The 72,089-nt window shown below is 35.3% G+C and overlaps 3 protein-coding genes, 1 long non-coding RNA gene and 2 other non-coding genes across 6 annotated transcripts; 5 read left to right on the plus strand and 1 right to left on the minus strand.

Moving 5' to 3' along the window:
• The first annotated feature begins 8,515 nt into the window (after positions 1-8,515).
• On the plus strand, positions 8,516-9,293 carry LOC117793519. The gene is made up of 2 exons (XR_004618284.1): positions 8,516-8,554; positions 9,237-9,293. It is a non-coding gene; the product is annotated as an uncharacterized LOC117793519 (long non-coding RNA).
• Positions 9,294-9,325: 32 nt separating this feature from the next.
• Positions 9,326-21,112, plus strand: LOC117793518 (mucin-19). The gene is made up of 5 exons (XM_034633844.1): positions 9,326-9,360; positions 16,241-17,805; positions 17,865-18,017; positions 18,086-18,856; positions 20,136-21,112. The coding sequence occupies exons 1-5, from the start codon at positions 9,347-9,349 to the stop codon at positions 20,360-20,362; spliced, it is 2,730 nt and encodes a 909-aa protein (XP_034489735.1). The 5' UTR covers positions 9,326-9,346; the 3' UTR covers positions 20,363-21,112.
• Positions 21,113-35,243: 14,131 nt separating this feature from the next.
• LOC117794377 lies at positions 35,244-35,402 on the minus strand. The gene has a single exon (XR_004618416.1). It is a non-coding gene; the product is annotated as a U1 spliceosomal RNA (small nuclear RNA).
• Positions 35,403-38,446: 3,044 nt separating this feature from the next.
• Positions 38,447-45,540, plus strand: LOC117787210 (protein yellow). The gene is made up of 2 exons (XM_034625678.1): positions 38,447-38,675; positions 44,011-45,540. Exons 1-2 carry the CDS (start codon positions 38,447-38,449, stop codon positions 45,402-45,404), a joined length of 1,623 nt encoding a protein of 540 aa, XP_034481569.1. The 3' UTR covers positions 45,405-45,540.
• A 358-nt stretch (positions 45,541-45,898) lies between these two features.
• Trnas-gcu lies at positions 45,899-45,980 on the plus strand. Its single transcript has one exon. It is a non-coding gene; the product is annotated as a tRNA-Ser (tRNA).
• A 19,100-nt stretch (positions 45,981-65,080) lies between these two features.
• Positions 65,081-66,066, plus strand: LOC117785224 (achaete-scute complex protein T5). Its single transcript, XM_034623148.1, has one exon. The coding sequence runs from the start codon at positions 65,081-65,083 to the stop codon at positions 65,789-65,791; it is 711 nt and encodes a 236-aa protein (XP_034479039.1). The 3' UTR covers positions 65,792-66,066.
• The last annotated feature ends 6,023 nt before the right edge of the window (positions 66,067-72,089 follow it).

The following is a 72,089-nucleotide window of genomic DNA, read 5'->3' on the forward strand; positions in this document are numbered from 1 at the left end:
AATTTCAATATTATTTTTAATTTTGATTTGACATAAATTATTTTATATATCAAATATTATAATCATTAATTTTCCTATGCCTCGCTTAACTAGAGAAAGTTCTTCATTTTATTTATTTAAATTAAAAGTAAACTTCAGCGTTCTCATAACTTACTTATGCAAAGTAAAAATTCGCCTGCATATACTAGAAATATCAAGTTTTTTTAAGAAAACTAAATTTCAATATTATTTCTAATTTTGATTTGAGATAAATTATTTAATATATAAATAATTATTATCATAAATTTTCCTATGCCTCGCTTAACTGTAGGAAGTTCTTCATTTTATTTAACTACTTTAATTAAATTTAAAGTAAACTTCAGCGTTCTCTTTACCTTTTTATGATTTAATAGTTTTGTTCCTTTGAAGAGACAGATCTTAGTAAAGCTTTTCTTTTTTTGTAAGTATTTATAATTTCACTTTTATATACTTATGCTCATATTATTATTATTATAATTAGTATTCCTTATTCCTGCTCTATAAACTTTGTTTTCAAATTGTTAGATCTCCGTTTATCTTCCTGCTTAGTTCGATTTGAAGATCTTTGTCCTTCTGAATGATCTGTTTAGTATGCAGTTAATTCAGCTTCGTTCATTTTGGGGCTTCACACTTGAACGAGTTGCTCTATAAATTTATGAAAAAAAAAGACCTCCAATTGTTGCTAAAAAACAACTTCCAAACTTAATTATGCACTACTCGAACTTTAAGATTGAAGACTGACTCGCTGAATACTAAAAATACTATCATGAAATGATCCACAGACCGGAAATCGTGAAAACAGCTACGAAGGTCACAATTCTCGCTTTGTTCAGAATCTGCTCAAGTTTTCAATGTTGTCGCGAAAAAAAAAAATTTAAAAAAAAAATTAAAAATAGGCAGTTGCAGTGAATCATTAAATGTCAGCCTACAACAAATCTATCAACAACATTATTATAGAGTTGATAACTTTAAATGTTGCTGTTGTTCGGCTGATTGTTGTCAAGATTCCGATTAAGTCTCTGAGCGTTGCTTTTGAGCAATTCTTGAGGCTCTTTTAGGCTTCTTCAGGCGTACATTGAACCTACCTGGACCGGACTGGGACTCGGCCTGGAGCGGCACTCCTAAGAACACGACCGACCAGCCCATGGCCAATAAGTATTATACCATTTAACAACAACAGCAACAAATAATGAGAAATGTATAAAAACTTAAAAAAAAAATGTTTTGTGTATAGAACACAAAAGAAGTCATCAAATAATTGAGTAAGCAATGAAAAATTGAGTTTAAACTGCAAAATACCCTGTTTTCTTAAATAAAAATATGGGAAGACATTTATAATGATATTTATAATACTGTCTTTCTATAGCATATCTTAAATCTTTTATATTTCATTTATTTATATTATTTATAATACTGTCTTTCTATAGCATATCTTAAATCTTTTATATCTCAATTATTTCTTTACTTTACTAATAGGTTTAAGAATCTATTGAAATATTTTTAAAGCAATTTCTTGAAAAATTATAATTAAAGTGCGGACTAACCACGTTCACTTGATTTTAGGCAACTAAAGAATAAAGCTGGACACTGATATGACAGATATTTTAGTTTATATATTACTTATATAGTTCATGTATTACTGTGGATAAAAGATAAATTAAACAAGTAACAATTTTTAGCTTTTACACTGATAACAAAAAATATCAAAAATTAAAATACTTTCTTAAAATTAAGAATTTTTGTCTAAAACTTATTTAAAAGATTTTTTTTCGCAAAAAAAAGAAAAAAATGTGTTTTTAAATTTTCTTAAGACTTCGAAATATTATCTAAAAAAAGTTTTAACAGATTTTTGTCAACAGAAAATGCAAGAAAATTCTTCATAACTGAAAAAAAATCTATATGAAAATTTTGGAATTTTTCTACTAAAAAATGATTTAGTTATAAAAAAATATATAAATAAAAGAAATTAGAATTTTTGAAGCAATATATTTTTTGTTAGCATATAGCTTATGATACCCAACACTTGTTAGGCAGTTCTTAGTTAGGGTATACTGCAGGGTATTTAAAGTAACCGAGTCATAAAAATACTTAAAAAAAAAAAGACATCAAACTGTTAACAAGCAACGGGAACAGGCACTGAATATTGGCAACGGATGGGGGGAATAAGGGAGTAGGGAATGGGGAATGGGGAATGGGGAATGGGGAATGTGGGGACTATGGACTGTGTGTATGGGTATGAATACTACGTGTTTTGATTATGCGAGTGGATTGCGGTATGGTACTTATTTAAGTCTAGATATAGGGAATTTTTTTATATTGTGGAGGTATGGTAAAGAGCAGGGAGGAGGGGAGGGAAGGAGTAGGGAGTCAAGGAGTGAGTTGCAGAGGGAACTGAGACTCATTTTGGGTTAACTAAGTATGTGTGTGTGTGTGTAAAGTGTTTATAGCTCTCGTGCTCTCTCTGTCTCTCTCATTCGCTCTCTCTCTCTCTCTTTCTGTCTCTTTGGTTACGGGTATTTCCTGATTGGTTTTGCGAGGCGCGGCGAGGAGTCGCCTCCATCCATTGCGCTGCTCACAACTCTTGCATAATAATTGACAGTTATAAATTTAACTTGACTCTGCACATGCAGGGAGTGGGAGAGAGAGGGAGAGAGGGAGAGGGAGGGGGAAGAGAGCTGGGCCGGCCGGTTAATTCTTTTGGCTTTTGTCCAGTCGCTACCTGTGGCCCCCAAAACACTTAACGCACTTAATGGACAGACAACAAGTTGCCCTCCACCTCTCTATCTCTCTCTCTCACTCACTCCCTCAATTCCCTGAACTCTTCTTTCAAGTGTCCTCCCTCTCTCTCTCTCTCTCTCTCTCTCTCTCTCTGTTGCTTGGCAAAGTTCACGTAACTTTTGGGCTCAGTGCAGGGCTTGTAAACAATGCGAGCGTTGGCGTCGCAGCTGACGTCAGCGTTGGCAGCGACAGCGGCGTCGACGTTGGTGTCTGTCTTGTTGTTGTTGCTGCTGCTGTTGTTGTTGTTGTTGCCTACGTGCGACTCTTTTGGAGTGGCTCTCGGCAACACCAACGATTGCAGCGCATTAACATTCCAAGTTGGCCACTCCTGTTTATTTATACACACACACACACACACACACTCGCACACACAAACTGTTGAATAACAGTTGTTGTTAATTTTTTTTTTAAATATACATATATTTATTTTTTTTTATTTTTATTTTTTATTCAACAACTGGAGTTTTATTTTATTTTATTTTTTCACGCTGCGTGTGTTTGTTTGTGTGTGTGTGCAACTGTCTCTGAAGTTCCTTTGAAAATGCTTTTTATTATGATTTTATTTTATTTATTTTCGTCTCATAAAACGGCAGCAACAGGCGCGCATACCAAAAAGATTTGAATGTCATTTGCGTGTTTATTTTGTATTTTGCGCTTTTCGGGTATTTCAAATAATAAAAAAAAACCAACTCTTAAATGTTGGCAAGAAGATTAAGACGATGTTGCTGGTGATTAAGAAGAAGCAGAGTAAAAAGCAGAAGAGGAGGAGTAGGAGTAGCAGAAGTTGTGTCGAGTGTGCTCTGACGAATTTCAAGCTGTTGACAGACATTTCAAATCGCCTTAGCAGCTCAGCTGAGTCAACGGGCTTAAAAATGTGACTTCATATCGCACTTAATTAACTCGAACCCAAAGAAACAGACAGCGAACTAAATTGTTAAAGTTAACTCCATCAATATACCAATTATGATGAATATGAGCTTTGACTTTATCCAACTCAAATGTAATTGCAGCTTTTCTTTTGATTAAATCAAGGAATCAAACCGAAACAAATATAGGTTACGGTTTCGGTTCAGATACGTTACGAAACAACTATTTCGGTACAACAAAATAATTTTGAAACATTTTAAAATGTTTAGGTGTCGTTTATAATAATTTTGACATCGATGTAAATATCTAAATCAAGAGGAAAAACATTTTTTGAACTAATTTAACAAAATTTGAATGCAGAATAAATTAAGGTGCCAAAACATAATTAATATGACATTCCACTTGAAAATCGGTTGGGTTTTGGCAAAGTTATGCCAATTCGAAGTTGCTCAAGCCTCTGACCTAATAACTTTACAAGCCAAAATATTTCTAAATTTTGACATGATTTTTTACAAGAAAATTAAAGGTCTCAGAATCAAGTTTAAAGTGTTGTTTTATACTAATTACGATATAAGGAGTTGATTAAACGTGAAAACTTGAGATTTAAAATTTTGAATTTTCAAAATATCAAAGGGGGGACCCTTAGCATCAAACCCATGATCTACGAGAAAATAATTTTTTTTACAAAACTAATTAAATTTGAATGCAGAATGGATTAAGAGGCCAAACCAAGATCAAAATGACATTCCGCTTCAAAATCGGTTCAAGTATGCCAAAGTTATGAAAGTTTGAAGTTGGTCGAACCTTTGACCTAGCAACTTTACAAGTCAAAATTTTTGGCCGATTTGACATGATTTTTTACAGGAAAATGAAAGGTCTCAGAATCAAATTTAAAGTTTTGTTTTGTACTAATTATGCTATAAGGAGTTCATTAAAAGTGATAACTGGAGATTTAAAATTTAAAACTTTCAAAATTTCATAGGGGGGACCCTTAGCATCAAGCCCATGATCTAGAGGAAAATAATTTTTTTTACAAATTTAATTAAATTTGAATGCAGAATAATTTAAGAGGCCAAACCAAGATCAAAATGACATTCCGCTTGAAAATCGGTCCAGGTTTGACAAAGTTATGAAAGCTTGAAGTTGGTCAAACCTTTGACCTCGCAACTTTACAAGTCAACATTTTGTCCGATTAAGCATAGAAAGTCAGAACTCCTCTTAATAGCTGGGCTTTATTTCTCTAAACCAATAAATGACTTACAAAATATTAAGCTAGAAAATGTAAAAGCTCTTGAAATAATAAAAACTCTTAAGCTCAAATCAGGATTATACAAGCGATAAATTCATACAATTTATTAAAACAAATTATTTAAAATTAATTTTAAGCTGATTTCTCAATTATTCAGCTAAATTAATCGATAGCAAAGCTTTTATGTGCTTTAAAAGCTCACCTAGCAGATAAGATGAGCTTATGAGCTTTTCAACCAGATTGTCAACAATCACACAAATTACACAGTAAAACTTTAAGGTGCTTTAAAAGCTCACAAGACAAATTCTGCTCAGGAAAAGCTTTACAGATTTCGAGATGCATTTGAAAATAAATGGAATTTATGAAAAAAAAAATCTTGATAATGCATGTTATTGATTGACACTTTCAGCCAGTGTCATTGGAAGTTGTTTTTGCTACTGAAAGGCTTTGTCATAAAAAGACTATACTTAATTGTGATTATGATTATTAGCATTGTTTGTAGTGTCCTTCGACTGTCGCCACGCCCCATTTTCAGCATTAACACTCGACGCTTTTTTCTTACTCTTCTTCGTCATCTTTTTCTGCTTCTGCTTTTTTTATCCTGGTTGTTTTCAGCTTTTGGCATTTCGATGTTGGGTTTATAGCCATGTCTGTTGGATGTTAACGAGGCTCGTTTGAGGTCTGGTAACTTGATCAACGTGACCTCGACATAACTTGACTCATTTCGACTTTTTTTTAGCTGCTGAACGGAGCTAAACTGAACTGAAACTGGAGTTCTGGCTCCAGGCGACGATCACTTGAAATTTAATCGGCCTGGCAACGTTGCCATCTCCAAGGCCAACAAGAAGAAGAAAGGAGAAACACCGCAATAATGAGGGGGAATAATGTATTACAAAAAAAAACCAGCTGTAGCTAAATTACATGAACAACTATGGGCCAACTCCAAAGGTACAGAGAGAGAGAGAGAGACAGCGGGAATAAGGGAATAAAAAGTGTTGACAGGATCGCTTCCCGGTTCGCTGGCCCAACTCAAAGTTATCTGCGAGTCTTTCAAGTCTTTAAATGCTGGCAACCATTAAGCAAGTCAAATATTTGTCATTTATCACGCACAGAAATTGAAAAATAAATAAAAGACATTTCGAATTTCAGTGTATCGATCAATGTTAATAAGAAAAACGATTGATCAATCGCCTAAAACAAAACAAATAAGTCCAAATAATATACAGAGATATGCAGAGCAGTTAAGCAAAGTGAAGAGCTGGGAGTGGCGTTATAAAACCACTAAAAAATTAAAAAAAAAAAAACACCTTAAGTGATGCCATTTGAGCTGCTCGCTTACCGTGTAGGTGTGAGAGTGTGAAATTCAATACATTTGACTCATTTGTGCTCCAGTTTTGAGCTACTTGTAGTATTTACTCCATTCAATGAAACTATATACCAAATTTCAGCAACATTGCTGAGAAACTTTATGAGATAACTCGCTGAAATAATGATGAACCAGCTTAAAAATTATTTTTAAAAAATTGAATTAATAAAAATCTTAATTAATGTATTGAAATGTATTAAATTTAATGCAATGCTTATAATCATTACTGGAAATAAATATAATTAAATATATAATCCATTAAATTAAATATATTTTAATGCATTATAATTACTATTAAAAATAAATATATTTATAAATATAATTCATTAAATTTAATAAATATTAGTCCATTAATTAATCCATTATATTTGAACATATAATTCATTAAATTTAATAAATATTAATCCATTAATTAAGTTTATTTATTAAATGATTTGTTAGTTGATCGCTTTGAAAATGAATTTGATTGAGCTTACATAAAAAAAATGAACCAGTTCCGTTACTAATTACAATACGGCCTTAAATTTTAATCCCCAATATTGTGCAATTTATCTTGAGACTTATTTAATATTTATATACTTTGATCAAGTTGAAAACTGCACACATTATAAAAGAACCAGTTTGTCAATTTATTTCATTCAAGGAATATATTTAAATTTAAAACACTAAGCGGTAAGAAATTATTTCTCGAGCATATCACTGAATCGATGCGTAGAATTCATAGAGTTAACTTTAAACAGTTGCTTAAAGAATTTAAGAGTATTTATTTAAATTTAATTTGAAGCATTTTGGCAGTGTTAAACTTTTAAGTGTTAAACTCGGCTGACAATTTACAATGGTTGACAATTTCAAGTGGAAATTGAAAGTCATTAACGATCACATTCCCCAGTTGATATATACATATTTTTATAGTGCATTTCAAAGTCTTTATGAGAAGCAGACACATTTTACTTTGGTGGCAAATAAAGAGAAAAAAGTGTGGCATAAATGATAAAATTGCATAAATAGGCAAATGAACAACGGTTAATCAATAAGCGAAAAAAGATTGAATAATAATATTTACAGCAACAACAACAGCAACGCTTGAGATTGCGCGAATGGTCAACTTGATCAGGTTGGTCCAGAGAGAAGACCGGCCGGAGATGAAGAGGAAGACGAAGACGAAGAGGAAGAGGGGAAGACGAAGTGGAAGACGAAAATCTTTGGCATAATTTACATGACGATGATCTGCAAACTGCGCTGATTGTTGCCCGGATTCGGCTTCGGCTTCGGTTGCAGCTTCACCTTCGGCTTCGACTTCGGCTTCGGCTTCGACTTCGGCTTAAGCTTCGGCTGCCCTGCTAATTGCAGTTAAAGCAAGCAAGCGCTGCGGCCAACGCGTCGTATGTGTAATGCGGTTAATCAACGATGCCAATGATAATGATCATCATGATCAGCATGATGATAATGATGATGACAAACGGCCTTGAGGCCAACAGCAGCAGCAGCAGCAGCAATATACCAGTTTTTGCTTATGAAATACCAAAAGAAAGAGCAAGCGAGAAAAGACAGAGAGACAGAGAGAGAGAGAGAGAGAGAGCGCGCAGTAGAGCTTGCAGTGCAGAGAAGAGCAGAGAATCCCCCGAAATGCAAGTGAATGTCGCTGGGTTTTGCCCCAGCTAAGTAGCAATAACAACAACAGTGAGAGCAACGAGAGCAACAAGAGCAACAACAACAAACAGCAAGACTTGCAGCTCAATTCAACTGAACTTCCTAGTCAAGCTGAGCGCCATTGAAAAACGACTGCGTTTCAGAAAGTATAACAGCAACAACAACCACAGCAACAACAACAACAGCAACCAGAGCAACCACAACAACAGCAGCAGCAGCAGGTGTGAATGATTTAGTGTTAACATGGCCATAACCAAAAGCCAAGCTCCTGCCAATCTCGAGGCAAGCTCAACTGAACGCCATCTCTCTCTCTCTCTCGCTCTCACTTACTCGCTCTCTCTGTCGCTGATCTTATGTTGCCGACTGCGACAGTGGCAGCGACTGCGACGTCGACTGCGACTGCGACGCTGTTGGTAGCAACGGTTTTCGATGGTTGTTGCGTTCATCATTTTGCCATTTCACGTTCAGCTGGCAGCGAAATCGAAAGTGATTGCTCCGAAAGCTGCGCCAAGATCACAAAATATATAAAAACCCAGACCGAACCCAAAAACAAACCAAAAAAAATTTAAAAAAAATTAAAATAAAAAAAAAACCAAGACGAAGACGAAGACGGCGACGATTTCATGGTATAAGAAGTGTCTTTATAAGTGTATGTGTGTGTGTCTGTGTGTGTGTCTGTGTGTGTATGTATATGTCTGTGTGTGTGTTGGCCATATAAAGGCAGCCGCTACAAGTGCCGCAACTTCATTGCATGCAACGCCAACAAACAAAAAACTTAAACAACAAACTTGATAAAAATTTACAAAATTTCATTTACGATTTTTAGCTTAACAAAACAATTAATTTTAAATATTTTTTGTATTTTAATTTTTTTTTAAAATAAATTTTACAAATTTGTAACACACACACACACACACCGCGACATGCAAATGTTGTTTGAATTTTTAAGTTGATTTTTTTGTAATTGTAATTGGTAATTGATTTTGGTGTCGAAAACTAAAAGTGAAAAGTGAAAGTGCAACAATGTGAATAACAACAATAACAAGAGCAACTGTAGCAACTACAACAACAACAACAATTGCAACAAACAACCAATACATCAAGTAAACAAACAGCCAAAAGCAACAAACAAATATAATCATATTAAATAAATAATCAATTCAAATCAAATGAAGCAAATCGCGTCTACAAATTATACAATTTAAAATCAATTAATTACATATTTTATAAATTAAGTACATTTTTCTTACATTTTTTTTCACGTTTTGTTTATATTATTTTTTTACTGTTATTTTTTTTTTTAAATAGTTGAACATTTGACTTTCAAAAGTGCAAATTTATTAACAAGAACAGGAACAACAACAACAGCTGCTGTAGGAGCTACAACAACAAAAACAACAACTACACAAATAGCAAAAATGCTGCTCAAAATGTAAGTATTAAAAACATACCAGAAACTTACCAAAAAAAGATGCCAAAAATATTTATTGAAACTTGAATTGAAATTCTGCATTGAAAATTTTTAGCGGTTGAGGGGGAAGTGCAGGGAAGATGAAGAGTACTTCAATTAAAAAGTTTCTAGCTAAATATCAAAGTAAATTTTGAAATAACAACGAATTTAGAAGAAGAACAAGAGTAAGAACTGTAATGAAGCAATTTTAAGAGCTAATTTCTTATAGACAACTCATGCGGGGCTTTACTGTACACAGACAGAAAGAGATGGAGATAGAGATAGAGAAGAAGAAAATAAGAAGATATAGAAATATCAGTTTCATATCTTTAGATAATTAGTTACACTGTAATTGGTAAATCTAAAATATTCTTTTGTTTCCAATTTTTATAGCTATAGCTTCTGAGTCAAATTTTTATATTTATCAGCTGATCATCAGAAAATTTTGAGAATATAAAACTAGCCTTTAAATAGAAGCGTATTTTAAGTATTAAGATTACAGCTTTAAAATTGCCTTCGGTATGCATTTGAACAGCTTTATAGGTTAGCTTCTGAAATCAAGAAATAAAATATTAGAAAAATAAATATAAAAAAAATAAATTGTAAAAAAATAATAATGGGTTTTATAGATGCTGAGTTCGTTTGGACAGGTAGATAGACGGAAAACGAATTTATAAGGAATAGATAAAGGGCTGATGCTATTAAAAAATGTGTATATTAATGTGTGTATAATATGTATATAAATTTATATGTATCGATAAATTTGTACAAATATTTAATGGATATTTTCGAAATGATTTTAAAGATCTTCACGTTAAAACATTTCATTATTTATACTTGCATTTCGATTCTGAAATAATACTAAAATTTATATTGATTCAGTTGTGGAATAAGAACTCCACTATATTTGCTTTAAAATCGGTATAATCATGATATGATTTATTAGAGTTTTCAATTGAGTCTAATATAATATAATATAATACTATGATCAATTTGTAATTATCTCTGGAATACAAAATGCTAATAATTTTTCCAAGTGTAGTGTTGATTTCGATTATCACTTTGTCATCGCTTGTCGTTTATTTTCTCAGACAGCATCTATAGAAGCAGCAACAACAACAACAGCAACAACAACTCTTTTGAGCACATTGCGTATACGCAGCGTATACGTTCGGGCAATTGGCCAATTTTACGGTTAACTGGATTCTGGATGCCAGTTTCCAGTTAGCCACAAGTTGCACCATACACTAACACACACTCACACACACACACACACACACACACACACACACACACACACACACACACACACAGAGAGTACACCTCTGACATTAGCCACACACGGAGAAGATGCTGCTGTTGCTGCTCTTAACTGAACTGGCTGCGGTCAGTGATTACCCATAAACACCAACACACACACACGACCGCACACACACACACACACACACGCACACCTGAAAGTAGAGTGTTTGCTGTGCACAACAATGTTTTTGCTTTTGGTTAACCCAATAATCCAATAGCTGGACTAAGGATGCAGCTAGCTTGCATGGCTATAACTGCAACTTGGCTATAACTCCACGCCACCTTTCGCTGCACCCTTCTAGCCATTTAGCCAATGTCTGTTGGCTTACATTGTAAGCTGAAAAGCATAAAAGTTAAAGAAGCTGCTGCAGCATTTTATGGCAGTTTTTGAGTAAAGAGTGAAGCGCGAAGGGTTCAGAGGGGCAGGGGCTGAAAGGGGGGCTGAAGAGGGGTGCAGAGGGTTGGTGCAGTGAAAACAGCTCATGAATATGGCATGCAGATTGTTGGCCTTGGTTAACAAGTTTGCTTTTGGCCATTAAACGGTCAGCAAGGCAGACAAAAAAAAAATAAAAGACTGACAGTAAATCAGTTAGTTAGTCAGTCAATCACTCAGTTAGTCAGTCAATCAACTAATATATATATATAAAAATGACTCTGTAAGTGGAGGACAGTCGTAGTTTTTTTTTTTTTGAACAAAAGCCCAAAAATTCCCAAAGCAACAAATTGGACTTGGACTTAAATTTTTTATTTTTTTTTTTGTCTGCACTTCGCTTCGGTTTTGGTTTTGGCTTTGGTTTCTCTTGTTGCTGCTGCGTGTCAGAAAGGTCAAACAACACAAAATGTAATAAGCTAATGCTTAAGTCAAAAACCTTTTTGCAACAAAACTGCGACGCATCCAACAACAATGTACAAATTTGAAGAAAAAAAAAAAAAATACCTATTTTACATTTGAGCAACATTGTTGCCTGTTGTCTGTTGTCTGTTGCTGTTGCTGCTTCACTGCTCGCAGCAACGTCAATGGCCTCCAGCGGCGACTATAAACACACACCTAAGACACACACACACACACTAAATGGCGCCGCATCTAATGGCCAAAAAACGTCAAAACGCATGCGCGACTGCCAATTTTTTGGTATTATTTTTCAAATGAATTGCCAAATGAAAATACAAATTGCATTGCATGCCACACCCAAGCTGACTGTATGCATATGCCATACACACACACACACACACACACATGCACGAACACACACTCCCACTACACACACACACACACATACAGTGAGCTAAGAAAAGCGTCGCCCAGTTGCCAAGTGGCCTTTCCAATGTGATCAGCCCCAAAGCGACAAGACAATGGGAAACAACAACAACAACAACAAGTATAGCACTGGCAATGGAGTCATTCATTCAGTCATTCATTCAGTTATTCATTCAGTCATTCATTCAGTCATTCATTCATTTATTCAATCTCACATTCGCCTGGCCTAACGTTACATGCTCAAAGTACTCGTAATACTCAGTTTACTCTCTCAATGTGTTGCCCCGTTACTTACACACACACACACACACACTCGTACACACACACACACACATGGACACTCACTCACACACTCACAATACTAACTGTTAGCAGTTAATCAGTCATTCACATTCACAACACTTGTTAACTCTGCTCTCTGACATTGTCACCGTGGTGCGCAATCAATTAAACACGCGCTCAAATTGTCCACGTATTCCTTGAAAATAGAATGTAAATTACAAAAAAACAAATAAGAAAAGAAAACAATAACAAAGAGGAAGTAAAAGTGTGTGTGTGTATGTGTCTCGAGAATAATAATTCCTTGTAATGAGGGGTGTGTCTAAAAACTCAAAGAAACGACTTTCAATAGAATAGAAAGGTTGGCATTATGTAAAAAAAAATAAAGAAATAATGTATAATGTAATTGTTATATTACTAGTCAATTTCATAATAAATACAAACTCAATTTTATACACTTAACCCCTTTTCTTTTCGTTACATTTTATTAATATTTTGAGCACGCTGCAAAATACTTAAAGCATTTTCAGTGTAATTTCAAGAATTAACGCTTTTTTAAAGCAAACTTGTTTACAATGAAGAGATTTTAATTAAATAACTATTTTCCTACACAAAAATTTGAAAGACAATTTATTCCAAATGATAAATATCTAAATATATGTTGAAGTAACGTTTGAATTCATAAATGGAGAGCTACATTATTTTATTATATTTAAATTTGCCATTTGTAAAAATAAATAATTATTTTTAATAAATATTTTGGCACATTTTAGATATTCTTATTTGACAGTTCTCTTACATTTATACTAAACTTGTTTTATGTTAAATATAGTTCAGGCTAACAAGACTAACAACTACTAAGTAGTTTCAGAAAATATTGAGCAAAATTGTCATTAATCACACTCTAAAAGACAGCTATAATTTTAATTTAGGGAGCGTCAAGTATGATGGTAATTATAATCTAAAAAAATCATCAAATTATCTGCCTCAATTAATCATCTAGTTAAATCTTACTTCCTGTCAACAGCACAATAATATATTAAGCTACAAATAAGTATCGGCACTTTTTGGTTATGTGGGCGTTTTAATGGATTTTGATGCCATTTTTGGCATATGATAGCCCACTGTGCCATAGCCAATATTGCACACTCTTCTATGGTAGATTTGTTGTTGTTGCTGTTGCTGTTGGTGCTCTTGGTGTTGGTGGACGGTGTCGAGACAGTGTGCGCATTGTCACCTCATGCATAACATGGCCAAGAAGTCGGACAGCTGACTATAAGCTCTGCACTCTTAGATGCCCCTTTCCTCAGCTACCCTTGCCACCGAGAGAGCTGCAGTTGCCTCAGACAGCACTGCAAGACCTAAGGCAAGGCATTTGAGTTGAGTAGTTGCCTAGTAGATACCCTGTAGTTCTAATATTACAAAAAGCAATTTTATGCTTCTACTTTTACTAAACTTTTACTCTCAATTCTTATTTTTTTATTTGCTAAAAATTATCAAATAGGATAATTTCAATTGACTTAAAAAAACTTATAATAATTAATAGTAAAATTTACTAAACTTCTACTCTCATTTCTTATTTATTTATTTACTAAAAATTATTAAATAGGATTAGTCGATAATTACAATTGACTTAAAAAAAAACTTATAATAATTAATAGTAAAATTTAACAATTTAAAGCAAAATTATAAATTGTTGCAATTATTTTGTTGTATTCATCTAATCATCTTTTATAGGAAATGGAAATTCTCTTTTCCCTGTTGTGCAAGTCTGTCACATTTTTTTTTTTTTTTATTTTTTTTTTTTTTTTTGTAGGGTATAAGAAAAATTTAAAAGAATTGCTCCTCTGCTAGCAATTTGCACGATGTGTAGACATAATTATAACTTTTCTTGGAGCCATTGTTGCTTGGGCTACTATTTATTTGGGCTGCCAGTTGTAAGTGTTGTTGTTGTTGTTGCTAGTGTTGTTAGTGTTGCTGTTGCAATTAAAATAAGTTGAAGTTGTCTACCTTTACAACGAGCTGTTGTCGAAACTTGTTCGACTGAAACTGAAACAACAACAAACTAAATACAGAAAAGAGAAAAATTGAGAAAAAAAAAAAAAAAAAAAAAGAGGCGAACGGCTTGAAACGACGCAAACTGCACATAATTCAAAATGTTAAAAGTTATCGTCAAGAGCGCCAACATATGTTGAGGGGGGAGGAGAGCAGTTTGTGGGGTAGAGGGTATGTCGAGTCGACCCGACCCGCGTCTAGTCTTTAAATATCGAACAGTGGTGTTGCCGGGTCTGGAGCTTCGTCTCGTCTGGTAGGTTTTTTTAGTCACTGTGCAGCTCTCAGCTGGAGCTCTGTTGAAATGGCCAACGAAATCGAAATTGAAATTGAAATCGAAATCGAAATGGGTTAACACCTTTTGTTCGAAACCGGTTCGCACAATATTCAATACGTTGACGTTAATGTCTACGTATATTCCTGTCTCAAGTTTCCCGATCGAACCGAGACGGAGACGGAGACTGGCCGACGGCCTGTGGTCAATATTTAATTTAATTTATATATATTTCCATTTTGTGGTTTGCCTTGAGCATCGTTGGCATCACTTTCCCTCCCTCTACCTCTCGCTCCCGCTCTCTATGCTGCTTTATCTCTGTCTATCTCTCACTCTTGGCTGCATCGCAATGCGGATTCGCAAAGCCCAATGAACTATTGCTGCAATTGCACGACATGACGATCGCATGCGCAATCTTTTCATCTACATCAAGAGAGGTGTGGGGAGGAGGCAAAGACACCTCTATTTGAAGTTAATGAAATTGTGAAAGGTTTTTATTTTTATCATGCTGCAGACTCCGTTACTGCAGCCAAACATGATTGATCATTTAAAGATCACGCGATGATCTTGCTCCAAGCCAAATCAATCATCGATCTCCAACTGCAAACCCTGAATCAGACGGAAAACCACACGAACTATTTTTCGGGCATAATAAAATCATATTAATTAATTATACTCAGTCTTTCGGAAGAGTGGGTCACGATCACAGAAAAATGGCTAGGCTAATAAGACATTTAATAGCACTGGAGTCTTATCTTTTAGGCATCAAGAGAGATCCCATTAATACTTATCTCTAGCCTTGAGTTTAATTGAAAATGAAAGTAGGAAGTGTAGGTCAAGATCAGCCCCAAAGAAAAGATCTACTAGTCGATCAGATAGAATTTGATAAGTCAAAAGTGAGATCAATGCTGGCATAAATCAGGGATAGTTTAGATTTTTACTCGCAGAAGAATCAATAATAATGTTCTACAACTAGGAGAAGCGGCATTCATCAAGATCACTTGAAAAAAGAGACTTTCAATCCACGGAATCGGTTTAAACCAAAGGAGGATCACTTTTTGTTTATATGATCATTGCTGATCAATTGATATATCTACTAGTCGCTCAGATAGAATTTGATAAGTCAAAAGTGTGATCATTCCTGGCATAAATCAGGGATAGTTTAGATTTTTATTCGCAGAAGAATCAATAATAATGCTCTACAATTTGGAGAAGCGGCATTCATCAAGATCACTTGAAAAAAGAGACTTTCATTCTTCGAAATCGGTTTAAGGTCAAAGGAAGATCACTTTTTGTTTTTATGATCATTGCTGATCAATTGATATATCTACTAGTCGCTCAGATAGAATTTGATAAGTCAAAAGTGTGATCAATGCTGGCATAAATCAGGGATAGTTTAGATATTAACTCGCAGAAGAATCATTAATAATGCTCTACAATTTGGAGAAGCGGAATTCATCAAGATCACTTGAGAAAAGAGACTTTCATTTCTCAGGATCGGTTTTAACCAAAGGAAGATCACTTCTTGTTTATATGATCATTGCTGATCAATTGAAAGAAACCCCCTCTATTAATGAGAACTCTATAGTACCCAGCAGAATCCTTTCTTAGTTAATAAAATCAAAGGCAATACTCTTTCTTCTGTTATTAAAGATCAGTGATCAGCATAAATAAAAATGTTTTTCTTCTTTTTACAGTTGCCTACTAGGCTGCCTGGCCGTAATGGTAGCCGGCGAGGAGTTGTCAGTGGAGTCGGAGAAGCAATTGGCTGATCCTCAAGTGAAGAGTGGATTCGAGACGGCGCACAAGGTGCCAGAGGCGAGTTTGCTGAGCGATGAGGGTTTCCATACAGCGCACAAGATCAGCATTCGTTCCACAGACTCGGCTGATTACTCCATGAATTTGCTGGCCACCAAGGAGCGTCCCGAGCTGAATCCCGTGCTCAGTGCGCTGATCAATGAGGATGTGATGAAGAGCATCGAGGCCAAGCGTGCCATCGAAGAGAAGGAACTGGCCGAGGTGCGACGCGAAATCGAGGAGGCTGCCCTGGCCGAGCTGGAACTGAAGGGAGTAGCCGTCACTGAGCAGCCCGCACTTCAGTTGACCACACAGCCGACGGCGGCCAAGAAGATTGACAATCTGGATGACGATATGCTGGTTGATCCACACGATGATTTTGTCAATCAGAACTTTGCCTTGGACAGTGCTGGCAGCGAGAACAACAAGAAGTCGCGCATTGAGATCAAGAAGGGACCCAACGGTCAGGACTATGAGTACGAGTATGTCTACTACTACGAGGAGGACGAAGATGCCGACAGCAAGGCGAAGCCAGCGATTACTGCACCCGCAGCGGTTGAGGCACCCGTCGATCTGACACCCGACACTCGCGGCAAGACCAGATACTCGAACATCGATCGCAGCACTCCGGCAACGCCCAGTGAGAACAGTCTGCACAGTGGCAAGGCCAAGGGACGTGCCTCGAGTGCCGTCAGCGACAACTCCGAGGATATTGAGGCCGAGCGTCTGCCCCTCAACACACGCTTCCCCAGTCGTGGCAAGAACATCGATGTGCAGCCGACTCCAGCGCTGGACTCGCTGGAAACGGCCGCCGAGCGCAAGAAGATCAGTGTGAAGCGTCCCAGCCTGGAGCTGGTCGACAGCGAGACCTTCAACACGGACGAGAAACAGCTGAAGGGCTCACGCAACGGCGACAAGGAGCTGAAGCCCGTCATTGCCGTCGAACAGGAACAGGCAGCGGCCGCAGCTGCGGCAGCCAAGGAGCGGGAACGGGAACGGGAGCGGGAGGAGCAGCGCGAGATCACCGCCAAGCTGGACGATGAGGCCGAGCAGACAACGCCATCGATGGAGAAGGCCGCGCTCGATCTGTATGCCATACTGACCAATGAGAATCTCAACATGGAGGAGACCACCGCAGCGGATGGCACGGATGACACCACTCTCAGTCCCAACACCGCCAGCACTGATGCCGATGACGGCAGTCTGACCACAGTGCAGGAGGAGCTGTCATCCACAACGACCAGCACGACAACCACCACTAGCACCACCACCACCACCACAACCACTGAGGCACCCACTACGACTACAACCACCACGACAGCGGCACCTTCCCTCTTCGGCGGCAGACGGTCGGCTCTCAACGGGCTCGCCGGTCGCAATCGCTTCAAGCTGCGCGAAGGCGGCTCCACCAGCACCACCAGCACCACCGAAGCCACACCCACGGAGCCCACCAAGACAGGCAGAAGTAAGTGAAAGAATTTTTTGCTTTCCTACGTGCTTTTAAACTGTTTCTTTGCTTCTCAGATCGCTTCTCGCGTCCTTCGATTGGCGGACGTTCGCGTCCGGGTGCACGCACCACCGCCAGCCCTGAAGCCGCTGCCGAGCCCGCTGTGGAAGAGGAGATTGCGCCCGCCAAGGAAGTAAAACCCGTTAGCTCTGGCTTTGCACGTGGCAGACGTAAGTTTGGAGGCAGTTAAGACTATTAAGAGGAGTTTAGGCTTATGTGGTGTCACTACTTTTAACAGCACGCAACCGTTTCAATCTGCGCGGTGCCAGCACCACCACCACGGAGAAACCCGCCGGCGCTGAAGAGGAAAGCGCCGATGCAGCCAGCTCAGCAGATGCTGTGCCCAGCACAACAGCTCGCAGCACATTGCGCAATCGTCCCGGCTTGAGTCTGCGTGCACGCAGTCGCACCACCACCACGAAGGCGCCCGCTGCTGAGGGTGGCGCTGCTGAGGAGAGCAGCTCGGCGGATGAGGCAGCCAAGGCGGCCGCTCCAGCAGCAGCTGCTGCCGCTGAGCCAGTCCAGCGTCCATCACGCTTCAACCTGCATCGCGCGGGCGGCAATCGATTGCTGCCACGCGGCAAGCTGGGACGCGCTGGCGCCACCACGGAGGCACCTAAGGAGGGGGCCGAGGACTCGGCGGCGGACAGCAGCCATCACAATGATGTGAAGGGCAACGAGGCGGAGGCCGGCGAGACCGGTGAGAAGACTGAGGAGGGCGATGCCGCTGCCGGCAACGCTGCCAACCATGCCGCACCCGTGTCCGGTCTCAATCGCCTCAAGCACCGACCGCGCCTCAATGCGCTGCACAAGACTGACGCGGCCAAGCCAAAGGCAGCCGCAGCCACCACCGCAGGAGCAGCTGCTTCAACAGCATCCGCACCAGCTCCAGCTTCAGCTGCCTCGCCAGCTGCCTCGTCGCCGGGCGTGGCGCCACGCAAAATCAATCCGCTGCTAGCCAAGCGACGTCTGCCTTTCGGCGGCGCTGCGACGGCTACCTCGACTACAGGTGGGTTTCGTTTTAGATCTCTCGAACCAAGCGCCTTACAGCTTAACCTCCAATTGAGCCTTTCGACCTAACGCACCAAGCTTAATCTCCCGAAATCAGCTCCAGGTTATACCACGGCCTAACTCAACCTTCCGATCTTAGTTTCTTTCGCAACTTAGCCCCCAATTCAAACCCCTCGAAGCCCCTCGGCTACCTCGACCACAGGTGGGTTTCGATTTAGATCTCTCGAACCAAGCGCCTTAGAGCTTAACCTCCAATTGAGCTTCACGACCTAACGCACCAGTCTTAATGCCCCGAAATCCGCTCCAGCTTATACCACGGCCTAACTCAACCTTCCGATCTTCGTTTCTCTCGCAACTTAGCCCCCAATCCTAGCCCCTTGACAGAAACCCCTCGAAACCTCCGATTGAGCTTCTCGACCTAACACAACAAGCTTAATCTCCCGAAATCCGCTCCAGTTTATACCACGGCCTAAGACATTTCAAACTCAACCTTCCGATCTTCGTTTCTCCCGCAACTTAGCCCCCAAACTAAGCCCTTCGACGGAAACCCCTCAAGCTGAATTCCCCGAAGGCCAGAAACCTTTTGCAAAGCCCCTTAAAGCAAAGAACGCTAAGTAAAAGCCTCGAGCTACACCATCATAAGCTCCTTATCCTTGAGCAGAGATCGATAAAAGCCCTTCGATATAAACTCCTCCAGTTTAACTTTTTAAGAACTATTTAAAATTCCTGAACTCAGGCAATTAAAGCCTGAACTGGAGCTAAGCCTTCCTGAGCTTAACATCTCCGAGCAAAGTCTCTCGGACCCCTTCGAACTATACCTTTCTTTAAACACACTGTAATAAGGCCCTCAGAGCCAAACCTCAAGCTAAAGACAATGGGTTAAGCCTTCCTGAAACCCACGACGCTAAGCCCCTCGAGTTATGCTCTCCAAATTTATCCTGAAGACTAAATCAATAGGAGCTAAGCCTTCCCAGCAAATAGATTTCTAATTTAGGCTCTCCAAGCAAAGCTCTTAACTAAAAGCCACAAGTTAGGACCCTTAAACCTTCCTGAAAGCCTCTCCAAGTTTATCCTGAAGACTAAATCAATAGGAGCTAAACCTTCCAAGCAAATGGATTTCTAATTTAGGCTTTCTAAACAAAACTCTTAACTAAAAATCAGAAGTGAGGGCTCCCAGAACTAAGCTTTCCAAACGCAACCCTTAGAACTTACCCCTATCTTAACCCTTCGGTCTTAACCCATTTTCACCCATGCTTATCTACTCTTTAACTTTACAGAAGCGCCCGCTGAGGAGGAGCAGCGTTCAGATGGATCTGGCGAGCAGGCTGGAGCAAAGGAAGAAGCTGCCGCTGCCACAAACTCCGAGGAGTCCGGCGACAGTGCGGTCAAGGAGCAGGAGACAACTGAGGCCGCTGAGGCCACCACCAAGCAGCAGGCGCGCGGTTTGGGTCTGCTCGGACAGCGTCGTCGTCTGACGATGCGCAAGCCCGGCACCATTCTGTAAGGCAGCTAAGCGGTTAACCGTTTACCCGTTCACCCGTTCAGCCGTTCAGCCGTCAACTACCCCCTTAATTTCAACGGATGATGCGGAATTGAAGCTGTAGCGGAAGTGCAGTTGTACCTCCTTATTCCTTTTGAAGCCCTCAAACCAATCCTTGCCCACAGCCAACTGCAGTTGCTTTCTACAAACTACTTTTTCCTTGCCTTTTCTTTATCTCCCTGTGCTGATATACTCCTAATTTGAGTGGTTCTATTCGGTCCACTCGGCCAGCGATAAATACCTTTTACAATCTTCTGTAATATGTTTCCGTTTTTTAAAAAACTCTATTGTCTGTTTTCGTTCTTAAAACGCGATTAGCTTTTTACACAATACAATAATTAAAATATTGAAATATATTATTTAAGTCCCCTTTGCGAAAAAAAGTCACCAAACAAAAACAAGAAAAACTTAAAAGAAAAAGAGGAAAAACATAAGAAAAACTAAAAAGAAAAGCAAAAACGCAGCCACTTGTAGACCGTTAAGATATAAAAATAAAAAAAATAAAAGGATTCCACATATTTTGGGCTAACCAGAGATGATAATAATATAGCTCGAAATCTTGCAACGCTCAATAAATTGTTAAAAGTATGTGAATAGCAAGACATATATTATAATCCCTCTCTCTTTCCATCTTTTTTTTTTTGCTACAATGTAAACAAACGACTTTTAATTATACGTTTTTAAATAAACACAAAAATAAGTAAAGAAAATTTATTTGCAGTGAATCGTTTTATTTACTTTCCAAGTCAAGAGAATTCGAAAAAATTAATTTTTTTAATTCCAGAATTAAAATAGAGGCCAAACAATGATGAAATTGACATTCCGCTAAGAGATCGGTTAAGATTTGACAAAGTTATGACTGTGCGAAATTTTGCGATAAAGACATGGGAAAACAAATGGACAGTGATGGAGAAAAAATGAGTTTTCCAATACTATATACTTTAACAGTGTCTTGATTGAACTCTAACAACTGAAGAACTCTTTCAGCAATTGTCTGTCTGAGTTGGCAGCTCATTTGTCAAGTTGCCGACAGGTTGGCAGCCCCATTTGGCAAAATGTGTCCCAGTTGACATGGAAATCAACACGTGCCCCGCATTCATTGGCCCTTTGGGTGCGAGTAACGTAAATGGCCAAGAGTTGACGACTGACTACAACTAGCGCAAAGGCAAAGCCAAAATCACCGGCTATTTGCAAATCATAAACAAGAAAATTCCCCAAACAACAATCAAAAATTTCCCTCTATTTTTGTGGAGTGAACAACTCACTCAACTCATCACACGATGCGTTTTCACTCAATGCCGAAGCGATTTTGCGCATGACTTGAGTCAAATGTATTCGAGTTGAGCAAAAGAGCAAATGTACCGTTATAACGTGTAGCACGTGCTTCACAACAAAATCCCACCTAAATGCGGAAAGCAGCAGGGTAGTGGGAGGAGGGGGGTGTAAGCCAATCGACTGGCAAACTGACGATTTTCTATTGTGTCCCAGTCTTCGAAATTAAAGGCAACGTCAGCATCTGGTGGCTCATTAATTGTTTCGTCTGAGTTCCCCTTATTTCTTTAGTGCGCACAGTGGGACAAATGTGTGTTCATTTAAAAAAAAAATATTCAAGTGCATAAATCAACCTGGTAAAGCATGTTCAGATAAATATTCAGTATTTAATAAAAGTGACAAGATAAACTCAAAATTTGTACTTAAATTTGTAAAAAAAAAAAAAAAAAAAAATAACTTTGCAAATGTGGGACAAATGTGTGTATGTTTAAAAAATAAAATACAAGTGTCTAAATCACCTTGTAAATCATGTTAGGATAGAAATTCAGTATTTAATAACAGTGAAAAGAAAAACTCAAACTTTGTACTTTCAGTCCTTGTAAAAAAAAAAAAAAAAAAGTCTTTGCTATAACGAAAGTATGGTTTAAGTACTATTGGTGCTTTAACTCTGATACATTTCGAAAATACAGGTCCTAACAAGAGTTTTGATACCAGTCTCGTTAGTATCGGTCTAAAATCATTTAAGATATGATATATGAATAATAACATGCTCAAAATTTAAAAAATATGCGTTTATCAACTTAAAAAGTGGGGACTAGAAATCGATTTTAGAACTATGTTTTCTTGGTTAAAATATTTTTAAATGTTCCATAGATAAGGAATTTAGGTTACCATATTTTGTGAAAAAAATCGATTACCCTAATAAACATACATAAGTATATGGACACTCTGTTTCGTAGCAACTTTTTAAATAAATTATGATTTGTAGTTTCTGTAGACATTCCACAGTTAAACGCGGAACATAAGTTCAATCATGATTTAAGCGATAAGTGATACATTAGCTTAAACATTTGATTTGAAATGATGGCATTACTTTATGATACCTTGTAGTCCCGTGGCTCAGATGTTAGAGTATCCGACCTATCACATAACTTAAACTACAGTTTGAAAAATAACTGGGTTCGAACCCTGACATTTTTAAAAATCAGTAACTTACCTGCTCTGAAAATTCTTTAAGCTGCACTGAAAATGCTTCAAGTAGCAATAAAAAAAAAAACTTTATGATACCCTGTATTTATGCCCAACGCTTACATAAAGTATTCACTATATTTTAAAGTCAGCTGAGTAAAGAACTCAATAAGTTGATCTTGACCTTTTGCCTGAACAAAGTGCATAAAATGCAAAGTACTCGATAAATTAATTCAATAGGCAAACAAAAATGACGTAAGATGAACAAATAATTGTAGCATATTGTTGTCTTACGTAACGTAAGCGCTAGTCAAAAATTTGGGGAGTACAAAGATAGCATTTATGAGACACAGAGAGGGAGAGCGCAAGAGAGCGAGAGCGAGAGAGAGAGAGGGAGTTCAAATAGAATCGAATGATGTCAAGACTTGTCTTCTAACATTGCCCCCCATTCGCCTATTGCAATGCGCGACATTCTATTTATTTATCTGTTTAATTCGAATCGAATTGCCCCCTTCCCCTGCCACTTCCCCGTGGCCCTCGCTCAGCAACAACTTAGCCTATAAAAGCGAAACTCAGGCGTCGAGAGGCAAGCAGAAGTTATCAATGGCTTCAAACAGCTGCAACATGCAATTCCAGTGGATTATTGTGGTGTTAGTTATAGTCAGCACCACCGCCAGTCAAACCACCACCACCACCAACAACAACGACAACAACAACAAGAGTTCCTCAGCTGTTGTAGATCTAGATAAGCGGGATATCAGGCGTCTGTGGGCGGCCGCGTTGCAGGCAATAAATGAGGCCGAGTTGCAACGTCGTCATCCCCTTTCACCCGCTGAGTCCGAGCTTGCCCCGCAGCGCATCAACAGCAAACGCCTGAGTTGGAGATCCAACAGTAAACAGCTCAATGCACGAGCGCTTCAGCTGAAGGAGGAACAAGACGAGGAGGAGGAGCTGGATCCTGTGGAGGCACGTGAGGGCACCTATACTTGGTCCCAGGAGGAGAACATTAATCCCGCCTATGTGGATGTGAGAGATCACACACCCGAACCACCCACCTGGTGGTTTTAACTGAATAATCTAATCAAATTTAATTTAATCACTTTTCAAATTTAACTGACAGCTTTAAATATTAGAAACTTAACTTTAATTCCCTCCTTTCACTCGTTGTTTGAACTTAAGTTGTTGTCCAGACTAAAGCTCAGGAGACACGTCTAGCCAAGACACAAACCGCTGTGCGCTGCGTCGCATAGCAGACAGCTTTGGCGCGCTTGCCAATTAAAGTGCGGCTTTGACTTGAAGCTTTTATACCCTGTACAGTGTGCACAGAAATAGCAAAGAAAATAAAAAAGTGTGTGCCCTAATTTGAATAAGAATATGTATAGAATATAGAATATGGATTAAGTACTATATAACTTTAATCTCCAATTAAAGTAACTAAAATAAATATTTTTTTCAAGTCGATATACCCTACAAAAATTAATTTTTATCTGTATTTTAAAACTAATATGTGTTTCACAAATCTCTCGAGATTTTCAAAGATTTTACTTTTTCAAACATATTCTCAAAAAAAAAAACAAAAACTGACTGCAATAAATTTTTTTCCAACTTCAAACCCTTATCAGTTTTAGATAAGTATCATATTATTACCAAATTCATTCAAAATTTATTTTTTTTTCATTTTTATTCAATTTAAATAATAATAAATTTAAATCATAAATTTAACTTTTTCTTACAATTCTTTTCTACGCTTATAATTATTTGCGTACAGGATATCTCTGAGTCCAGCAGCCTTCACTTCAGCTTTATTTGCTTACTATTTTTGTCGATTCCAAAGTGAAATGTTTTACAGTTTCTATGTTGATTGATTGATCGAAATGTGATCGTACCCAATGCCATTTGGAGGGCAGGCGGGTCACTTCGGCACTTTGTTAGCTTTTTGTTGGTCAATTTGAAGGGGGAATGAGGAATGGGCCATGTGCTTTTCTTGGACCATTACGCAGCAACATCCGTCTACAAAATGGCAAATTCACAAGCAATTCCAAATAGTTTGCATTGCCAAGATACATGTATATTCATTGTCAGCCTTGATGCCGTATGGGGCGTATACGTAATCAGTGCAACGTTATGCACTTCACGCTAAGTGACCAACTAAAGTATGCCCTGTAGAGGAATGTAGTCAAGTGCTGATTTGCAATAATTTCTAAATCTTCAATTAAATAAACATAAAAGAGAATTACACTGAATTTAGATTAAATATAACTTCTCATCATTACTATGTCTTCAAATTTGTAGAGAGTCATAAACAGGATTCATGTGAATTTTAATGTCTTACATTTACATTTTATAGTCTTGGCACTCAATTTCTTGAATTACCCATCATAAAAAACAGATCAAAATATTTTCTACTATTCCTATTTTTTTTTTTTTTTTTTTTTGCGATAAATGGGGAATGGGTATTTGCATATTAAAAAAAAAGGAGAGTCTGCATGCCAAATTAACTAATTGTTAGTCATAAAAATCAGCAAAAGACATACCATTTTTTTTTCAATTCTAAAATCGGTTGAGTAAAAGAAAAAGGATTTTTGCATATTGTAACAAGCTTAAGCTAGGTTTGATTTGTCACAAATTTTTTTAATAAAAAATTACAAATAGTACAGAGATTTTCAGCGAAAAAAATTGTTAATAATTCCTAAATTTCCAATTAATTTCCAAATAATTTAAAGCGTTCAACCTAAATATAAAGTCAATATCAATATCATAATATTTTAAACATCATTCTCTCGTAATCTCTGCCTTGTCATGAAACTAAGAGTCAGTTTAATAGATTAGCATAATATTTTCAAGTATTTTGCTTAACAAAGTTGCACTTGTTATGTAGCTTAATTTAGATTTTGGCGTTTGGGTGTTTGGTTTTGGATTTGGATTTGCAATTGCGATTTTCAATTGCTAAATGAATTTACAGTTTGTGATCGCCTGCAATGATGTCGATGTCTGTCGTCAAAGCTGTAGGCGAAGCAGAGCATAACGGTGACAAGGTCGACATCGACAGACGGCCAGAACTTCATTTAACATAGTTTATGATGTTGCCAACAGCTTTTAGCCAGTTGTATAAACAAGAATCGTAGCACAACTCGTCAAATATTCGCCAAACGAGCTGTGATGTAGTTCAACTTAGACTCAACTTTGGCTCAGATACCAAATGCTTAATTAAATATTGCCCTGGCGTTAATATTTGTAGGTTTTTCTTTATGCTACGACGAGTAGCCCGATTCAATGGGCTACAATTGCAATTTACAATTTACAATTACATTTTTCAATTTCAATTTTAATTTTATTTTTAGCTTGAATTTCACAAGGCACAAGCACGGTTTCTATGCATAATTAGACGGCAAGTATTTGGGCGTTTCCAACTCTCAAATCCTTCACATTGCCAGCAGGGTGTCTAACTAATAGTACGACCTCTCGTAATTACCAATTAATTGCTGGAAGCACTCCAACGAGCCAACGCTGCTAACCACACTAAAAGATACTCACATGTGGCCAGTTATCTTATATGAACAGATCTACGCAGCAAGATAATTACGGAAAACTACAGTCAACTTTCGATATGAGGGAGAAAGGTCTAATTTGTCCAAGTTGACAAAAATTTTTATAAATTTATACAATATATATCAAATTAAAAATAGACTGAAATGATTAAAAAAATAAACAAATTTAAAAGTATGAAAGTCTGAGGAAATTTAAAAAATTATTTATTAAATCTGTACTTCATGCAGCGTTATCTTAACACACTTTCATTTAATATAAAAAAAACTTGATATAAAAATCACTTAAATTTGAAAAACTAGACTCTTTGTGTACTTTAAATATTCAAAAATTCCCAGCAAAATGTAATTGTTTTATTGTGATTTTTCAATATCCCTGTTTTTTAGTTATCTGTGCTTTAGTTTCTGTAAACGTTTTTTTAATTTTGGTAACTTTTTTTTGCTGTTAATCTCTTCAACCCAGAAAAACATAACTAATGAATTTGTAGTCTTTTTTTGATGTTGAGCCAAGATCAAAGGAAAACCGAAAAATTAATTCTCAAAAATTTTTTGCAATTTAAACCGATAATTTAATTTTCAGAGCAATTCAAATTAAAGAGAATTCCGATTTGTAAGCCTATAAGTATAAATTAATATTAGAACAAGCAAGACCATAACCAATTAATAAATCAATAATTATTAAATAATAGTTGTATAAGTATAATTCTTAAATTTATCAGATTTCAAAGTAATTAATTAACATGTACAATTTGCATAATTAGTTCCACTAAATTATTTAATAATGAATTAATCATTTAACGACTTTTCATTTAATAATTTAATGCACTTTAGTGAGTGCACACTGTATTATTTTACATTTATTTTACAAATGATCTTTTTAATAACATGTGTCATTTCCTTGTTTTAGACGAATTCCAAGAATTTCCAAATGGCGTGAAAGATGATGGAAAATTGGGAGGCAGCTTGTTAGTAAATACTTTTTAATTGAAATTGAGCTAATTGAGCTGAAAAGTGCCAAAACTGGACAGGTTGGCAACTGGCTGATACATCATGTCGACTTCACGCATGCATCTTGGCCAAAACTGAAAACAACACGAGAGTAACAACATAACAAATCAACATTGACAACTTTTCACCAGGAAAACAAATGATATAAAAATAAAGAAAACAAAAGTTAGTTAGCAACTGCAATTCGCACGCACATCAACAAAAAACTAAGCAAAATGTTCAATTAAAATACGAATTTCGTATTTCGATATATTTTGTTATTATTTTTTAAGTTTTATTGCAAATCTCCTATTAGCGTTCACCCATTTGTCAGCGATTTCCTAGCAAACAGCTTCTGTCTACATGTCAGTCGATAAACAAGCTGACTTCTTATCTCTCCTTATCGATATCTTTGTATTTAAATATGTAATTTATGATATTTACACTTGGTTTTTGCCGTATACTTGTCCAAAATGTGACTACAAAATAAAAAGAAAATGAAAATTGTGTTTTTTTTGAAAAATGTTCAAGTGATTCCTGTTTTCCTGTATTGTTGCATTACGAAGTTGAATGTAAAATGCTTTCCTAACTATGTATTTGTAAATGTTGATGATTGTCTATTTAAAACTGATCATAGCTTTACTTTATGTGAATTATAATGAGCTCAGAGATATGGGAAAGTTTTAAATAAGATATTTTAAGAGCGTAAGTGCGAAAAAAAATATAGAGACAGAAAGAAAGGGCCAAGAAAAGGGAAAGATGAAGATAAAAAAGAGATAAGAAGATAAAGGGAAAGAGATGATAACAAAATTAGTTAAGGGGGATTAAATATAACAAGAAATATGAATAAAGAAATAAAGTCCAAGGTCACGTTAAAAAATTCAAAGCAGAGAGTTATCAAGTATTTGTTTTTAAGAATTTTTGAAAAAAATAAACTATTTTTTATGGCTTTTCACAAGGTCATGAAAGATTCAACTATGTCTAAGATTTACAAAAGGCACATTTAATTAAAAAAAAACTAGCTTAAACTTGATTTAATAAAAAATTGTTTATACAGTTTTACACTCAATTTTTTTATTAATGGGATAAATTTCACTTTACATATATATATATATTTTTTGAAGAAAATAAACTATTTTTTATAGCTCTTCACAAGGTCATGCAAGATTAAACTATGCCTAAAATTCACATAACAATTCACATTGATTTAAGAAAAAGTTGCTTATACAGTTTTACGCTCAATTCTCTTAAAAATGGGATAAATTTAAGTTTACAAATATATATATATATATATAGGAAAGAGAGTAAGCATTCAGAGAATCTGTAGAAGAGCGCATTTTACTAGATCGCAGCAGTTTAATAACCCGATTAAGATAACCTACTTTCCTGATAAACACTTGTCTCTGATAACCCAAAAGCAAGCAAACAATTAGGTTTGCAAAAAACAAAAAAAAAACCAAAAACAATAGAATGAAATGGAATAGACGGGAATGAGTGTTAGTAGCTGGAGTAAAGTGTGTTGGGCATCATATAAAAGCAGGTGGATCTGCCGAATGGAGAACATATCATCATTTTGGATCACCATGAAGTGGCATATTGTATTCAGTCTACTCTTTATCTTGGCCCTCGTTGCCCCATTGGTCTGGACAGCGGCTGTGGAACCTCTGGATGCCGTCGAGGTGGCCGAGGAGGTCCAGGAATCTGAGTCGGGATCGCTTGAGCTGGTCGAACCCAAGGGAGTGATCTCTCTCGATTATATCGATGTTAACGATCACACACGTCCACCACCACCTTGGTGGTGGTAAGCAACCATTGCACCACTAACAACCCACTGAATACAATTAAATATTGCTTTTTTTTTTTTGTTATTTATTTAAATATTCAATTGTTAATTAATTACTTAATAACCTCTACAAATAAACTAATCACATAATTCACATGCTCACATTTTTTTTTTTTTGAGTTCTCTGTCTCAACTTAAGCCTCAATTAAACAAATCTCAGCTTATGATATCGTTATGTGTTATCATCTAACAAAGTTGTAAGCTTCTGGAAATTCTTTGAAATTTTTTTTTATAAATGACTGGAGATTAATGAGTGTAAAGACAACCAAAACAAAGTTTGGAAAATATAACTACGCAAGTTTTATACTCTTTTCATTTATTTTATAAAAAAATATTATTTCAGCATGAACCATTAAAAAAATAAATCATTATCGTATGTAAGCTTTTTAAAAGGTTTTATTTTGATACAATTGATTTTATAGTTTTAAAAAACTTTAGCAATTAAGTACACGGGATGTTCCAGAGGAAACCTCTGAAAATTCTTTAAAATTTTTTTTATAAATGACTGGAGATTAATTAGTGCAAAGACAACCAAAACTAAGTTTGGAAAATACAACTACGCAAGTTTTATACTCTTTTAATTTAACTGATTAAATTATTATTTCAGATTGAATCATTAAAAAAATACATTTTTTTTTATGTAAGGTTTTTAAATGCTTTTATTTTGTTACAATTGATTTTATAGTTTTAAAACACTTTAGAAATTAAGTGCAAGGGGTGTTCCGGATGTGTAACCCAACCTGATTTTTAGTATGTGGAATGAACAACTTTTACATACCTTTTATGCTTAAAACACGTAGCTTTTATATTAATCTTGCAATTTAAATAATATTTATTGCAGACACATACAGGTTATATAATGTATATTTATATACTAAAAGAAAAAACGAATAGTTAAATTAAATAAAAGCGTTTATTTTTCATACTTATTTAAAGATTTTCGCATTTTACACTTGGAGCCGATTGGCACATTATTGTTAGACAATAAATAGAAAAATCTTTATTTTAAATATCGTGGCTTGCATAAGTCGCTGCCTGGCACAAAAAAAAAAAAAACATTATCAGTTCAAAAAATTAATATTTTATTAATTTTTATCAAAGCTGCAAACCGGTACATAAAATTTATGGTTTTCTAATATTACGCAATTAATTGAGAGTTCGGATTAAAATAAGTCATATTTAAATCTTCAAATAAATTTAATTTATCATTAAAATTTGATTTCTTTAAAAAAAAAATTTAATTAGTAAAAAAAAAATAAAAATATTTATTGTTGTATAAAACTGAACCAAGGCTCGAACCCAAACCTTGGGTTCAGGGGGTATATATACCAATTCGCGAACCGAACCGATGTCTTACTCTATGGTTCGAACCGCCGAACCGAACCTTTAACAAAATTTTGAAGGTTTGCAGCCTTGATTTTTATAGTGCCTAAACTTTATATCTGCTTGATTTAAATTTAACGCAAAATCATTGAGCAAAATAGTTAAAACAAAGGGTAAATATACAAATCTTAGAGCATTTTTCTATCAGTAAAAATGAGAAAAACTGTGAATGTCTTTGGAATGACTTTGGCTCGTGTCTGAAAGATTTGCAAATGCTTATCGGATCGGACTACCGTTCAATTAAGAGTGTGTGTGTGTGTGTGTGTGAGATTGTCAAGTGTATACACTGAGCGAATGATTTACTAGCAGTTAATTGAGTTGTTGTGCTTAGCTATTTAGAGATATATGGACTCGGTTAATGATGATGATGGTGGTAACTTATTATTGTTGTTGTTGCTGGTGCAAATTGAGGCAGCGGATAAATGCAATTTCTATTTCAATTTCAATTTCAATTGCAGCTTGAGTTTGAGTTTGAATTTCCATCGGCGACAAGTTTGCGCTGACACAAGAGATTGCCACAAAATGATGGCTATAACTGTCTGAGGCAATTGCTGCTGTTGGCCAAAAGTTGTTAGCCAAATCACTTTTTTTGTTTACTCGAATGCACAAGACGTTCATTAGCATTTGAATCGCATCAGGAAATCTGGAAGCCAACAATGTTGCCAATGTGGCAGACTTGGAATAGCCAAATAACAACAAAACTAACGAACAAACAAATAAATCAATGCTAAAAATAAAATGATAAAAAAACTAAGCTAAAGACACAACAAATAAATACACACACACACACACACACACACACACAACACATACCATACATGCCACATGCATGTCACGGCCAATGACATTGAACTTGCATCGAGATTTCAACTGGCAGCCAAAGACAAATGAAGAATGCAGAGAGAGAGAGAGAGCCAGCTGCATAGGAGGGAGAAGGGGGGGTAAAAGAAAAGGCTGTGCAACAGGTTCGGGTTCCAGTTTAGAGCAAATGGTTGCGGAAAATGTGTATGCCGCCATTTACAGTTATAAGCAGATAATTAGCCGCAACAAAACCAAAATAAACATCTATCAACAAACCGAAACCGAAACCGAAACTGAAGCCAAAACTTATACCAAAACCGAATGACCGTTCAGCCCTCGTTAAACATGAATTAAATGCCTTTTTATTATACTCTATACGAGTGCATTTTATAGGGTATTAAGTTAAATTGTACATTAACTACTATTTTAACCACAAATGATTCAATTTATTATGTGCAAATTTATTGTAATTCACTCAAACAATCGATTTTTATTTTAAATATAAACACACAGTTAGTCAAGTCATTTTTAAATACTTAAAAAATTCCTATTTGCTTAAAAAAAAAACTATTTATGACTTTAAACGTTTTTTTTAAATTTAAACTTTTGAGATACTAATTTCTTATTATAGTTACATGAGTCAAATAAAAATAATTATATTATATGCATTAGCTATTTTTAAAGTTCAAAAAGCAACATGTTTACTTTTAATTTTTGTCAAAACAATTATTTGACTAACTGTACATTTCGATGTTTTCAGCACTCTTTGTGGAAAATGCGAGTCTTTTATTAATTAGGATAATATATATATATTTCTTTTGTTTTTTAATTAATGTGAGGATATTTTTACTTATATTATTTTATATATAAAAAAAATATGTATATTTAAATAAAAAAAATATGTAAAATATGTATATTTAAAAAATTTGTATATTTTTTTATTCTTTAATTAATGTGAGTATATTTTTACTTATATTATTTTATATGTAAAAAAAATATGTATATTTAAATAAAAAAATATGTAAAATATGTATATTTGAAAAATTTGTATATTTTTTTTATTCTTTAATTAATGTGAGTCTATTTTTACTTAGACGACAACATTACTAAAGCATATACAAAAAAAGGAAGCGTTTTTAAACTGAATTCCAACATGAAATGAATATTGGTTGCTTGATCTTTTCAATTTAAGCTATTGATTATTAATAATGAAGTTATAAATAAAGTAAAGAAATTAAAAATTTGTTTTTATACAAAAAATATAATTTCAAAAAATTGTACCTTAGTGGCTTATAAGTTTTGGTCATTACTATATACATATTATTTTCATAAGACTAGCACAAGAAAAATCAGTTTAAACTGGAATATACGTAAGAAAAATAATTTTTTCTTACACATAAATTCGAAAAGAAACAATAAAACATTTTAAATTATTTTCTAGTGCATTAAAACTTCGCAAAGCCGCAAAAAAGGACTTTCTTTTTTGTGTACAGTTTGGAAAATGCAAATGAAGTGTAAAAACGGAAGACAGGAGAAGATTGGAGAAGCATGAGGCAGAAAGATTTGTAGAAACTGAAGACTTTAGGCAATCGCATTTGGTCAATTGATGAAGTTGCTTTTCGTTCAGCTTATAAAACAAAATGAAACGACAAAACTTGTTTCAATTATTGGGAAAATTGTTTTTACCAACCGAATGTGACTTTTTGTTGTTGTTGTTGTTTGTGTAATATGAAGTAGACGCACAGTTAGACGATGCGTAGCAGCGAGGGGAGGCCAACAAGTTGTGTGCTGTGTGTTGTTTGTTGTGTGTGGACAGGCGTTGAAGCACGAATCATAAATTATACATAAATGCACCAAAATGATGCTTAAAATTAATACTATCTCACTTGAGGATCGTCTGGCGGCAAATTGCCACTCTTCCTCTCTGTCTTAACACTGTTAGCCACAAATACACTAAAAAAAAAGAACGACTTCTAAAATCAAGAACATTCATTTTAAAAATTTTGTTTTAAAAAAAAAGCATTTTAAGTCTATATTAATTATATTAAGAATATTCAACAAATAAATCTAATTTCATAATACGAGAATAAAAATCTTAAATTATTATTATTATTACTATTTCATTTAAAACAAATAGTAGACTCGTGGCGCTCTGGTTAGAGACGCCGCCTAAGCTGTGAAAGCAGCTGGTGGCGGTTCGAATCCCAGTCGAAACAAGGTAAAACAACATTTTTAAAAATAGAATATAAAATGTTTATAAATCAAAATAAAAAACAACACTAGAAAATTCTTAATTTTAATAATATTTTTTATTTTTTGAGTTGAATTTAAAGAACATTGGTTCTCATAACTCTAGTATTTTCTTACCTTAAGAATTTTATGATCTCGACACATTTTACAACATTTATAGAGACAGAATATAAAATGTTTATAAATCAAAATAAAAAAACAACACTAGAAAATTCTAAATTTAATAATAATTTTTATTTTTTGAGTTGAATTTAAGAACATTGATTCTTATAACTCTTGTATTTTCCTAGTTAAAGAATTTTATGTTCTCGACGCATTTTATAGACCACAATTTATAGTTTTGAGACCAACATCTGGATTTAAGATCGTTTTTTTTTATCAGTGTACGCACTTGCTGAACCACACTCGTTAGCCAACCACAACTGACCCACCATCATCCATTGCTGCTCTTTATTATTATTGTATGTTAGGTGGCAACTTATTCAACAATGTTGCACCGTTGATTTCATGCTGCTTAACTTGTTGTTGTTGTGGTTGTTGTTGTGGTTGTTGTTATAGCTACTGACCGGCTGTCAATACACAGGTAATTAATTATGTGTGGTGTGTGTGGTGCGTTGAGTTACGAGACAAGAAATGAGCTTGAAAAAAATGCGTAAAAAAACCAAAGCAAATGTAATTTGATCGTAAAAATAAAAATTAATTAAATAAATGCACATTGAAAATGCGAAGCATGTTCTAACATTACAACATAAAAAAGGTAATTCCACATTTCAATCATAAATTAAGTATTTCTTCCATCTCCAACAGCTCGAGCTGAGAAAAAACAACTGGAATCTCAGTTGGATTAATCCTGCCGGCGGAACCTTTGAAGTCCAAATTGATCTGTACATAATCTGAGAAATGATCCAAAAAAAGTGGGTATTTATTTGTCTAATCAGTGGAGAGAGAAGCTGGGAGGGAAGGAGAGCCTAAGCTCGCCATATATATATATAACTCTTTGTTATTACCGACGGATAAGAAATCAAAGCGCAAACCAAAAGAATGCAGATCAAATTTTAATTTATTTCAAATTTTAAAAAATTCCTTTTTATAAACGTCGATTGGTACTTAAATTTTTTTTTTAATTTAATATAGAAATACTCCAATTGAGATTGATCACATCTAAAATTTGTCCATTATTAGTTTTTTATATTTAACAGATTACAAATTGAACAATTTTATTTTGTCATTAAAGACCACTTTTATTAGAATAGAAATACGAATCTGTCTTTTCTATAATAATTTCCACATAATTATACTATTTTAAGTTACAATATATCCAAAAATCCACAAATGTGTGACAATCTTAAAGTCTTAGTTCTAAACTTTCGTTTTTCTCAAAATATCGAGATACTAGTTCTTTACGATGAAAAACAATTCTTATCTTGTGGATAAAATCTGAACATATCGATATTCAAAGCTTGGTGTTTTACATTTTTAAGCTATAGTTTTTTCTGAGGGTTATTTCAATATCTATACTATAGACTTTACACTAGTTACTGCTAATTTAATATTGTTGTGTATATTTATTAATTATGTCGGGACGGCGCGAACGCCATTCCCGGCTTACAAAAATTCCGCGCACGAGCATTAGGAATAATCGCAGAGGTCAACTGGACCGGAAGTGCAATGGTCAAGCCTCACTCCGGAGGAACCGCCCTCATGATCACGGTTAACCTCTGCGCCAGGTAAGTATGCTTTTCTCAGCTCAACGACAGGGTTTCCATAGTCTGACTGCTAGAACTATTTGAGAGTTATAGAAATTATTGTCAATATAAGACGCCTTCAGATAGGCAACAAAATGTTTGACCTTAAAACCTGTAATTTTCAAATTCTTTACTTTTAGTAGAAGTGACGTAAAAAGCAAGAATATATAAATATATATATATATATATATATATATATAAATAAATATATTTCTTGTGCAAAAACTGATGAATTGATCATTTTTTTATCACTTTAAATTAGTAATAATGTGGTATTATCCCCTTAGCTGACATTGTTCATCTTCCTTTAACCCATTACTACATTTTATTACACACTTTGTAAAGGTGAAACATAAAACTATGAAACTTAGTGAAAGCTTCAAATTTATTGCCTACAAATATGATAACGTAATGTAAATTTGAGATGTTGTTGAAATGAAAAAAATGTAATTCATTAATCAATGTAGGATAATGTTGATACATTCGGATTTTTGAATTCCGTCGCTGTTTTTATGAGTTCGGCCTTTTGGCAAATATTTCAGATCTCTGGTCTGTAATTGGATGTTATTTATGAGGCAATTTACATACATTTGTAAAAAGTAGCGACCTAATCGTGAGCCGTGTCAAGTGTGGCAGCTTTATGCTGCCACATGCCACATGCTTCGAGCTCGCATGTGAAACTACAAATATTTATGTGAATATGTGAATATGTGAATATGCGAATATGCGGCCTCAATTGGCATTTTGGCGGCATTTTAATCAGCTTGTTTAATGTTCACGCAGATCACAACACTTTAATGTGGCCAATACCAAGGCTTAAATAGATTGTCCAGCGATGCGTAGACTCTTGATTCAATGCGACTTGGACTTCGACTTCATTTCACCCAAATGACAAACGGAATTGCGCTTCAATGGATATCAATGAATCCATCTTGGCATTATCTTAAGCCACTTTCCACAGTTGATATGCGAATCAGAAGATCGATTTTGGCACAATCTTCAAATCACTTTCTGCACTGCTGACTAATAACACCAACAACACCAATAACACCAACAACACCTGCTCTATTGATAGACAACCCTAAAACATAGCAACCACAGCTCCGGTTCAAGCGTAAACAATCATAAAACATTTGCCCATAAAAGTAATTACAATTTATTTCGTTGCCAATCGCAGAAAATGGTAAATGAACGAGATACACACACACAGCAAGTACTCAACACCGAATACAACATACTCTATCTCCACAACATTTATTATAAATATTTTTGAAAAGTTTCGTGAAATGTTTAACACATATCTTTAATATTCTAAAACTTTCTTATGATTTCCTATAAATTTTTATATACAATTTTAATTTTTGTACAACTTTAAAAGCATAACATACACATTCGAAAAATTTCCAGTGAGTTCTTATACATTTGAAAATGATTTCTGCTTAATTTTTTAAATTTTCACAGCTATAGAAACATATCTGTAATTTTTCAAGCTTTTCTGATATTTCCTTCTAAATTTCGAAATTATTCCTGTTTCCTATCGATGATATTTTAAAACTCTAAAAACCCATTTTTCGAGAATTCCATAATGATTCTTTGTAAATTTCACAATATTTTTTTGCTAAGCTCCGTTATTGCTTTATAGTTCCTAAAACATATTTGAAATATTCTTAAATTTATCAATGATTTCCTTAAGAGTTCTTAATAATAATAATAATAATAATAATATTTTAATACTATAAAAACCCATTTTTCGAGAATTCCATAATGATTTTTTGTAAATTTCGAAATGTTTTCTGTTAAACTTCGTTATTGTTTTATAGATCCTAAAACATATTTGAAACATTATTAAATTTTTCAATAATTTTCTTGGGATTTCTTAAGTATTTCTACATTATTTATTGACATTATTTCAAAACTATTAACATTCCAAGTATTTTAATTTTATATATATGTTTTTTTATACACTAGATGCCTTTGAAAAGATTTCCTATAATTTAATATGTTTTTTAAATTACCCCAAGGAAGCTTTCGGAAGTACACAGCTCAGATACTTTGGCAAGAAAGTTTCGTGACTAAAAAACAGGTTGAAAACGCCTAACAAAATGCATCAAATGAGTTGTAAATATTGCGAAACTCGTTTATGCAAAAGCAAATGAGGTGCATAAATACTGCAAATAAGCAGAAATGATAAAACTAGATATGCAGAAATGTTGCCTGCAATAAATATACATATATTTTGTGCAAATTGAAGGCAGACATATGCAATGAGAATTCAATAACGATCAGAATTAGGGTATATGCAGCTAAGGCGGAAACTACGCGCTATTTGACCCTCGGCAATGAATCATCAAAGACCGACCCAGTAAAACAACAAAACCCAGCAATTTTTTGAGGCCAATTAAAAAAAAAAAAAGCAGCGAAAGGCGTCGGTGAGGGACCGTGAACACTTGGGTCACGGGTGGATTTATTTTTTGCGATCTCTGCGCCGATTTTGCTATTGATTAAAAGGCAAATTCATTAAAACGGAACTGCAATTGCGCGCTAAAGGGAAAGGGGGAGTCAGATCTAAACATGCGTGAAACTCAATCATGGAGCAAAGTCAAAGCTAGCGGTTAAATCAAAAGCCGAGACCCCAAACGAAGTCTAACGATGCCTAGCCGAAGAGGAGGCAGCATGCCGCATGCGCCTTCGGCTGTTGCCACTGCTGCTGACGTCGGCAGCGACGGCGACGGCGACTGCGAAAATAAGTTTATATAAAACGTGGACGCCAAATAATGGCCAACAGTCATAAGTGCGGCAGCCGCTCGAGCTGAGTTTCAACCTATAAACCAAAAAAAAAAGAAAACAAGCCCTTAAAAAAATTATTAAAAATAAAAATAATAATAAATAAATACAAAACAAATTCTAGCAAAAGGATAAAACTTTTGAATTTTTTTTTACTGTTGTACGCTGTGTGTGGCAAGTGTGTGGCAAGTGGCAAAACCAAAAAACAGAATATCTAGCAATATAAAAATTTGTTGATTGCGCATACGCCATGTACGCCCAGGCAATAGTTGCACTTGTGCTGCTGATCAGTTGCTCGCAGGCTGCCTACAAGCTGCAGGAGCGCTACAGCTGGAATCAACTGGACTTTGCCTTTCCCAACGATCGGCTGAAGGAGCAGGCCATTGCCACTGGGGATTATATACCACAGAATGCTCTGCCCGTTGGCATCGAGCACTTTGGCAGTCGCCTCTTTGTCACCATTCCCCGCTGGCGAGATGGTAAGTGAATTGTGCATCCCAAAATTGGTGAATCTACTTCAACTGCAATTCCAACTTTTGGTCATCATTAGCAAGTATTTCAATTGGTAATTGTTCGCACTTTTCGTTTACAAAGTGTGTGACTTTGAGGTGATTAACAAGCAGCATACAAATTGTGTTGGATTTGACTAGCTGATTGACCATGTGATTGACTGACTGACGGCTGCATTGACGCTTCAGATTTGCACATTTCACATGCAATGCGAATCTTTAAGGAAACTTGCTTTTCACTTAATTCTTGGCTAATTTAATGCTCAAGAATGTGCATTATTTTAAAGTGTAAATTATTTGATCAATTTCTAGTCAAGAAGCTATGCATTTTATTCAAGTCTCCTAATTTTTTTTATACTAAATTTTTTTTATTTTTCTACCTACAAATTTTCTTCAACATTTGCATATAATTTTTAGCAAAAAAAATGATTTATCTAAACAATATTTTAAAAACAATATTCAGAAATATTTAACCGATATTTCAATTTTGACGTTCTCATTAATTATTCTGATGTATTTAATAATTGCTTATAGTATTTTCTTTAAGCAAACTTTTTGAATATCATTTTAAACTTTTCCTCCGAGTATAAAAACTTCCTTAAATGTTTTTTAAATACTATACTTTCAAATTTATTGGTTTTGTTTTAAATTTATCATGTAATATCTAGAAGTTTCCGTTACTATAGCTCTTTTACAGATAATTGTATTAGCGCTATGAAAAATTTATTTTTCTTATTTAAATTAAACCGAATACATAAACAAATGCAAACCTACATGAAATGAATGCGTCATTGAGTGGTTCTTCAAATAAACCAATAAATAATACCAAGTGCCAATTGTGAAGGCTTCTTCAAAGCCTTGACTATAGCTTTACCGTTACAAATGTAAATACAGCAATAAAAAAAATACAAATTAAATAAAACAATTAGCTGTATGAGTTGCTTTTAAAGTGAGAGTTGCATTTCGAGTGCAACGAGTGCGAATTATATGAATAAATTGAATGCGTTGTGTGGCCAAAATGGTCAAGAAACTGGCCAATAATTCGAAACATTTATATACAAATTTATAAATTGAAAACTTATTTATAAAAGTGTTCAAATGTTGCGCATGTTCTTTGAAATTAAATCTATCATTCTACATTAAGTATAAAAATCGTATTTATTGAATTCCCGCAGTTAATTTCTTAATAAAAAAAAACTTAATAAATTAATCAAATTTATAAAAGTTTGTATTGGCAATAGATACACATTTTTGTAAAATATCTTTAAAGCAAAAAAAAAAAAATCATAAGTATCTTTTTGGCAAGCAATCGTAGAAAAATGCATTACATTAAAATTAATTATGAAATCAAGCTTAATCTGACATTATCTGAAATCAATCGAGTTACTGAGTAGACTTTCTAGCTTTATCCATTAAAAGCGGAGCCTTGGGTCCATTTGTTAGCTTATCTTAAGAATGGCAACAATGGTCGTAAAATTGGAATGCCAATGTCTGCCAGGCCCAGAAGGTCGTTCAATTAATAAGTAGAGAGTAAAGCCGCAAAGAGCCAAGTCTAAAACGCACGCTTCAATGAACTTTTTGCCGCAGAAAAAGAAGGCGAAAGAGCGAAAGTCACAAGCCACAAAAATAAATAAAAACAAATCAATTAGCTACAAGTAAATCTCATAATTTGTATTACAAATATGCGGTCCAATAGACATTTATTGGGCTTACAATGAGGTTGTCAAGTGGTCACAATATCAATCAATCTCAACCTCACCATTCAAAGACTTGAATTGATTTGAATACTTGAATATTACAATATTATTGTTAATTTCATTATTATGCGACACTTTTGAATAATGCTCAAGTTCTCACATTACTTAGGAATCATATTGTTTGTCGTGTCATTTGCAATTGCAATCGAAATTGAATTACAAATTGATACCTATGAATTATACATTTTATGTGATTTTCGACTTACTATTAATTGGCTAAATGGTCAACTGGCTGCTTTTAACTAATAGCCAGTCAATAATGGAAAATTCATGGCTCGTTTGCAATTTGCAAATGCGTCAAGCAATTTTAATGATTTCGTCTTTTGATTTTCCTTTTTTTGGAAATGTGAGAAACAGGTTCATATCGGAAAAACCGAAAAACATTGCATTGGAAGCCTTTTGACACATGTTTGGCAGCTGCGACAACATCAAGTCAACAGGAAATCTCAATAGACCGCAAGTCTTACAGTCTGACCGTCTGTCCGTCTGAACGTCTGTCCGTCTGACAGCCTGACAGTCATCCATCCCAAACTTAAACTGGACTATTTCAATTTGCCACACTTTCAGTCCAATTGCACTCATTAAATGCATGCTCAGGCAACTGACAAGGATACAGGATGTAGGATGTTGTTTAACCCGACAGCTAAACAACCCTCTGATCATCCAGTTAATAACGAGATTAAGCCATTAACCCAGTTGACAGCTTGACAAGCCATCTAAATACTCCACTTAGTGTGGTGAAATTTGATTCGAATGCGATTGAAATTGTCATGCAAGTTAGGCAACTGTTGGGTAAGCTAATGGATATGCCTAACTGATATCAAATTCGACTTGATTAAAACAAATTTAAATTTATAGCCAGGCATTTAAGCTAGGCAGAATTTGCAAGAAATAGTTGAATACTATTGAACATTTATTTACACAATTTTTTAAGTATTTTTCTGTTTAACTTCAAACACAAAACTCAACTAAAACTAATTTATTTTAATGTATTCATAACCAAGGTGCTAATTGGTAATAGATTTATCTTGTCTTTTAGCTCAGCTTAAATTATTTTTAATTCAATTCAAGACTGCTTAAATTAAGTGGTACAAAATTATTTTATTAGATTTCAATTGAGTTGAATAAGCTGAATATTAATTGATTTTAAAAAATATCCTAGCAATACACTATAAAATTGTTTTTAATTTCTTTAGTATATTTCTGGAATTATTCTAAGAAATTTGGAGAATGTTTGCTAAATATTTTGATTAAACATTTTTTTGAATCTCATTAATTTCGATTTAAATTGAAGTTGAATTAATTCTACCCCTCTGCGTGGAAATTAGTCCAAAGCAAACAATGTTCAATTAGACTTAAATTCACTTTTAAACATTAATTTTTATTTTATACATTAATTGTTTCACAGCTTTTCAACAATTCATACCCACAAGTGGAAATTAGGTGTCTATATCAATTGTACAGCCAGATTTTTATTAGGCAGTGTAAACCAAAAACAAGCCAATTTATATGATGGTAGTTGAGTTAATAATGCCAAAATGCATTCAATGTTTCAGCAAGAACAATAAAATTTGTCAGAGCAATGTGCTTTAATGTGCAATAAATGCTGTAACTGTTTGCTTACCACCGTGTGGCATGTTTACCAAGCTGGACGGGGGCAGAGGAAAAGAGACCACTTATAGAATTGGCCAAGACAAGTGCAACAAAAAGTCGCACGCCCGCCTGCAACGCCAACTGGTTGGACGACGAGACGCGATGCGACGCGTCAACTGGAGCGGAAACCAACGCTACCAAAGCTATTCAAGACTCGCTAAAGACAATGATGATGACGATGACGATGATGATCATGATATGATATATGAATAATGATGATGTTGTTGCTCGTCGAATGCCGCCTAATGACAACGGAAATTGCTTGCACTTGCAGACAACTTGCAACATTCACTTACCATTAAATATTTCGTAGGTTTTTTTTTACCAGGAATCGCAAAAAAGAGTTATTGGGTTTAAAGCAGGCAATCAATCCGATCGGATTAAATCAATTTTGCAAAAAAATTAAAAACGTTTTATACTCATTATGATACACTAAATCAATTTTGGAAAAATTATAAACGTCTTAAACTAATTATGACATTATATGTCAATTAAAAGTTGAAACTTGAGATTTACAATATTCGAAAAACACAACGGGAGACCAATTGCATAAATTTGAATGCCAAACTTTGTTCAATATGACCATTCCAAAAGGTGGAGTCTTTGCATTTAAATCGAAGCCAAAATCCAGTGGGAAAATTTTTATTTTACGAAATCAATTATATTTGAAAGCAGAATGAATTTAGACGCCAAACCAAGATCAAAATGACATTCCGCTTAAAAATCGGTTGAGTTTTTCCAAAGTTATGACAGCTTGAAGTTGGTCCGACTTTGGATCTAACCCCTTTACAAGTCAAAATTTTTGTTCAATTTTCCATGATTTTTTAAAAAAATTTGAAGTGTCTCAGAATCAAGTTTAAAGTGTTGTTTTATACTAATTAAGATATGGGGAGTTGATTAAAAGTGAAAACACGAGATTTAAAATTTTGATTTTTCAAAAATCACAAGGGGGGACCCTTATCATGAAAATCGATATCCAGTTCGAGAGGAAAATTATTTTTTTAACGAATTCAAATAAATTAAAATGCAGAATGAATTATGAGGCCAAACCAAGAACAAAATGGCATTCCGATTGGAAATCGGTTCAGTTTTGATAAAGTTATGAAAGTTTGAAGTTGGTCCAACTTTGGATCTAACCACTTTACAAGTCAAAATTTTTGTTCAATTTGACATGATTTTTTACAAAAATTTGAAGTGTCTCAGAATCAAGTTTAAAGTGTTGTTTTATACTAATTACGATATATGGAGTTGATTAAAAGTGAAAACTCGAGATTTAAAATTTTGATTTTTCAAAAATCACAAGGGGGGACCCTTACCATCGAAATGGATTCTTGGCGATGGTGGTCGAAAAATATTAAATTTTCAAAATGAACAAAATTTGAATGCAGAATGAATTAAGAGGCCAAACCAAGATCAAAATGACATTCCGCTTAAAAATCGGCTTAGTTTTGATAAAGTTATGGAAGTTTTAAGTTGGTCCGACCTTAGACTAAGCAACTTTACAAGTTAAAATTTTGGATTAATATGGCATGATTTTTACAAGAAAATGAAATTTTCCAGAATCAAATTTAAAGTGTTATTTTGTCATAAGAAGTTGATTAATTGTGAAAACTTGAGTTTTACAATTTTAAATTTTCAAAATTCCAAAGGTATAAAAATAATAATAATAATTATAATATTCTGGTTTCGATAATAAAAAATTCCTTTGGTATAAAAATCGAAACCAGAATCGATAGGCAACTTATACATGGTTTTCTGTTGGTTTATATTTCTGGGATAGCCCGTCTGATTTTTTTAAGCTTGATATTTAAATATTTTTTTAATAATATCTATTTTTTAAATTAATTGTGATTTAAATAACGAAATAATTTGTATTTAATAATTGATATTTGTAGGCATTCCGGCGACGTTGACCTACATCAATATGGATCACAGTCTGACGGGCTCGCCTGAGCTCATACCGTATCCGGACTGGCGCAGCAATACGGCCGGAGATTGCGCCAACAGTCTGACGACAGCGTACCGCATTAAGGTGGATGAGTGCGGACGTCTCTGGGTGCTGGACACGGGAACTGTGGGCATTGGCAACACCACCACCAATCCCTGTCCCTATGCCGTTAACGTCTTTGACCTGACCACAAACACGCGTATCCGTCGCTATGAACTGAGAGCTGAGGACACGAATCCGAATACGTTTATTGCCAACATTGCCGTGGACATTGGCAAGAGCTGTGACGATGCCTACGCCTATTTCTCGGACGAGTTGGGCTACGGATTGATTGCCTACTCCTGGGAGCTGAACAAATCGTGGCGCTTCTCCGCACACTCCTATTTCTTTCCGGATCCCTTGAGGGGCGACTACAACATTGCCGGTCTGAACTTCCAGTGGGGTGAGGAGGGCATCTTTGGCATCTCCCTGTCGCCCATACGCTCCGATGGCTATCGCACGCTGTACTTCAGTCCTCTGGCCAGTCATCGTCAGTTTGCGGTCTCCACACGAGTCCTGCGGGATGAGTCACGCACCGAGGACAGTTATCATGAGTTTGTGGCCCTGGATGAGCGGGGTGGGAATGCTCATACCACGGCACGTGTCATGAGCGACGATGGCGTCGAGCTGTTCAATCTGATTGATCAGAATGCGATCGGTTGTTGGCACTCCTCGATGCCGTATACTCCGCAATTCCATGGCATTGTCGATCGCGACGATGTGGGACTCGTCTTTCCCGCCGACGTCAAGATCGATGAGAATAAGAATGTCTGGGTGCTCTCCGATCGCATGCCGGTTTTCCTGCTCGCCGATCTCGACTATAGCGATGTGAACTTCCGCATCTATACGGCTCCTCTCGGCGCCCTCATTGAGAATACCGTTTGTGATCTGAGGAATAATGCCTATGGTCCCTCGAATGCTGTCTCTCTGCCCAAGGCTCAGCCAGCAGCGCCAGCGCCACCGATCTACAAATCATCGTATCGTCCCACTGTGCTGCCCCAGAAACCACAGCTTTCCACCGGCTGGGCGCCCTCCCCCTCGCCCCCTCGCACCTATTTGCCTGCGGCAGCCGTCAATGTCTCCCCGGGACAGAGTATCTCCAGTGTCAGTGTGTCCACATCGACATCGGGTGGCCTGGATGTGCCCAAGGCGTATGTCTTCAATCAGCACAACGGCATCAACTACGAGACGAGCGGACCCCACCTCTTCCCCACCCACCAGCCAGCCCCCCAGCGGGAGGGACTCAAGAGCTATGTGAATGCCCGTCAATCCGGCTGGTGGCATCATCATCATCAGGGCTAAAGTCCCACAAGCGACTCGTTAAGGATACTCTCTCTCGCTCACACACTTTCCCGCACTTGGTCACACTTTTTCTATTGCACACACACACTCACACACGCATAGTGCGATATTAAAGTATTTCTTTTATTTGTTTGATTTTGAGTGCAATTTTATATCTTCTATTTTTCTTCTTTCTAGTTTTTTTTTGTCCATTTTAGTCAAGTAAGAAAAATAAATTAAATCTTTTTAAAACACTTTTAAGCGTACATTTCTTTGATTTTTCTATTTGTTTTGCATGCTTTTATTGCAGCTGGGTTTAAAAATAAAACATTAGAAAAAAGACAAACTTTTATTAAATTACTTTACTGAATTTAGAGTGCAACTTGTGATTTACTCAAAACTAAACATTTTAAAATTTAAATTAAACATTTTAAAACTCGTAGTAAGTACTTTAAAAAAGTAACAAATGATTTCGCTGTCCTTTTAGATATTCAAAGTCCACGAGAAATATATATGACGAGGTGGCCGAGAGGTTAAGGCGTTGGACTGCTAATCCAATGTGCTCTGCACGCGTGGGTTCGAATCCCATCCTCGTCGAGGAACATTTTTTTGAATTTTATTGCATAAAAAATTTCATTATATAAAATTACATTATTAAAAAGAAAAAATAAGCAAATATTTTTTTTCTGTTGCACGATAGCGCAGTAAATATTGCCGAAAATAAGAAAAACAAACCTTAATCTATAAACATATCAATTCCTTTTTGCAAAATGATCGTAAGGACATTTTTTTAGTTGTGAAATTTTTGAAGCAAAATTGTTTTAGGATCCTTAAACAATAAAATAACATCCCTAATTTAAAAAAAAAATAATTTTTTTTCGCTTAGAATCATTTCGCAAAAAAATTATCGATACATAAATTTTTTTTTTAAGTTCAGATTCTTTATTTACATAAATGCGCAACTAACCAATCCCATTTAACTAAAGCAAATTTGAGGAGCGATAATAAAAATGAAAGAAACAATTAAGGTATTAAATGCTGAGGAGATATCCAGAGATACTCTATGGAGCTCATCAAAATCAATAGATAAAAGTGTTATATTGTTTTCAGATTAAAGAATTTGTGAATAATATTTATTTTTTAGATTAGACTTTTAAATTGATTGATTGTTATATTTTAACATACTTTTAGGGTCATTCTTAAATGTAGTACCACTACATGTCGCTAGCTGGCGCCACAGAATTTGTGAATTAAATTAGCATTGCATACTTTTAGGCAGCACGTTTTAAATCTGGCATAGAAATTGCTGAAATTGAAAACTTGTATTCAACATGAATTCCAAGCATGTTGCGAATGAATAACTGTTGGCGTATTCACAGATATTCGTATTCATATGAGTACTCATTCATAATTCACAGCTGCCGCACTCAGATGCAGTAAAAACCCGTTTGGAATTGAAGTCCTTTCCTGTCGCCGTCTCATCGCAGTCATTTGCATGAACACGCCCGTTATTGGTTAGCTTTAAGTGGCAACGGGGTGGTGTGGTGTAGGGGGAGGGGCAAGGGAAATTGGGATGCTGTGTGAAATGATGGCTGTGCCAAAATTCACACATAATTACAAGGCGAACTGGAGCCTGAAGTTGAGACTGATGTGCAGACTGAGACTGAGAGGCTGCAAGCGATGTCTACCCCCCCCCATTTGCCAACCCCCTGGCAACCGCTGCGTCGCTCATTTAGTTGCATGATTTATGCCAGGGCCTGGGCGGGCGTGCTGTTGTGGGCGTGGCATGCGGCAGCTTGTGACTTTCGCGCAAAAATGAATAAAAATAAAAAACAAACAAGGCGAAAGCAGCGCTGACTGCCGGCATTTATTTACTTTTTGATTACGAACTGCCCCCCACTCTCTCTCTCCCTCTCTCTCTGTCTGTCTCTTTTGCACTGCTTGCCGCTTGCTTACACTCTACACCTGGCTGCTGTGCGAAACACTTAACGCCAAAAGTGAGCAAAACAACACTTGCTCTATAAACGCGTCTGCTGCCGGATTCCTCTTGCCACTTTCCCTCTCCCCGCCCCTGCCCCTCTCAAGCTTGTGAAACGCGCGAATCGTGTCTGAAAATTTATTGAAAAACATTAAGAAGCCGCATCGCGTCCTCAAGTCGCGAGTTAACGAGAAACGTACTCGGAATTGGACTGGACAGCCAACAGATTCAGATTCAGTCTCAGTCTGAGTCTCAGATTCAGTTTCAGAGTCAAAGTCAGAGCCACCATCATACGTGTGGCTAATTTGCGGTTTGCGCCGTTGCATGATTTACATAGGCAGCCAGTTAGCCAAGTTGAGAGCAACGTGAGGCTCAAACAAACAAACAAACAGGCGAAAAAAAATAAAGGAGCTGCATGCAAATTATAGAAATTTTCATTGACTGGCAGCTTAAACAAATATTGAGATAGTCTCTCCCAAACTGCCGCCTTCTTCCTCTTCTGCTATCTCTCTCTCTATCTCTCTCTCTCTCTTTCTCACTCTCTCTCTCTCTCTCTCGCTTTGCTTAAGCACTATCATTAGTGACGGTTTTCGCTTATTCAAATGCAATAAATCGTACGAATTTTTGGTGGTTTTGGCTTTAACGCTGTGGTTCGCTGACTGCTGTTGGTTTTGGTGGTTTTTTTGGTTTCTATAAAAAAAAAAAAACAGTTGCTAATTTGCTGCTAGACGGCGTTAATAACAAGCTGCCATTTATGGCTTCCGTTGTTGATTGAGAGCGGCTTGAGTGCTGCTGTGGTTCGGTGGTTCGGTGGTTCAATGGTGCACGCTGCTGTAAATAGAGCTACTTAATTGAAGGCGCCAACAAACAGCGGGCGTGGCACTTGCCACAATTGTGACCTGCTGTGCAGCTGTGATGTGATGTGATTAACTTGCAACTCGCAAGTTCGTTGCTTAAGTCTTTCGTATTTTTCCCTTGAAATTCAACATTTTTATTTTTCTCGTTTTCAATTAAAAGCGACGCTAAACAATTTTTATGCGTCTTTTAACTAAGTTGTAATTGATTTTGATTGTCTGAAGATTGAAGGCGTGAAATCTGTTGCTGCAAGGCTGGCCAACAAGTACTCATGAGTACCCGTGAATAACTTGCATTAATCTGTCTCGTCGGTTCGAGTGACAAAAAGAAAGTGCAACTTAATCGCTCAATTCACACAAGTTTTTCGCGAATTTCTGTTAAGAATTTCAGCCTTTTTTTTTTTTTGTTTGCTCAAAATTATCTTGATTGACATTTTATGTCTTTTTAATGAAAGCAACTTCAAAGGACCTCACCAAATTGTTCGCATCGCAGCCCACTTTTCTCCACAAACAACGTTGTTGGTGGCAGTCGCATAAAAATGTTGATGTTGATAGTCGGACGGACGGACAGACGGACGGACGGACAGACGGACAGAGGGACGGACAGTCAGTTAGCCGATGCGAACAAGTGTAGCGTGTGTCCAGCCAGCCACACACAAGAACAGATACAGATACAATTGTATCTGCCAGATACGTGTATCTGCGGCCAGGTAGAGCCTGACAAACGCAACCAATGCAGCTGTGCAACTAATGTACTTGCTCCGTTCCCAGATACTCCAGCTCTTAAACTCCTTTAAGGCATACGACTTGCATATACCCAGTATTTATATTTAAAAAACTTTCTTTTGCTACAGATTTACACTCTTTCAATTGTGCTAGAATAATAATAATATCTATTGACAGCTTAGCTTCTAGCACTGAATCACTCCTGAAATACCTGTAAGCAAAATAAACTTTTTTTTTTATTCTAAAGAGACATTTCTTCACATAGTTATCAAATTTTAAAGCATCTGTCAATATACGAAATATATATTAAATTATGCAAGCTGAACTATTTTTAATTCTCTCTTGAAACATTTTTTAATTCAATTAATTAAATTTTTATACATATAAAAAATGCTATTTTCTAAGCTGTCTTCAACACAATCTAACTATAATTTAATTCTTAATTTGTATATTTTCAGTAATTATATTATTATTTAATTGTTAATTGTATAATATTAATTTACAACGTTTAAACAATAAATCAGAATTTTAAAAAAAAAAAGTAGAAAATTAACTACATCAATAAATAAACTTTGATTTTAACTTGATGTAAATTTTCTAAAATGGTTAATATAAAATTGCCAACTTTTTTTAAACTCGAATGATAGTAAGTTTAATATTTTTACACTTTTTAAAAATTAAGATGAAATGATATAATGGATTGTAAATACTTTTATACACAAGTGAAATATTAAATTCACAAATTTTTTACTAAGCCGAAACAAATCTATTTTTATTTTAGCACAAACCATTTATAATTCAAAGCATGCCTTAAATTAAATATACAATTAAATTAAATATAAAAGTAGCTGTCTTTAAGCAGGCATATCCTGTTGATGTCTACCTATTTACGGGGTATAAAAACGCAGGCAATCTAATCGCTTGCCAAATGCCAGTCAGCAGTCTCATTCATGCTGTAGTTTGAAGTTTCGAGTTTCGAGTTTTGGTTTTGGTTTTGGGTTAGGGTTGGGTTAGGGTTTCGTTCATTCATTGATAAAAACGCAAGTGCAACGTGCAACAAGCTGCGTGCGACAATCGGCAGCGGCAGCGCGATAAAATGTGGCATAGCCAAAGTCGGATATGAATGCGGATAGGATTGGGTTTGAGTTTGCGTTTGGTTTGAGTTTGAGTTTGGTTTGGGATGGAGTTTGGGTTTGGGTTTGGGTTTTTCGATATGACAAACACGCGTGAAGAGCGATGAGAGCGTCAAACGATTTTGTTATCATTGTCGCCATAACCGTTGCACGGTTTAATTAAAAGGTTATTCTTGTATTGCCCAGGATAAAAAACCCATTGATAGCACGACGCTCAAAGTGCCACACATTTGATGATTGAGTTGTAAGCGAGTTGGCGACTTATCTTAAAGACTTTTCATGCCCCTTACCCGCTTATCGCATTCCCCTTCGTTGTTCCCTTTTTTTTTTTAATTGCGACCTTGGCTGTGGGTCAACCGCACTCGCACTCAAAACTGAAAGTCCCAAAAGCCACAAAGAAAAAGCTCAGCTCTTGGCACAAGACCACAAATATGTGAAGCGTTCCAGCTGCCAGACCAGAGTGCGAATTGACAAATTTCCATGTCGTCAATACAATCAATAAAGCAGAAAACAACAACAACAACATCTGTAAGTCGAACTTACATTTAAAACAAGTGCATTGGGGGCTCTGATATGGGCTCACACCTCGAAGCATGCCACGGACAAGTAGACGATCGTTCAGTCAGTCAGTCAGTCAGTCAGTCAGTTGTTGTTGTTGTTTTTGTTGTTGTTGTTATTGCCACCAAGGCCGTTACACAAAAAACCGCTTTCAATTAAACTGGAGCACACTTTTGCCTGCGGTCGCTCATCATGCTGCATATCATGATAATGATAATGATAATGATAATGACAATGCTGATGATGATGATGAAGTTGCCTTGCGGCTGCGCCCAGAGTGAAAATGAATTTCCAATGGGGCCGACGGCAACAATCGACTCAATACTTGGGGGAACCTTAAGTTGATCATCTTAAAAAAAATCAAAAATAAAAAAAGAAAGGTTAGCTACAGCACGCCGAAGATTTGATACCCTCGGTCAAACTACGCCCGATCGTACTATAAGATATAGTAGTTCGATTCAAGTCAAATTTGTTTAGATTGCAGATCAGAGCAACATCAAATACACAAACTGCAAGTTTAGTTAAGATTATCAAGAAAAAAACACAGATTTTTATTCCAAATCTTAATTTCAACTGATTATTCCTATAACAGCTATATAACATAGTATTGTGATTAATGAAAAATTTGTTAAGAATGTATAAGAAAACTACAATTGTGAGAGACCTCATTAATAAAAAAGTTATTCCTACTGAAAGTTAACTTTCGATCGATCGTAGCCATGTCAGCCATATGATATAGTCACCAAATCAAAACGATCTGCTTGAATGCGTCACACAACTATATATATATATAAAAAATTTGTCCTGACTGACTCACTGATCATTGCACAGTCCAAACCATAAGACCTAGGAGGCTGAAATTATCACACAACATAGCAGAGACAATTTTATTGGGCAATTAGACGGCGTTTTGCGAAATTCGACTTGCAAAGAGGTCAAATTCGAGGTCAAACTTCACACGTTGAGAAAATTGCTAGTTTTGTAATAAAATTAGAATACCTTATACAAGGGTATACATAAAAACAGGTAGTTATTCACTTTTACCCGATCAATGCAGCGATCGAAGCGATCGCCAGCAATTGCCACTGTCGCATCACAAACGCGTTTTAATATTGAAATTGAAACTGCTGATGGAAAGTTATGGCCCCAACAGCATTTATGAGACGATGATCAGGCCTCAACTTTAACTTTAACTTCATCTTCAGCTGAAGCGAAGCTACTGATGATGATGTTGATGTTGATGATGATGATGATGGTTGCAGATTATGGGGCGGCAATCTAGCTATTGATAACATACTTACTTACGACCTATAGGCGGCCAATTAGCTGAAAACTGAAAACTGAAACAGAAAACTAAAGCTGAAACTGAATCTGAAACTCCGCTTGTTGCAGGAAACATAAACGGGAACGTGTAAATGCGCCAAAATGATATTGAAAAGAGAGTTTGTTCGGAAATCAGAAGAGAAATTAGTTAGTAAAGCAAACTTTATTAGCGACTTCAATAAAAAACTCAATCAAATGACTTTGACGATTTTAGGAAATATGAAATTTTGCAATTTCCTAAGCTCAGATATAAATCGATCATTTCACGAGCGACCAAAGGATGTGATCTAGTTGATCATCAACATAAAAGTCAATTCAAAAGGCACTAAATCAACTCAGAGTCTTCATCAATTGATAATCATAAGATTATATGAAGTTCTTCAAGGGGATGATCGTCATACGGTTATATGATCGGAGTCTAGCTCAAAACTAATTAAGACTCAAGGAAAAACAAGCGAAGATCGTTTTAAGCCAAGCAAAGGGAGACAGCATATGAGAAAACTAATCGTATTAAAACTGATAATAGTATGGATCTATTATATAAACTTAGTAAATTCGGTAGTTTTCAAGTTTGAGAATAGAACTTTCCGATGAAATGATCTTTACTATCTTCTTAACGATCAAACTGATTAAGTTGTTCAAAGCTGTACCTAAATATTAACTGAATTTACGTTTTATTGAGTAAATTATATATCAGAACATAAATCAATAATATTTCCCGGACATGTCATAGTATCTTGAATTCAAAAAATAATTTTATAAAACAAAATTTAATAAATTAGAGAATGAAAGCAGCTGCAAACTTTTCATAGGAACTCTTTTAAGATAAATTCTTTTAGGATATCAAAAAAAATCCAATTAAAGCAAAAAAGCTTATCTTAAAAATAAAATGTTTAAGAATGTGATGATCATACTCATACATGGCTTATTGAAAAGAGTATCTACAAAGAGAGATCATCCAAAAAATCATGAAAGAAATAAAGAAAAAATCATGTAAAATAAACTCAGTTATAAAATGGATTTTTACATTTGTTATTTTAAATTTAACACCTTTTTTTGATTTAAAATGGAGTCATTTGAAAAAACTGTCTTCAGCAGCAAATTTTAAACAGACAGATGAAATCTTAACTTAACTTATAGAAAATATATTGGAAAATATTTAAAGACTAAGAAAATAAACATCCTAGAATAAAAAAATGACCAAAAAATCAACTGATGATTGTTAAAGGATTTATAGATTCAATTAGGTTGAAAGTAGCTTAAATTAAGAAGAGTTTCTTCAACAAAGAATTTCGAGCAGTTTCAGTAGACAACTATGAAGAGAATCCTGCCCCGAAGTGAAATCTGTTAGCACACTGTAAAAAAAGACCAACTTCTAAAATCAAGAACATTCATCTTAAATACTTAGTCCTTAAAATTATATTATTTTAAGACCAAATTACTTAAACTAAGATTATAAATCTAAAAAATCTTAAAATCTTAATATAAGAATAAAAACCTTAAATTGTTAGGAATGTATAAATGGGTGCTATTTGTTAGAGAAGCGGCTTCAGTTGTGAAGCAGTAGGCGGCGGTGCGAATCCCACTCGTTAAAAATTAAAATAACATTTATAAAATTACTAAAACAGAATAAAATGTAAATAAATCAAAATTTAAATATATAAAAAATAATTTTTATCTATTTAATTTTTTGATTTTAATTTTAAGAACATTTATTCTTAATATAAGAACTTGGTCATATTTAAAATGTTCTTAAAATTAAGATGGGCTCTCTTAATTTAAGAATTTTATGTTCTCAACGCATTTTATTGACCATAAATCTTAGTTCTGAGACCAAAATCTTGATTTTGGAACATTTTTTTTATCAGTGCAAGATCAACTGATGTTTCTCAAGCGAATTCTCAGTGCTTGTGGCAACTTTGTCGTGTTGTGGCATCATCTAATAAAATCAAGAAAAGCCGCCACAAATTAAGCTGAGATTGCAGCCTGTTGTCTGTCCATGTTTGTGGCTTCTGTGTTGCGGCTTCAGCTTCAATTTGGTGAGTGGTTCGAGGTTCGAGGTTCAAGTGGTGCGTGGTGCGTGGTACTTGGTACTCACTGTGGTGCTGCGTGTCGTGACCCGCTTGTAATGGATTTTCAGTTACGCGCAGATTGCGTGTGCCTTGTTGTTGTTGTGGCTGAGTTTCAGGTGCAGCTTCAGTTGTTGCAAGTTGCAACTCGAGTTGCGTGTCGCTGGCATTTGGCAATGCCAGGGCCATTTGGCAGCACTTGCGGCTTGGGCCACAATTTGTTAACAATTAGCGCTCAGCTTGGCCCAGTACTGTTGCCCCTTGTTGCTGCCACTTGTTCCCTGTTCCCTGTGCCTTTTTGTGGCGTGGCGTGCCACAAAAACAGCCTGCAGTTTCAGTCTAATCTGTAAAGTTGGCGCTACACTTGTTGGCTGCCCTTTTAAGGGCTGCGCACATTAAGAGCCACATTCCGTGGCACAACGCCGGTGGTCCTCTTGCCTCGATTGCCCCATGCAACAGTAAGCGAGCCATGTTTGGGTGCAACATACTCGTACTCGTATTCATACTCGTACTCGTACTCGTATTCGTATTCGTATCATATCAATCATGCCGTCCTTTCCATATGCTAATGATGGCAATTAATCAATGAGAATCAGTTAAGACTGACGCGAACTCTGTCTGTCTGCCGTTGACGCTGGCGCTGACGTTGACGTTGACGCTGACGTTGACGCACGCAATTGGCTCATTGACTAAAGCTGGCTACACCCAGAGAAAAATTAGCTAACATTTTAATACTAATACTAAGCTATTTTGCTTTTCAATTTAACGTAATATATGAATTAAATAAATCTAAAGTGTGTTGACTATAATTTTCTTATTAATTAATTTACTTTATTTTATTAATTTAACGTCATTTAAATCAGTTCACTAAAAATTAACAAAAGCTTAAAATTATACAATATAACAAATTAAAGTTTTAAATAAGCAACTTATATACCCCAGATCTAACTATAATTTTTTTTTCTCGTTACAGTTCTTAATTTATTTTTAATTATATTTGTATTTTTAATCTTTAACTTAATTTTTATACTTGGTAATTTTTTGTTTGCCGACTGCTTTTAGTCGTGCATAAATAAATAAATAAAATGAAAAAATGAAAATAATATATATTTATTTAAAATAATAAAAAAAAAACTTGAACATTTTTAAAGTACATTTATAAAATATATTTAAATTAAATAACTTAACTTAATTTAAATAGTTTAATTTAGTTTCAGCATTTTGAATTAAAAAATTAAATATATATTTTTTTAAATATTTTCCCATTATAAGGTAATATTTAATTAATTTCTTTAAAGACTTGAATCAATATCATATCATCAATATATTATAACTAAGCATGAAGTGTTCTTGAAATAAGTATTTTGAGCACTAAGCAAACATTATGCCTAATTAAATGATTAAAATGCTAAAAGCTTCTTATTAGTGTCAAATAAAATGAAAACTGACTACGAAAATAGTTCTGTCAAGTATAGTCATAACTTATCAGTGCCCAATTGGCAATTTTTAATAATAAATTAAAAATATTTGAGTTAGATATTTCCACCGGACTAAAAAAATCTTTGATTTTAAGCTTCATTCAATATATTTTTTTTTATTTTCTTTATAAAAATAAGTTTGTAAGACTAAAAAAAAAATATTAAGAATTAACAATTAAGATTAAATTATATTTAATATAAATGATAAGCTGAAACGAACGAAATTTAATATAGTGGAAACATTGTGAATTTTGAAATATATATATATTTTACTATTATGTATCGTGAAACTAAAAATTGAACTTTAATTAATAACGCTTTTATTTAAATGCAATAGATTCAAATTAGAATTCACATGTTAGTTATGTTTCAAGTTAAATCAAAGTGTTTTAAATTTAATTCTTATACGTATTTTATTCAAGTGTATACAAGAATATTAATTATTTGTACTATGGTTTTTGCCTGCGTGTATATGTGGCATTCAACATGTAGCAGGCAACATGTTAGTTTGTTGCCTGTTGCCTGTTGTCTGCTCCAGTTGTGTGTGTTTTTGTATTTGCTTCTAATGATGTGATAAGCTGCAAAAATTAATTGCAATGCTGACCCACATTTAATTGGCAGTTGATGTTAGCGAGTGAGTGAGTAGGAAAAGGGAGACCGAGAGGAAGTGGGAGAGAGTGGGATAGGCAGAGGACTGGTCAGTGAGGAGGAAGGTCAGAGGTCGGTTCAGAGGTCGGTTCAGCGGACGGTTCGCTCAGCGGGCGGTTTGCTACTTAAGGAGACTCGAGGCACACCTGAAAAATGGTTAGTGCTCTAATTAACCATTGACCCGGGGCACAGCCCACTTTGCAGCATGTTGCACGTGGCAGCTACGGCTCATTACGCCATCATTTCAACTCGCTGACAAGTCGCAACAAAACCAGTTTAGATCTCTAGCTAAAGACGTGGCCCAAACCCAATTCCTGGCTCACATCGCAGATCTCAGAGCAGAGTCAGAGTGCAGTTGACTCTGCTGCAAAGTGGCATGCAAATAATATAAGTTACTGTGTCAGCGCTGTTGCAACAGGTGAAATTGTCGCCGTGTGCCCCAAACTGACTGTCTCAGCGTCTTTCTACTCTTCCCACTCCCCACTCCCCTCAGTTGCTGCCCCAAACCAGTGTCCAGTGTCCAGTGGCTGTTGCAGGGACTGTGGCAGGTATAGGGAAAGGGGCAGGGGCAGCCAGTCAATGTCAAAGTGTTGCCTGGTTGCCTTACAACAAAGTTAATTGCGCTGCACGCGCACGCCACAAACCTGGCCAAGTCGCGGGCCAAGACGCGTGTGTGCCATATCAAGTTTCCGTGTCAACTTGCCCCAACTGCCGCACAGTGGCATCAACTAACAAAAAAAAAAAAAAAAAGAAAAAGCAGACAAAATGAATATTAACAAAAAATTATTAAAAATATTAGGATCAGCATAATATGCAACAAATATTTAAATAAAAAATGTTCACTCAAATAGTAAGAGTAGAGTATATTTTGTAATTTGATGGAGTATCTTAATTTGCATTTCTTATGAATTTAAAAACAAATTTAAGTTATATTAAAGGTATATTTATTTATTTTATTTTATTCAAGACTGTACAAAAAGTGTAGCATTTTTTAAATGCTATATATGCATAACAAATTTTCTAGTATTTTTTTTTTATGTTACTAAGTTGTGAATTAACAAGGAGAAATTCAATGAAATTTTAAATAAATAAATTAATAAGATACAAATTTTTTAATATCTATATTTTGCTCGTAATTATCGAAATTCTTTTTAATATATTAAAAGGGGTTTTAGCTTTGTTTGTCGTTCAGCTGAATTTGAATTTTTTTTTAAGGTGTTCCAAACAACATATTGGCAAATAATGCTTAAGTAAGTAAATCGAATTATAAAAAAAAAAAATAATGCTTAACTTAGTGTTTAAAATTCAAAGTTTGATAAATTCTGCTGAAAAGATATTTTATATTAGAGAAAAAACCAGGATTGATTAACAAGTATATCAAAAATGTTGTGCTATAAACTACTAAAGGAAACTCTTATAATTTATGCCATAGTTTTATATAGTATTTAATGAGAACTAGTGTAATAATAAGAAAAATAATAAACAAAAGCGAATACAAATGAAACTAAAATAAATAACAGTTGTGTAGAATTTAAAGGCAATTTGCTTAGTATTTTATTTTTGAGTATATTTTTCTTGTGCCACTGATAAAAAAAAGTTCTAAAATCAAGATTTTGGTCACAGAACTAAGATTTTTTGGTCTAAGAAATGCGGCGAAAACATAAAATTCTTAAATTAAGAGAACACATCTTGATTTTAAGAACATTTTAAATGAGACCAAGTTTTTATTTTAAGAATAAATGTTCTTAAAATTAAAATTAGAAAATAATAAAAATTATTTTTATTATATTTATAATTTTGCTATTTTTAAATTTAGATTTTATTAACAATTGAAGATTTTTATTCTTATATAATAATCTTAGTTTTAGTAATTTGGTCTTAAAATAATTTTATTTTAAGAACAACATATTTAAGATGAATGTTCTTGATTTTAGAAGTAGGTCTTTTTTTTCAGTATACAAGTTTTCTTTAAGGTATTGACATTTTTTTGTTTGATTAAATTTAAGAAATATTATAAAAATACTTATAAAATCAATGTTTTTTTTTTATATTTTTAGAGAAAAATTAATTGGATGTTTTTTGGAATATGGAAAAGTGTGCAAATTATTATATGTGTAATTATTTGAGAGATTTGTTGAGAGTGCTTAGATTATGGCTCTGATTTTGAACAGCTTTCGTGCCACTGTGCGACAACTGCCACCGTCGTGGTTGTCATTAGTCTGCTGCACTTGCCGTTGTAATTGTGACAGGAGCAACGAGCACGGATCGCCAAAGGCTCGGCCACTGGCTTGGCAAATGTGGACTGAAGAGCAGAGAGAGAGAGAGAGAGGGGAGGAGAGAGAAGAGAGGGGGGTAAGTAGGGTTGAAGCAACGTGATCGTGATGTGCCAGAAGCTGATTTCAGCGCGGCTTCCGATAAGCGACTGAGACAGAGACTTCGAGTTGGAGTTCGAGTTGGAGTTCGACTGACAGACGCGTTGATTGGTTTTGTTGAAGAGGATGAAGACAGTGTTGACCTCAGCGAGGGGCTGCCTTACACAGCGGGAGAGGGGGGGGGAGACACGGGGAGACATGTAAATTGCTGGCAAGCTCCAAGTAAAAACTGGTACAATTTTCGTTTGGTAATTTTTTTGATCGTTTTTTTTTTTTTTTTTGTTGTTGATTATATTTTGTTGATAGTCACAGGCTGGCCACGCCTCCAGCCCCTCAATGCGCCGCTGTGCTGTTGACTTTGCCCCTTGCCACATTTGACAACTTTTTGCATAATTGCAGAGTCGCAAAAAATCCTTCGAACATTGTTGTTGTTTGCTGTTCGTGTTTTTGGGGGCCATTCATAAATTGAGGCGAACAACTCATAAATACTATCGATATATCGCCGCATCGATAACACCGAGAGACAGCCAAGGTGTTGGCCATACAATCACACGCCAAAAAGGACAGAAGCCTGCGTTGATTTAATGCAATGCGAAAACAAATTGTTATGTTTTGGGTCCCGCAAACGTGGCCGCAATTAATCAAAGTTCTCGCATTACAATTAATCAAAAATCGCACTGTCTCTGAGAGCGAACAAACTGACTTCACCCCTGATCCCTTTGCTGTCCATGCTCCATTTGTGGCCATAAATATCATTGCGAATGTGGCCAATAGAATTGGCGGCGGCGTCAAAATGCGCACCTTAGAAGTCTTTTGTAGCTGGCTGTGATGACAGGCGCACATAAATCAGATCTCCAAAGGAACCACAACAACGATCAACGATCAACGATCAACAACGATCCGAGTGGGTGTCACTTTGGGCCAGGCTTCAACTTTGGCCACAGTTTCAATTTCAGTTTCAGAGATATTCGTGTTTTGCGGCTTTAGCGCTTTCAAGTGAGCATCAGTGATCATCAGGCGGCGATTTGATGGCCATGAACAGTTGACAGTCAAGATGTCAACAATTTGAGGCAACCACATAGAGAAAGAGAGCGAAAGATAGAGCGAGGGAAAGAGCAAGACAGCAGGTCGATTGTGAGAGCTTCAATAATTCAACAGATCGTTGAGATGAGCTTTAGAATTGTATCGATCTGAAGATCATCTATTGTGTAGATCATTTCATTTAAAAATGATCTAGCTTAAAGATCATGCAACTTACTAAATACTTTAATTAAAGATCATTTCACTAGTATCCGATGCTAACAATTGTTTAGCAGCTATTTGGTCTATAATATTGTCAGGATTGTGAACGAAGATCATCTATTTTGAAGATCATTTCATTTAAAAATGATCTAGCTTAAATCTTCTTTAATTATAGATCATTTACTAGTATCCGATGCTAACAATTGTTTAGCAGCTATTTGGTCTATAATATCGCCAGGATAGTGAACGAAGATCATCTATTGTGAAGATCATTTCATTAACAAGTGATCTACCTTAAAGATCCTTTAATTTCATTGGAGATCACTTTGCTAGGTTTTGATCCTGACCATTGTTCAGCAGCTATTTGATCTATAATATTGTCTCGATCATGAACTGATCAACAAATCTACAAAAAAAAAACAACAAGTTAATTTTGTAAGATCATTGGTTATACCAAACCAGAATTAAATTGGCATGCAAACAATTATATTCAAGAAGTGCAACGATCGTGAGAGTGATCTTTAAAAGTTTAAGTAAGTGTAACTCGATGCTAATGTTTCAACACTTTACAAAAAGTAATAATAATATTAATATAAGATTTGATTATACTCGTATGTATATTTTTACAAAATGATCTTTAAAATACACGGCAGATGATCAGCAAAAACAATTTTAGATATAGGCATAGAAATCATTTATGATCAGTCAAAAAGCCTATAAAATGATCGTCCTTATAGTCTATATAAATGATCGTTGTTTATTCCCAAGAGGAAAGTATGCTTGCTCTATACGGAAAATCGGTGTTGTTGATAACTCTTCTTCATTAACCTGTCCTTTTTTATTTGTTTTTTAAATTTATGTATATTTTGCTATTTTTTGCAATAAACTTATACTCCTGCATTTATTATAATAAAATAAAATAAATAATAATTATAATAAAATAAAAAAAAAAAAATTAAATGTAAGATTTATTATATAATATTTACATAAAATTGTAAGTTATGTATTTTGATATTCTAGTTTCTGTCTATTTATTTATTTTATATTCTAGTCAATTATTCATCTTCATAATTTTTTTTAGATAAGTTTTTTTTAGATCGAATTTTTGGTTAAAGTCATATTTGCGATCCCTCATCAAAGCAAGCAGAAATTTGACATTTGCTCAGTATTCAAGTGCTTGTACTTAATATAATAACTCAACTCATGACCTGACACTGAGTTTGTGTGGCCAAAATCGAAAGATTGCTGACGATCGATTCGATGTCCTGTTGCATGTGGCAAGTTGCTCAGTTGTCTGTTTGTCTGGTTGCCCAACATCATCAAGAGCATTACATTTAAAACTCAAAATGACACAGTCGAAATGTGATTAACATTCAACTTATGCAAAGTGCAGTAATAACAACAACAACAACAATCTTGAGGGTAAAATAAACTACAACAAATACGTGGAAGATCGACCTTGGCTTGGGGCGCGTCAAAATTCGTACCGCCAAGTGTCTGAAAGTTAAAAGAAACAACAAGTTGAAGTCGCGTCGGCTCAAAAGAGTTTCAGGAGCCGCTTGGAGACAGCTAGAGTGAGAGGGCAGAGTGCAGAGAGAGGGAGAGAGAGGGAGAGTGAGAGAAGTCAAAGACGAGACAAAAATGAAGAAAATGATGATGCGATGTCAAGTTATTGACAGGCCCAAGTCGATATTAATGACGACTTCATTCGCGGATATTTGCCGCTGCTTCTTCTGCTTCTTCTTCTTCTTCGTGTTTCATTTATTTCGATTCGCATCGAATCGAATCGAATCGATACGTTTCCATTTTCATTTCGATTCATTTCATTTCTTTTCATTTTGCTTTCGTTTTCTTTCGTTTTGTTGCTGGCCGTGTCTTACTAGCAATTACTGATCGCATCGGCAGGATCAGGAGCATATTGAACTAGTTAGGTGTTCCGACCTCAGTCTCAATTATCCTCAACCTGCAAAGGGGGATCTTGCCCCAACCAATTCCCTCTCTCTCTCTCTGTCTCTGTCCCTCTCTGCTGCCTGTTTCAAGTCCCATATTTAAGCCAACATGTCAACATAATTTATATTAAATTTTTGTGTCAGATAATGATAGCGCCTGCTGCCGATCGCAAAATATATCTGCATGCTGTTGTTATTATTATTGTTGTTGTTGTTGCAGTTGCAGTTGTTGGGGCCAGTCTCCATCTCAGTCGCTCAGTCTCTCAGTCTCTCACCTTGCCACAACAACGACAATGGCAACTTCAACGAACGGTGGCGGCATCCACAGTTGTTGATTACGGCTTGCCACACTCACTGTGTTGTGGCAACAACAACAAACTGATGCAACATGCAACATTAATTAATATTTAATTAATTAAATATTTAAATAGTTAAATATTTACATAAATATTAGTTATATTCTTGTTTGTTACTTAATTATTTTTTATTATTTAATCAATTTATATTTTTTACTATATAATTATTTATTACATACTTAATTTTTAAAAAATATTAAATACCTTATCAATTATTTAATAATTCAATTATATATTGCACTTATTTATTTATTTCTTTAATATTTTATTACTATTTATTACATACTTAATTTTTAAAAATAAAATTTATTACTTCATCAATTATTCAATAATTCAATTATATATTGTAGATATTTATTTATTTCTTTAATATTTTATTACTATTTATTACATACTTAATTTTTAAAAATAAAATTTATTACTTTATCAATTATATATTGTACATATTTATTTATTTCTTTAATATTTTATTACTATTTATTACATACTTAATTTTTAAAAATAAAATTTATTACTTTATCAATTATTTAATAATTCAATTATATATTGTATATATTTATTTATTTCTTTAATATTTTTTTAAAATGTCATTATCCAATTCTTTTCCAATCATGGGTAAAATTTACTATCTTAAATATCTATTAGAATTACTTATAAACTATATCAAAACTTAAATAACCTTGCACTGCTTTAAATTAACAATAATTATTTATAGTTTTTCAATTGCTTTCTATGTATAATTTTTGAAAAATCTTAAAATTTTTAAAAATATATTTTGAGGTAATTTTTTTATTTTAATTTCTTAACTGTTTCAAAATCTATCTGTGATATTTAAATAATAATAATAATTTATTTATAAATAAAACCGATTTTCAGCCTCGACTAGAAGTATTTACATATAGTAAATAGAGCATTTTCAAGTCGTATTCAACTCGATTGTTATTGCATTGTGGCCTGTTCAGGCGGCATTAAGCCAGCTTAACGTTCGAATGGAACGCGAAATGTTAAAAACTTAAAAATAATTTACAATTTATATGAACGATGCAAGAAAGCGAGAGAGATAGAGTGAGGAAAAAAGAGAGAGAACCTGCAAAGTGGAGAATCTCAAGATTATTGGAATAGAATTTTTAAGAAAAAAAAGGATAGCAGTTATGCAACCAAAGTTTAGTTAATATATCAATGTGAAGCAAACTAACTTTTAAATTGAAAATTATATATTAACGGAACAACATATTCCTGCAACTTTTATAATATAAAGTAAGTCTTTTTTTACTTCTATAATATATCAAAAATCTAACAGACTATATAAGCTAGAAATATCCAATTTTATGTAACATATAGTTATCATGTAAAGTGTTCACTCCAATAAAGTTTATTTTATAATTTTTTCAAGTCCCTGCAAATCGAAAAAATATGAAATAAGAGCAATCTTAAAGCTAGAGTCTTTAATTTTGGCACACATGATAAGTATCGTGAACCCGATTGGTTCTGAAAATTTCAGCTCAATTAGATAATAAACTCAGAAGCTATTCAAAAATTTAACCACCGGAAGAAGCAGAGAATATGGACCGAATATATTTGTGTATTTATAGAATAAGTAGTCTTTTCAGCTTAATAGTTTCGATTGAATTTGTCACGATTCTTTCCACAACGAATTTCTATTGCATCAACATGAATTAGCTAAGGCCGATTGAGGATCGAAATTCTGATTTTGACCATCTGGTTGACACTGGAGTATGCAATGTCCTGCAATGTCCTGGAATGTCCTGCGTTGTCTCCCGCTGCTGACGTAGCTGCTGCAACGAAGTGCTAAATGAGGCACAGCATGTCCAACTAAGTTCCTCATCTATCCGATGTCCCAATGTCCTGGTTATCCTGGTTGTCCTGCTTGTCAATCGCTTTGACACGGTTGGCATAGCGTGCAACCAACATAAAAGGTCATAAACACGAGCTGACCTGTGCTGACTGAGAACAGGATTCACATTCGCATTGAATAGCTAAATGCATTCAAAATGCTTTCGAGTATCCTTGGGTCACAACTGGAGACCAGAGTTGGACAACGTTGGCCATAAAGGACATCGGGGCATTAGAAGTGTTAATAGATAACTGCCTCCGGCGGGTTGAGGTGTTGACGAGGCCAAAGATCCATGCTGCTCTTCCCGCAGGCAAAAAGTAGACAAAATAGAGAGAGAGAAGAAGAAGAAGAAGACCTTGAGATGATGCCACAAGCCGTGTCTTCTACTCTAATTTATAGCTAGACTTTTGACTCGGCTATTAATGCATTAAACGTCTTTTAAGGGCGTTGCAGGGAGTGAGGGAAGAGGGAGGGAAGTGGGAAGAGGCGAGAAGAAAGAGGGTAGAAGACAGGCTCCAAGCTGAAGTCGCCACACGACCGCCAGAAGAGGCAGGCAGTCAACCGGTTCGCAGCCGGCACGCGACAGCGAAAGAGAGCGACTGAGCGAAAGAGCAAGACAGACAGACAGAGAGAGAGAGAGAGAGAGGGAGAGAGGGAGAGGGAGGCAGACAAAGCTGTAGGGCAACAGACGTATAATCACAGGAGCAGCTGCAAAGAGATCAGCAAAGTGTGACTGCAACTTAAAACTCAAGCAGAGAATTGGAGTGCAACTCAAATGGAGTGAAAGAGAGCCAGAGAGTAAGTGAGTAAGTAAGTGAGTGAGTGAGTAAGTGAGTGCAGTGAGTACCTGAGTGAGTGAGTGAGTGATCGTGAGTGAGTGAATTGATCCTTGAGTGATGCTGGCTGATGTTGCACCTTTTGTCTCTGAACAAACACACACACAGGTAGGCAGGTGAGATGTGAGTCTTGTGGCTTAGCAATTGAGAGTGGAGAGCTCCGAGTGCTATAAATAGCGCGCACGGCGCAGGGAAGGGCATCAGAACAGCGACAACGCTCGCAGGGCCACAAACTCTAAGCCAACAACAACAAAAAAAAAAACAAATAATAAAACTATAACAAATAGTTGAACATAAATAATAAATACAAGTCGTCTAAAATGGCATTGAGCAGCAAGTCAAATCGCAGTCACTATCAGCAACAGTTGGCGCCTTATACAAAGCCCAATTATCAGCATGATCAGCATGATCATTACGCTCATGATCAGCTTGATCTGCAGCTGGATGACTCGCTGGATGAGCAGCCTATGCTGATCGGTGGCGCCTCCGTGGTGCGTCGCAATGCCCGCGAACGCAATCGTGTCAAGCAGGTGAACAATGGCTTTAGCCAACTGCGACAACACATTCCCGTTGCGATCATTGCCGATCTGAGCAATGGCAGGCGTGGCATTGGCCCCGGTGCCAACAAGAAGCTGAGCAAGGTCAGCACACTGCGCATGGCTGTGGAGTATATTAGACGCTTGCAACGTCTCATCGATGACAACGATCAGCAGCAGCAGCAATCACAGCAGTCACAGCAACAGCAGCAGCAACATTTCAACTACCAGCAACAGTTGCAACAGCAGCAGCAACATTTCTATGCGCTGCAACAGCAACTGCAACTCATCTCGCCCAGCGGCAGCTGCAGCAGCTCCTCCTCCACCAGCTCCTCCTCCGCCTCCTCCTCCAACTACTTCACACCTCCTGCCGCCGAGCTAAAAGTCGAGTCGAGTCCTGGCAGCTATGAAGATTATCGCAACAATTCCTGCAGTTCGGGCGCCGAGGATGACGACATCCTTGACTACATCTCCTTGTGGCAGGACGATCTCTAAAGACGCTACCTCCCAGCTAACTGGCATATCAACTAGTCACTGCCACGCCCACCACTGACAAAGTATTACCTCAGCAACCGCAAAGTATTTATTCTATTTTTAAGCAACTCATTTTTTTTTTCCTAACAACTTTGTACAAATTATTTTTAAGTGCGCTGTTTGTGCCTGTTTTTTATATAGTTTATAAGACTGCCAATCTTAAGTTCTAGCTTAATATGGAAGACAATTAGCGTTTAAGTTCAACTATAAGACATTTTTTTTTATGATAAACAAACATGGAGGACATTAAACTGATAGCTATAGCTGAAATATTTTAAAAGAAATCAACAACTGTTTTTTAATCATTTTTAACATGGGAAAATGGGCTAAATACTCCGATGATTCAAAATGGGAATGCAGAGATTTAAAACTTCTCGCAGTTTCTCTTTCCAGAAAAAGACTTTACAAGAAAAATTTAGACTATCTCAAACAATTTATTTTAAATGAACACAGTGCATTTTGAGAGATTAAAAACAAAAAAAAACCTCTAGACGAGGTAAAGGTCTAGTGACGAAAGCAATTTCTAGCCCCAAAATTTCTGATATCCAATTTTGTGATGAACAAAATTCAGTTCAATCTAAAAATTTTAAATTAATTCATAAATTAATAAAAAAAAAACGAAAAGCAAAAAGGGTGAGCTTCTGTGTACATAAAAATTACTTTTTGCGCAGTGTCGAATGCCAATTTTCGCTTTTTTTTTATTAATTTATATTTTTATTTAAAATTTTTTTCAGATTAGCCAATTTGTTAGTCGCCTTTCGCACCCTTCGTGATGCTTTCGTCACTAACGCGAACTGCCGTCCGCAGTGATAAAACTTGAAATATGTAAATACTCTGCATTTCGCTTTTTAATACAACTTTTCATTGAGAATAAATCAATCCGCAAAATCTGATTAGAAATCGAGTTTTTTTTGTTATTTTACGTTATATATTGTTGTATTTCCTACATCTGATAATTGAATTTAATAACAAAATGTTCATAACTTTTAATCTGGAATCATACCGAAAGAAATATCGGTTTCGGTAAGACCCAAAAGAACTATTTCGATAAAAGGCTTGGGTTTTTTCATTCGGTTTTGGTATCAAGTCAATTTAGTTATTTTATATGTTTTGGTGTTCTTTTATACTAATTATGATATAAAAAGTGGAGTCTTAAAATTTTGAATATTCGAAAAACATTTATTAAATAAAACAATATTAAAATGAAAACCAATATCTGGAAGGGAATTATTTCTATACCAATATTATTAAATTTAGATACAGAATGATATAAGGACCTGCTTTTAATTAAAGTCAAACCAATCAGGAACATAAATCTGTTCCAAGAACATATTCCACATGCAAATCACAACAGTTTTGTTAAAGTTATTTATAATTGAAAGTCATGAACGTTCGCTATCTATATAACCGGTAACTTTACGAGTCAAAATCTGAGTCTGCTTACAAATTGTATGATAATCTTGTGGCCAGTCTACCCACAGAAGCATATTGAAGTACGAGTACCGTTACATTCCTCTACTTGCGACAAATTTAGTTGCAGATGAGAAGATGAGACTCAAGCTAAATTATGCAAACGATTTTTGCAGCAGACTCGAAAGAGCAACTTGATCGAGGGAGCACAACTCTTAACTTCTCATGTCCAGTTGAAGTTGAAGTTGAAGTTGAAGTTAAAGTTAAAGTTAAATTACTTGCCGCATTTTTGCATATGAAGCACAAGTTAATCAATCGAAATGGTTTTCAGCGGCATTGAATGTGGACAATTCCGAAACGATCTCAATCGATCGATTCTTTCAGCTTTGTGCTTCTTCTTTATTGAACTAATTTTGAGATATGTTGAAAATGCATGCAAAACCCAAAACCAAAGAAATATTCAGAAAAAGTTGTGAACTTTGCTGCAACGAAGTTTAAATACACTATATAGACACTTTAAGATATTGTCAATCGTATCAGACAAAGTTAAAGTAAAGCATGATCTTTATTTTTTTAAATAGTTTTCCAAATAAAAACTAATTTTTATGCATTGTTATAAGCTCATCCGATTTAAATGAAATTTGGTGAGGATATGGAAAAGATAATAAAACTGAGATTGGGAGAGTTTACTTCAGCTATCTTGAAGAATTTAAAAATTTTGAAAAAACTCAGTTTTTCGATTTATATTACTAATTTCTTTCGATTTTAGAAAAAATATGATCTGGATATCTAAAGCGTATTGGAGCTTAAACTTTATAGAGTTTTCCATACAAAGACTTATATAATGTAGTGTAACGATCAGATTGATTTACTTATTTGTAGTATTTAATGTTAAATCAAGTGAATGTAGCAAATTTCAACAACTTATGTTCCTGGAAAGTTCAGTTCAGATAGTTAGTATATGTCTGCGAACTTCTAGATGATACACATCATGACAAGTTAATAATACCCCACACTGCAGAGTAAGTAGAGTGAGATACAAGTCCCACAAAGTCGACTAACTTACAGATCGCCCCCGACAAAAGGAAGACAAGGCACAAGATCAAGGGAATTGTCCGTTGGTCTGTTTGGAGATTGTTTTATGGTATGGATTGAAACGGAACGGAACGGAAGCCGCGGCTGCGTTCTGATTCGCGATGGTTTTGCCAGATAACGAAGCGAAGCAACCCAACAACTGAACAACCGGACAACGAAACAACGACAACAATTGCAGTCATGTCCTGTTTAGCGGATGCTCAGGTTCTAGACTGAGAAGACTCAAGACTGCAGACTGAAGAATTGGCAAAAACAGTCAGACTCCCACGCGCATTTCCGTTTGCCATCTCACTCACACACCTTTTCCCTCTCTCTCTCTCTCTCTCTCTGTCTGTCTGTCAGAGGCGGCTCATTAATAGATAAATGAATTGGCATACGCATTTCCGTCAGTTTAAGCGGTATAAGCGGTAAAACGGTATTGGGGCAGTACCTTTGTACTGTGCACTGTGTACTGTGTACTGCACATTGGGGCCGTCGATTTTGTTTTAATGCCAATTTCGTTTGCAAGTTGCAAGTTGTTGTTGCACATTGCATGTTGCACGTTGCACGTTGCACGTTGGGGACTGGCTAACAATTCGCAACGCAGCCAGCAGCAAAACGAACGGTTTTGCAACCAAAAACAAAAACAAGTAAAAATGTTACAGTCGAGGGGAATGCTCGACTATTGGCTGCCCAATAAATAAAAGAAAAATTATAAAAAAAATTTTAAAAAAAGTCAAGAAATAACATATTAAGATAAAAAAACAAAGTCATTCCTGGGTTCGAACTCAGACAATGACTCTATTCGATAGACCGCCAAGCACAGGAAAAGATCCTGAAAAATATTAAAAAAAAAGATTTTGAATAAATAAAAATTAATTGTGAATGAGTAGTAAAATGTAAAACTATAAGAAAAATTAAAAAAAAAAACCAGACAAACTAAAAGAAATAACATATTGAGATAAAATAACAAAGCCATTCCTGGGTTCGAACCCAGACAGTGACTCTATTCGATAGACCGCCAAGCACAGGAATAGATCTTATAAAAAATTAAAAAAAATAATAATTTTTAATAAATAACACAAAAAAAAAAATTAATTAAGAATGAATTGTAAAATTCCACTTAATAGAAATCATTTAAATTAAATAAGAAAACTTAAAACTACATGGATATTTGCGGCATAATAATATATATAATAAAAAGCTAGAGACATGAAATTTTGTATGTAAGCTAGCAGGACGTGGAATATAAAATAAATATATTTTTTTTTAAATTGGAACTTGCACGCCATCTAAAATAAAAGCTACGCACTTGAAATTTTGTTTCAATATTCAATATTAAATTAAAATTTTGAAAACAAAATTTGTCACTTGAGTCACGCCTTAAATTTAGTTAAAAAACTGTTTAAAAATATGCTCTTTATTGCTTGCTATTTATTTAATTTTTTTTGTTATTTTTTTACACTTTTTATTTTTTAATTTTTTAACTTGAATTCAAAGAGTACACAAATGTATACTTGAAATTTATTTTTATTCATTTATTTTGTTTGTTTTTTTAATATATTTATTAGCTTATAATAATTATTTTTAATTCTATATATAGTGCAGAATTTTTCTTCTGTCAGTTGCATAAATTGTCACAAACTTATAAGCCTTTATATATTTTAAGTACTGGGCTAAACATCTCCAACTGGGGTCGCATCTTCATGCCGCATTTATCGAATTATTATTTCCGGTTTGCGGGTCATAATGTATGCACCGAAAGAGACAGCGAGCAAGCGAAAGAGAGACAGAGACAGAGAGACAGCTCAGCTGGGAAGAGTGATCGGGGGGATTGGGGGGGCTTACCTTTGGTGGCGGTCCCATTGGGCGACATACGACAAAACTCGGCGACAGCAAACGGTGCAAAATCGAACGCTTTTTGTGTGAAGTTAATAATACGTTTGACATGATCAAAATGGAAACCAAAACGGCGAGAGATCGATCCGAATAAACGAGTACGAATACAAATATATATATATATGTATGTATATATCTATATATATATATATGCAGAATGCCCCTTGAGGCAACATATATTCATGCCCTGCAGTCTGCTCTGAATCAAAAAGATTGAGACTAAGACTGGGACTGAGACTGGGAATGGGAATGGGACTGGGTTTTGGGTCTGGCTGTGAGCCTGGGGACTTTGGGGCCGAAACTCCTTTACATGCATTGCTTTTTGGGGAGGGGACCGTATAAATTTATGATTTATTAAGGATGCTCTGATTACAACACGAGAGCTGCAAAAGCTTCTTCGTCTGCCAGAGACTGATGTCTCGTAAATAACACTCGCATAAACAGCAACAGCAACAGCAACAACGATGCCAAACACATTCAGCAAGTGAGTTATTTGTTTAACATGAAGACTGAACACAGTTTTTGACTCACAAATGTTGACAAAGAATAATGTAATTTATGTGACATTTTTGCCTGTCAACTCTGGCAGATTTCACCAACAGATCAGAGGGTGAGGAGGAGCGTGAGGGAGACAGAGGGATAGAAAGCGCAAGAGATAGACAGGTAAATATTATCAGCTAGTCTGTGCTGAGTATGCCCTCTGAAATGTAGAAATAATTTACTAAATGGATTAATACTAAAATTAAAATTGTTGTAAAAATGTATTAAGAATTTTTTAAGAGAGAGAGAAAAATTTTACCATATAGTTTATGTATAGATTATCCCCAAATTACTTAAATACTCAAAAATTCAAAAAAGTGAACATTAAATTATAAAACAATTGTCAACATGATTAGAACATATCTACGATTTATCAAGAAGAGCTGAAAAAAAAATAAAGAATAAGAAAAATGAGACACAAATATTAAAGAAAAAAAAAATTTGCCAGCTATTTAAAGCCTTAATAAAAACTGTCATTAAAACGTTGGCATTACAATTAAAAGCAATTGACGGCATCATCAGAGCTAATTTTAAGAATCTTTCTCAATAGAAGGAAGAAACTGAGAAAGAGATAGACAGATAAAGAGATATTGTCACCTTTTGAAGATTGCAGATATTTACACCCAAAAGTGGGCATTTACTTGCCAAACAATTGACGGCATCATCAGATCTCGAATCATATAGGGAATTTGTCAATTTTTGGGCTGCACTTGTTCTTTCAGGACAAAAAGGACAATGGAAAATAATTCCACTTGTCGCTCGTGATCGTAAATTAAATGCTTAGCGATTTCTACTTCAACTCATTGTTACAATTTTCTGTTCAATTTCCAGTTTACCAGTTTTTCCCCCCGAACAATTAAAACGCCCACGAGGAGAACAAGAATAAGGACATTGAAAAGGAAACTGGAATAAGAACAATAAGGACAATTGCGTGTTGCATGCTACATGTTGCGTGTCGAGGGGAAGTTTCATAATTTTAAATTGATCTTGAAGAAATTTTTGAAGTTTTCATTAGCTAAGCTGATTAGAGATACATAGGTTAGTACTGTCTTTAAACTGTATTCCAGCTGAAGAATGATGATAATAATGCGATCTCTATAAGATCATATATGTAGGGGAAGAGAATCCGATGAGAAACCCCGCATAGTTCACTCGATAACTGTTCAGATTATGAATGAAAGGCAATTATTTGGGGATTAACTGATACAGTAATGCTCATAAGTAATTGGATTGCTTCAAGATCGACTCAAGTGACAATTACACAAGCTGTAGGTTCAGCAATTGGTTCAGGGCTCAATTCGGAGTTGAACAAGTGGATAATAAATCGAAAACTATA

The sequence above is a fragment of the Drosophila innubila genome, chromosome X, assembly GCF_004354385.1.
Source record: "Drosophila innubila isolate TH190305 chromosome X, UK_Dinn_1.0, whole genome shotgun sequence".
Classification (NCBI taxonomy): domain Eukaryota; kingdom Metazoa; phylum Arthropoda; class Insecta; order Diptera; family Drosophilidae; genus Drosophila; species Drosophila innubila.

Excerpts from the sequence above, each read along its gene's own strand:
- LOC117793518 (XM_034633844.1), top strand. Across the intron at positions 18,018-18,085 it reads TGGCTTTGCACGTGGCAGAC|CACGCAACCGTTTCAATCTG; the intron begins GTAAGTTTGGAG and ends TACTTTTAACAG. Across the intron at positions 18,857-20,135 it reads GACGGCTACCTCGACTACAG|AAGCGCCCGCTGAGGAGGAG; the intron begins GTGGGTTTCGTT and ends TTAACTTTACAG.
- LOC117785224 (XM_034623148.1), top strand. The coding sequence starts at position 65,081 with ATGGCATTGAGCAGCAAGTCAAATCGCAGTCACTATCAGCAACAGTTG.
- LOC117787210 (XM_034625678.1), top strand. The coding sequence starts at position 38,447 with ATGTACGCCCAGGCAATAGTTGCACTTGTGCTGCTGATCAGTTGCTCG. Across the intron at positions 38,676-44,010 it reads CATTCCCCGCTGGCGAGATG|GCATTCCGGCGACGTTGACC; the intron begins GTAAGTGAATTG and ends TGATATTTGTAG.